Source organism: Paroedura picta, chromosome 4 (assembly GCF_049243985.1).
Source record: "Paroedura picta isolate Pp20150507F chromosome 4, Ppicta_v3.0, whole genome shotgun sequence".
In the NCBI taxonomy this organism is placed as follows: domain Eukaryota; kingdom Metazoa; phylum Chordata; class Lepidosauria; order Squamata; family Gekkonidae; genus Paroedura; species Paroedura picta.
The window spans coordinates 62267725-62329846 of record NC_135372.1 but is presented as its reverse complement, the minus strand read 5'-3'; the positions used below and the strand labels follow the sequence as shown (position 1 = coordinate 62329846).

The following is a 62122-nucleotide window of genomic DNA, read 5'->3' as shown; positions in this document are numbered from 1 at the left end:
CAACACCCGTTGCAACGAATATGCATTGATTCGTTGCAACGGAGAGACCCATCCAGCTAGCAGGTGGTGTTTGAGCTGCCGTTTCATCGTTGCCACACTCCCCCCAAGTGAAAAAAAAAATCCCCCCCCCCTCACGGGCGCGATTTTCGACCAAAAACAGTGTGAAAAATAAAGTGAAACTAAACCAGCAAACGGGCCTCTGCGATGCTTGTACTTGGTGACTTTAAACAGAGGGGCTGCAGCCAGGGAAGCCTCGCTGGGTAAACGAAGGCTCGCTGGTGCGTTGATCTCCGCTCGCTCGGAGAAAAAAAATGGCGATCGCTTCGCCGGAAGATCAGAGGAGAGAGCCAGGGGGAGGGACTTTGCAGAAACCGCAACAATGGTAATGCACAGAACTTTCCTGCTAGTGTTGCAGATTGGTTGCGGGAGTGTAGCACTTTCCGGAGGGTGAATCCACTTTTTGGGATTTCCCTGAAAGCGCTACAACGAAGCGCTTTTTGCAGATCGGTTTCAGGAGTGTTGCAGATTGTCAACGACGTTGTGCATAATGGCAAAACTGTAGCGATTTCAATTAGTAACCATTGTGCTATTTTGGACGAATGCGGAACGGCCCTGTCTGTTGTCAGGAGCACACACCCCACCCTCTTAAAGGGACCAATTCCCGTCAGCAGATCCAAGTACCTGATAGTGGGGAGAAGGTCTGAGCTGTTCTCTCCACAGGCATCCACAGCCACTTCAGAGCCCACATAGAGCACAGGATCCCAAAGGGCAGAATGGGAAGGAGAGTTGTTACTTCCACCCTAAGCATTTGCTCATTACCAGGTGCACTTCCCAGCAGCCCAGCCATGTTGAGGGGGCACTCCCGCATCACTCCTACCAGTGGCAGAGAATGAGAGGGGGTCACTGGGGTGAGTTCATATGTGGGGACATGCAGCACCATCATCAGATCCCTCAATTCACTCCTCAATGAGGTAGTTTGGGAATGAAATGACCAGCATTCCACACTGGGATCTGTCACTCCAGTCCCAGAGTTTGTCATTTCAAAGCCATTCTGCTTTCATTATTACTTCAATGTAGAGTAATGTAGCAGTAATGTATTGCAGAGCAAACCATGCAGGTAATTTGACATTGCTGGCTGATAATATGTCAATGGGAACACCCCCACCTCCTCCCTTCGCTCAGTTGTCTGCAAAGGAGGGAGACAAATTGTGTTAGCTTTGGAAGAGCTATGGAGCCCCTGCTATGTTTAGCAGATGCCTATGACCAGTGAGACCCTCACAACCATCCACAGCCACCCAAGGCACCTGAGAACCCTCCTTCCTAGACATATCCTCTGGAAGCCCTCGGGGTGGGGGGAGTCACAGATGGGCTGGAGAGGGAGTTGAGCAGGGAAGGGTGTGGAGTTCCTGTTACATCGTCAAAACCAAACAGACAGAGTTGTAGTTCAGTAAACATAGATTACTTTACTGAATTGCAAACCATGGCAAGGTATGAATATTTGCTACCTCCCTGGGGCCACATAGAAGAGGACTGAGAAGTCACGGCATGGCATGCATCTAAGTGGGATGGCATACCAGGCGAACTTGGAAGGGCTAACTAACTCCAACTCAAGAGGAGGGCTGGGACAGCAGACTGAGCAGAGTATGGGGAAAGACAAGACTTAGCAAACCCATTTTTTCTGTTTCTATTTGCGCCTATTCTGGCATTGAAGTCACCCGCAAGAATAATTTTGGCCTCTGGATATTTACATCTTATATGGGAAGGCACTGGCAAACCACCCTGTATTGAGTCTGCCATGAAAACGCTAGAGGGCGTCACCCCAAGGGTCAGACATGACTCGGTGCTTGCACAGGGGATACCTTTACCTTTTTATCCACAATCGTCTCCGGTTTACTTTACCCTCTGCCACTTCTATAAATTGGGGAAGATAGATATTTACCAAGATTATACTTGGTTTAACATGGATTTGGACTGCTTGTGCAAAGGGAGGGCAGTCACCTATTGTTGTTATTTTTCCTTGAATATTTGAACTCACCAGCATGCAAAGCCCCATTCGGTTTCTACCGTGATTTTGAGATGGAAGGGCTTTTCTATTAAAAGAATAGAAACCATGCAGAGATGGCTGTCTTTTTGCCCATGTTTATTGTAACAAGATTATATCATGGTTTTTTTTTTTAGATAGGAGCAAAAATCAACATCTCCACATTTATTATTCCAGCCTGCAATGTTCCAGGACACTATGATGAATTTTAACCTGCAGGAAAGCAAAACAGAGATATGTCCAGCCATGGCAAGTGGGCGTGAATGCCATGGCTGGCTCAGCCATGGATGTGTTATTCTTACAGGGTCTGCAAATTCAGTCCCATGGGAAGAGTTTTGCCACAAACCCCCTTGAGGCACATAATGGTTGCTTATGCCCCCCGCAGAGCACTCCGTTCTGGGGGTATGAATTTGCTGGTTGTCCTGGGCCCACAGGATGTTCGCCTGGCCTCGACCTGGGCCAGGGCCTTCTCGGTCCTGGCTCCAACCTGATGGAATGAGCTAAGGGCCCTGCGGGAGTTACCAGTGGTCTAAAAATTAAATAATAATAATAATAATAATAATAATAATAATAATAATAATAATAATAATGTTACCATCCAAATTCCACTCATCTGTCCTGCGTTGAAGTGCTCACAGATTGCTGGCACAAATACATCTACAGCTGCTGCTTTAGGCTGATTCTGCAAGGAAATGGGTAAAAAGGCTGCATGGAAAGCTGATTCACTATGTACAGTGCACACACACTGCCCCCCCCCCAGCCACAGCCACACCCTGTACTCAGCTGAGGATGGGAAACAGGCAAATGAAAGAGCATATCCCCCTCCTGAGATCTCCCAGGAAACTATACTGGGATCTTTCCCAAGGCATGTGCAGCCATGGCCTGTGCCAGCCCTGCACAAATGTAATGCTTGGCTTGGAGGCACTGTCACAGCCTTAAGTGGGGGGAAGGGGAAAGCAAGATTGGGCTTCTTGCCCTTGCTTACTTGACACGACATGGTTGCCCCTTTGAGTAAAACCTCCAATGGTGAGGTACCTATAGGGTTCTAAAATGGAAGATGTCAGCCGCAGAATATGGACTTTGCTCTCTTCTCTGGATACAGAAAGAGCAAGCCGGGGGAGGGGCAAGTGGAGCACGAGATTGCTTTTGACTTTCTTTTCCTGTACGAATGGGGTGGGAGGTGAGCAGTAGAGGCAGTATCCTCAGAGAGGAGAGGAAAGTAAATCCAAAAGACAAATCTCTGCTCAGAGAAATCTGAGCTTTTGGCGTGCAGTCACTTTAAAATAGATCCCAAAACGAGGGCAAAAATATATCCTGAGAGGGAATGGCAACGAGGAACCAGTTTTCCTGCAGTCTTTGAATTGATGCCCTTACCAATCACCGACAGACTGATTTGCTACATCAGCTTTTGGACCACTTTTCTCAGATGTAGCGAGTTATATCCACTCCTGGACATTGTGGAGAAAACCTAGTGTCACCATGGACTCGATCATGGATGTTGATTTAATGTGCCCAAAATCAAAATGGAAATCGAATGAAGTGCGGAAGGGAAGGGTTTTTTCGGGCTTGGAGAGGATAAAAAGGTAAGTGCAGACTCGGCCAATGTCTCAGATGAGATGAGATTGAATTAAGATAAAAACTTTGAATCTTATCAGAAGGTCTGAACTTTAAGAGGGTAGAAGGTAGAAAGAACTACAAATTGGGTATGATTAGCCATGTTAAAAACTATGCAAAGTTGTTGAGAAAAGTTGAGATGACATTATTAGTTTACCTGACCAGAATACCAGTTTAGACTAAGAAAGGTTTGATGCTTCTCATGGGTTCTTGATTACCAGAGTGGCAAGCATGATTAACAAAAATGCTCATTCTGCGCACATGTGCAGCTAGATTTTCCTTTGCAAAACAGGAAAATCTACTTCTAAAATACATTATCCAACATGTGTGGAACCAAAGATTAGGAGATGGCTGAAGATCTAACCTCACTTGTGATTAGGTTCCCAGGCATCCCTGCACTATAAGGCAGAGTTCTGAGTGGTCCAAGAAGGGCAATTTGTGTGTGTGTGTGTGTGTGTGTGTGTGAAGTGCTGTCAAGTAACTTCAAACTTTTGGTTACCCTATGAATTAATGACCTCCAAAATGTCATGTCCTGAACAGTTTTGCTCAGGCCTTACAAACTGAGGGTTGTGTCTTCCTCAATTGAGTCAATCCATCAATGTTGGGAGGTCAGTTATTGTTCAGCAAACCTTGATCTTCAAACATGGCCTGAATTTTTATGCTCCCTCAGGAAGACAAGATAGAACTATAGCGAAGGAAGTGTCCATGCCCCCAAGGGAACCTGGCTACTTCCTTATAAGTCAGCCTTTTCTTACATTCTCAGTTTTAATATTCCCTCCTATAATCTCAGCATATGGCCTGAGAAGTCATGAAGGTAAGAAAAAACATGGCTCCTGACTGAGGGCTGCTTTCATAAACTGAGGGCTGACATAAACAAGGACACCATCTGGAGCCTGTGCCGGTCATTCCAGTGTTGCTTCTAGGTGCTTGTTCCGCCATCATAGATGGGATTCTAAAGGAAAGGTAGAATTGGTATGAGGGTTAGGTTCTCTACCCTAGGCTTAAATTGATGACTGAGAGAGATGTTAAGCATTGGGCCCATGTCTTCATACAATTCAGGGATAGTTCTTGTTCAGATTGTGCATCAGGCAGGATTAGGGAATGTGGGCCCTCAAGGGCAAACCGTTCCCCATCTACATCCATATAAATTCTCTGCCTTTTGAAAACTGCATCATGATGGCAGCAGTGATTGAGCAGCATTATCATAAAATGTGTGCATTGATTACTCACTAGAACAAAGTGCAAGCATTCAACTCACAGCAGAAGCAAATTATAGCATAATGCCAGCTTTTATAGTGCAATAAAATACTTTTTTACTCAATTATATTGTTTACTTTGGTGATATGGTTGGGCTGGCCTGTTTCAGAGGATAGTTGTGTTAGTTTCCAGCAAAACAGCTAGGACTGAGTTAGAGACCAATAACATTTTTGGGGTATGAACTTTCGAGGCTCAAAGCCCCTCAGTCAATGCTAGGCTATGGAATTTATTTATTTAATTAATTAATTAATTTAGATTTTTTTAAACCGCCCTTCCATACGGCTCTGGCCAGTTTACATAAAATATCATGAGGTAATTACATGGAATTATGGAATCATAGAGTTTGAAGGGAACTATAAGGTCATCTAGTCCAGCCCTCTGCAGAATGCAGGAAACTTGCAACTACCTAAAAGGCAATAACTATTTGGAGGACAAATTCCATGGTCAATCCTGTTGAATTCAGATCACTTTGAACTCGAGTCTTCCTCTCCCCCCCGCCCATTGAAACAGGAAAGTGTTCTGCACGTGGTTAGGGAGGCTCAGAAGAGCGGGGGGGGGGAGGGAGGCAATGGAGACTCTTTGTTTTCTTGAAGGGGGGGGGGAGAGGATCCAAGAAGTCAGAGGAGGGAGGAAAAAATCCTTTCTTTTCTTGAAGAGGTTCGAAGAAGGCAGGAAAAAAAAATCCAAGACCAACAGAAGTTGAGAGAAATTAGGGACTTCTCCTTTAAGGCAGGCTTGTCACATGACCACCTGTGGCCAATCATGGGTTCCCTACCACGAAGGAGAGCCCAGATTCAAAACAATGCGATTTTAAAATATATTGAGCATTAAAAGCACTCCAAGATATCGCACAATAAAGGTAGGGTTACTCCGGGTCAATCCTTCTTGTTGTAGAAGGAAAATTTTAAACGTTCTAAATCAAAACAGAAATCGCATTCTGTGTAGAGGGCAGGGACTGAATCGACCTGGGGTTGGAATAAAAGCTCTGTGCAGTTTACACCAAGGAAATGATCAACAGAGGCATCACATCAAAATCACAAGATGTCATAAGCCCTCTGTGTGTAGTTCTGGAGGTCTCACTTTAAAAATGATGTGGACAAAACAGAGAATGTGGAGAAGAGTGAAAAGGATGATCTGGGCCCTAGGAACCAAAGAGAAAAGACTGAGTGACTTGGGAGTGTTCAGCCTGGAGAATGTATATGTCTATGCGTATGCGTATGTGTATGTATACATTGTATACATGTGTATGTATGTGTATATGTATGTGTTGTATGTTACATGTATGTATATATGTATGTATGTATGTATGTATGTACACACACACATTTATCAGGTGATATGACCATACATGTTCATGTTGACCCAACAACCCCTCACAAAATGGCCAATGATGTGCCGGGAGGGGGTGGGATGGGGAGAGGCCCTGATAGGTGTGTACACAGCTATGCTTCCCAACCATATTCTGCATGATCATGTCACTTCTGGGGTTTCTTGAAACCCGAAGAATGTTTCAGGGGTTTCTTAATGGTAACAAGGTTAAGAAAGGTTCCTTTAAGCTGATCCTGGATTGAACAGGAGTTTGGACTTGATGGCCTGTATGTTGGGTTTTGAGGGTAGGTGGGCAAGCTTTGGTTTATTTTGCATGGTGTGTTTTGCCTGTGTGGCCAGGCTAGTCTGATTTCATCAGATCTCAGAGGCTAAACAGAGTCAGACCTGGTTACGACTTGGGCGGGCGACCAATAAGATTGCTAAACTGAGGCAGGCAATGGCAAATCCTTTCTATTAATCTTGCCTTAAAAACCCCACGAAGAGTGTTATAAGGCAACTTTGACCTGACAGCACTTTCTACCATGTCATTCTTAAATCTTGGGCTTAACATTGGCCTGATATGGACCTGTGTCTTCTGTTCCCTGCTGAGATTACTTTCCTCTTACCTAGTGCATCTGTTGTCAGCTAGGAACTTGTTTTCCCCCCCTGTTGCATCATCTTTACATAATGGTCTGTCCCATTTTAGACAAGCATTTAGAAAGGATATAAAACATTTATTTTTTCAGAGGCCTAATGTTGATATTGGTGAATTTGTAGGGTAATATTATGAAAGAAAAGCTTTGAATTTGTTATCCAGTTATGTTTTCTGTGCTATGCATGGCACTATTTAAAAATTGATTTTGTGTTGGTTTTCATTATTTTAAAAAACCTTGTTGTTAGTTGACTTGAGCCTTTTTGAAAAGGTAAATTTGTGGGGGGAAAACATCTAAATATGTACAAGCCTATGTTTTGCATCCCATCACTGCATCCCAAGATGAGATCAGTATGCAATTCTCTGGACCTGGATGGCCCAGGCTAGCCTTAACTCATTAGATCTCAAAAGGTAAGGAGGTCACCTTACTTAGTTAGTATTTGGATGGGAAACTAGCAAGGCTTGGCAGGTTTTGGCAGGCAATGGCAAACCACCTGATTTTTCTTGCCTTGAAAATCTTATGGGGTTGCTGTAATTCATCTGTAGCACACGTGCACAAATGTACACAAACACTCTTTTCCTGATTTTCATACTTTCAGTTATAAGAAATTAACATTTTCATATGCACTGTGGAAAATTGAGCTTTAAACTTTTTATGTTGTTTATTTTGGCAATTCAGAGTAGGGTTGGGTTATTTGACTATATTCCTGTCACTCCAGTCCCATGAGAAGTGGCCTATTTAGAGTTGTGATATGAGGACTGACAGGGGATCATGGAGGGGCAGTTTTAAATCATTAAGGACATGTCTTGCCTTATGACTTAAGATTAAGGCCCATTCTGCACCAGGATCAATGTGGCAAATTGGTTTCGGAAAGAGGAAGTGGAATTTTAAATAGTGGAATTCGACTTAACGCATACCTGCCTTTGTAGTGGAATCCAGTTGCATTTCAATCGTTTCCCACAGGTTTCCGGTCTTGGCAAAAATTGCTAGAAAGGAAGCAATATTTGCCCTGCTTTGTCCCGCCCCTGGCCATCAATCAAACAAGCAGCCAATGGGTGGTTGCTACCATGCTCCGGAAAAGCCTCTTTGCCTTTAAGAACATGTTTTTTTAAAAAAGAAAAAGGCACGTTGCAACGAATATGCCTTGATTCCTTGCTTCCTCCTAACGTAGAGACCCATCTAGCTGGCAGCTGGCCTGTGAGCTGCCGTTTCATCGTTGCCACGCTCCCCCGAGTGAAAAAAAAATCCCCCCCCCCGTGCACTGGCGCGATTTTCGGCCGAAAATAAAGGGAACTTGCAAACGGGGCTGTGTTGTGCTTGGTGACTTAAAGCAGCTCTGTGGAGGGACTGCAGCCGGAGAAGCCTCGCTGGGTGAATGAAGGCTCACTGGTTCGTTGCTCTCCGCTCGCTCCAAGAATAAAAAATGGAGATCGCTTTGCCGGAAGATCAGAGGAGAGAGCCAGGGGGAGGGACTTTGCTGAAACTGCAACAATGGTAACGCACAGAACTTTTTCGCTAGTGTTGCAGATTGGTTGCAAGAGTGTAGTGCTTTCCAGAGGGTGAATCCACTTTTGGGATTTCCCTGGAAGCGCTACAACGAAGTGCTTTTTGGTGATCGGTTTCAGGAGTGTGGCAGATTGTGTACGATGTTGTGCATAACTGCATTTTAGTAGCGATTACAATTTGCCACACTCCTGCTACATTAAACCTGTGTGGAATGGGCCTAAGGCAAGCCTTAATCTGCTACAAAGTTCACCACATGCCCCGAACCTCTCTGTACAGCAAAGGGTACAAAGGCATGTGTTTTAATCGTAATCACCCTATACAGCTAAAAACAGGGGTTTTTTTTTAGTGAGGCTCACAATTATTTTATACAAAAAAATAAGTCCATACATTTAACTATCATGGTATAAAAACATTTTCCTCATGCTTTGAGCTGTACTCATATTCAACACATTCAAACAGCTGTGTTTGATGTGGACGACCACAAGTTGTTTGCCTGCCATCTTACCAGTGCTGGGATTTGGGGGACAACCCTACAGCAGCTGTTCTCCTTTCTCCGGAACCCGACACAGAGGGTGTCATTGGGGGAGGAGCTATTGCATCCCTATTAATTCCCTTGTGGAGTTCCTCAGGGAGTGGTTCTCCCCCCCCACATTGTTTAACATCTTTATGCACCCTCTGGCCCAGCTGGTCCAGAGCTATGGGCTGGGTTGTAACCAATATGGGGATGACACCCAGCTCAATGTCCTAATGGACAACTGCCCGGACTCCACCCTGGATACATTTGCCTAAGGTGACCAGATTTCAACATTGGTAAAGCGGGATACCATTGACCGGGGGGGTTCTTGATTAAAATTTTGGTCTATATGGAGCAACAAAAAGTCTCATAGAACACATAGAATGCAAAAATAGTATTGTAATATATATTTTTAAATTTCAACATAAGTACAATTTGCCAGGTGCCCCCAGATGTCCCTACAAAAGTGGGAAAATCTGGTCATCTTAAAATCATTTGCCAGATGTTTGGAAGCCATAGCTGGATGGTTAGAGCAGAGTCGCCTGGAACTCAACCCCTCCAAGATGGGGGTCCTGTGGCTGGGCAGGAAGGCAGCAGATCAGGAAACATGTTTGCCCACACTGGCTGGGTACAACTTAACATCTTTCCCTCAGCCAGGAATTTGGGTGTGATCCTGGATGCCTCCTTTTCTATGGAGTCCCAGGTCACAGGAGTAGACTGCACAGCATTTTTCCATCCCCACCAAATAAGGCTACTAATGCCCTATCAGTCTTCAGATTGCTTAGGCATAGTCATCCATGCAACGGTCACCTCCAGATTGGTCTTTTGTAACACACTCTAAGCAGGCCTTACAGCTGGTACAAAATGTGACTGCTAGAGTCCTCACTGGAACATCTTGGAGGGCCCATATCCAGCCTGTGCTGAGACAGCTGCAGTGGTTGCCAGTTGCAGCTTGGATCAGGTTCAAGGTTTTGGTATTAACTTTTAAGGCCATTCATGGTCTGGGCCCCACATATCTTTGGGACAGCTCACCTCCTTATGCCCCTTGCCGGGTGTGTATTTGGTGGCTGCTAATCTGTTGGAGATCCCTGGCCTGAAGGAGGTGTGTTTGGTCTCGACCTGGGCTAGAGCCTTTTCAGTCCTGGCCCCGACCTAGTAGAATGAGCTCTCAGGTGAGCTGTGCTCCCTGATAGACCTGTCTCAATTCTGCAGGGCTTGCAAAACAGAGGTCTTCCGTAGGTTCTTCGGTAAGGTGACCAGATTTTAACATTGGTAAAGCGGGACACCATTGACTGGGAGGTGTTCTTGATTAAAATTTGGTTTATATGGAGTAACGAAAATTTTCATAAAATGCATAGCACGCAAAAATAGTATTGTAATATATATTTTTTACTTTCAACATAACTACAATTTGCCCCCAGATGTCCCTCCAAAAGTGGGACAATCTTGTCACCTTATTCTTTGGTTGAGGCCAAGGCGAGTAAGATCTGGGCCCTTCCTTGAGTTAGCTGGAACACCAGGAAGCCTTGGCAGCCGTCTGGAGGTTTGGTAATGAGTCTGTAAGGGAGTGGGAGTCTGGTTACCACCTGGGGTAGGTTTAATCAGGTTTTAATTGAGGTTGGATTTTAATGTTTTTATGGGATTTGTGACCTGCTGTGAGCCACGATGTGGAAGTGGTGGGATATAAATCAAATCACATCTTAAGTAAAATAATAATAAATAAACATGTTTGATCATGTTGTTGAACACTAGAAAGGGGCTCAAAGCAGCTTAGAATTGTCTTCCATTCCTCTCTCCACAACATACACCCTGTGAGATAGGTGGGGCTGAGAGAGCTCTGACAGAACTGCTCTGTGAGAACAACTCTAACAGAACTGTGACTGGTCCAAGATCACCCAGCTGGGTGCATGTGGAGGAGCAGGGGATGAAACCTGGTTTGCAAGATTAGAAACCACCTCTTTTAATCACCAAACCAAGCTTATTCTCCAAGCCTACAGAAATCAGTGCATTCCTTTCCACAGCAAATATTCCCTGGGCTTGGGTGGGAGAAATGGAGGAAGTATGGTACTCCTATGAAATCTATGTTTATATGCTGTTTAGGGATCTCTGTTTCATTTGAACATAATTTTATGGATTTTGGGCAATATGGGACAATTATGGATTTTAGTTGGACTCCGGGGAATGCTAGAGGACAGGAAGGCCTGAAGGATCATTGTCCATGGGGTCGCGATTGGTCGGACATGACTTTGCACCTAACAACAAGTTGGTTTAGATACAATTCATACTTTCAGCCAAAGGTATTCAAAACAGAACCGGAATAGTATAGTGTGTGTGAGGAAGGGTATAATTTTCTCCACTTGGTCACATAGCCTTCCAATGTGAACTGGATTTTGTATGTCATTTTCCTAAAGTAAAGGACAGTAAAATGAATACCCAGCTTGCTGCTGAGGGGTAAACGGTAATGACTGGGGAAGGCACTGGCAAGGCCACCCTGTATTGAGTCTGCCATGAAAACGCTGCAGGGCGTCACCCCAAGGGTCAGACATGACTCGGTCCTTGCACAGGGGATACCTTTACCTTTTTAAAGGACAGTACAGAACCATTACTAAACAACTGCCTGTATTTCCTGGCCATTTCACACACTATATGTAGCCAAACTCAAATTTGCCATGGAATTTCCCAGAGCCTCCTTTCCTTGTTCCCCCTGATCTTGTTACTTCCTGTTCTGCAAGAGAATCAGAGAACTGCTGGAAAAACAAGGTACTCTGTCAGTATTGAAATGTCGGTCTTTTAGACCCAGAGTAGATCTGTGATAGTGCCCAGTTTGTTTGTGTATATCCATGTATTCTGTAGTCATGTATGCAGTGATGGGGAGGATCCATTTTTACAATAAATGTTAAGAACAAAAGGGGTTCATGTGTGAAGGGAGAGGGGGGGAGAGAGAGGGAGAGAGAGAGAGAGAGTGGGAGAGAGAAATTCTTCATCTTCCTGATGCATTGTCTTCCCAGGTGTTTCCCCCCCCCTGGTGATCTTTGACCCCATCTACATTACGTGGTTGGATTAGACATGAGTTTAAACAAATGGTTCTGCTGCTGTCTTGTCTCCTTTGAAACCTTGTGTTAAATCTCAGCACGAATTTCAAAGTTCTAAATGGGAGTGTCTCCTGGCACCATGGCAGGTTACTTCAGTGCAGTTTCAGCCTTCCAGGGCATTTGATGAGAGACCTCGAAGTAGCAGTCTTATTGCAAAAGAACTTCAAGAACAGACTGGAAAGAGAGATTGCAGAGATGCAAGTCATTACAACACTCAAAACTATGGAATCCCCAGGACTCAACAGGAATATTGGTTTCTTATCTCATTACACATGCTAACATCATTCATCTCTTATATCTATACTAGGAAGAAAGCCCATTGCGAGCAGGAATGCAATGGGCGCTAGAACCCAGGGGACACCGGGAGGTGCAGGTCTCTCTCTCTCTCTGTCTCTCTCTCCCTCTGTCTCTCCCTCTCGCTGTGTGTTTGTTGATGTGCCTCGCAGCAGGAGGCATAGCAGGTAATGAGATTTTGGCCAGTCCACTGTGGCATTAGAATTTATTTTTTTCCTGAGCAACACATACAGGGTTTGAAAAAAGATGAATGGATGAACAGGGAAAATTCTGATATGCCACACAGTGTGAGTGGCATTGTCTGAACTCTCTGTTAAAATGGAATAAAAGAATCATGGTAAATCAGACTAAATGGCTTGCCAGGACAGGCTTTTTCTACTGCATGCAACAAGGGTTTAATATACATTTATGTGACAAGCAGCATGAATTTTTTTTGCCAAAGTCACTACCAGGCTGGCCTTGTTTACACAAATCTTGTTCTAGAAGAGGTTTCCTTCAAGAACAGCCTCATCCTTTCTTTCCAGGTTGTGGATAGTTAATATAAATCAGATGTAGCAGTGTAAGGGTTTCCACTGAGTTGTACACATGTGCGTGCATGCTCTTCATTTTTCACTCATTCTCATTTTACCTTTTGTTCCAAAACGGTCAGGATATATGAGCTATCTTTTTGCAGCCTTCATTTGCCCTTCATTTGTATTGGGGACTGGTGTGACTTGGTGTTACAGGCTGTGGTTGGGGTAGGGGTAGAGTTATAGATTATTTTAACCTGCCATCAAGCACTTTTGTTGTTTCTGTTTTATGGGGTTTTATTCTTTTATTGTAAACTGCCATGAGTTGGACTGGCTTTGAGAGTGGTGATGGATAAATTGTAGTAGTAGTAGTAGTAGTAGTAGTAGTAGTAGTAGTAGTAGTAGTAGTAGTACCATTTCCATGGTACAAACCAAAACTCTGGCAGATTCTCCAATTTAATTGCAGAACTTTAGTCTATCAGTTCCTATCTGTCATATAATCATATTGTCACTTTACCAGGTACAAAGGGAAGGAAATTAGTAGTGAACCTAGGAATCCAACTGGATTAAACCCTAAAAGATATATGAATAGATCTCTGGAACATTTTTATAAGTAAGCAGCAGGCAAAGGGAGGGGGGTATTCAGATCAGAGCTGCAAGATATGGATGAAGAAGTTCAATTGCTCCTCCCAGCCTAAGAGCTCCTATTTGCTTTGCAGGGTAAACACAAGTTTTGATTCTGCAGTTATGATTTGCCAGCGTATTTTCAACACATCGGATTCTACATGTTGACCCCAAATCTGTGTCTGGCATTCTGCACCTGTGGTTTTCTCCCATCACTGGTTAGGACTCCAATCACAGCATGTGTTTTGCATTTTTTGTCGGGAGAGTGAGTGGTTCCACCTCCCATCATGCCTCCCCCTTTTTATTTAGCCTGAGCTGTGCAATAAGGCACTTGTGCCATAACTCAATCAAAAATAAAGAAAAAACTTGTGCCTCCATCCCTCGATTCCTGAGGCACTCAAATCACCCAGGCAAGGTGCGAGGTTCTTATACTGATGTGTGCTCAGTCACCATGCATGCATGAAGGTATAGCATGTCTGCCGCCATTACACAACTGTTTATCTGCACAAATATTACCAACTTGCCCATTGCACCTTAAGTCATGAAAGTAAAGTGCATTTAGATGATGCAGGGGGAGGGGAGGATGTCAAGTCTTAGTTTTTGTTACTTTTAACCTTCTGGAGCATTCCCAGGAAGTGGGCACTATTGTTATTGCAAATTCGCATTTTCATGTGATCATGTTAATTTTTTTTTAATACAGAGAGAAGGGGGAGGGCGGGAGGGGAGGCAGATAGCAGGCAGAGTTGATACATCATCGCTTGAAGCAGGAATGGATGCAGAAGCAGATTTGAATCCAGAGCTTCCTCATTGGATAACTGCGAATTGCCTTCCAAAAGGAGGGGGAGAAATTGCGTTTTCTGAGGATTCTCAAACCGCATAGCAAACAGGGATTGATTTTTGATCTGCTCCTTAAGAGCCTGATCTTTGAGCAAAAGGTTTGTTATTCTCTGGGACTTTAGAAAGACCATTGTGGCATTTTTCGCAGCTGCAGAAACAGTCAAGGACCCTTCAGTCCATCTGATAATCTCACCCCACCCAGGGATTATTTTGAGTTGTTTTTGTCCTTTCATTACAGCTATGCATTTTTTCTATGCACAGCTATAAGGCAAACAAATTTTAAAATGCTGTTTAGATTAAGTTTTAAAATATTTGTACTGTATTAATGGCAAGAGCAGGACAAGGAAATACAACTTGCTGATTAAAATATCTCATCCTCGGAGATTTCCCCTGATTGTTAACTTGTAACCATGAACTCTTTGCTGTGACAAACTGAAGAATTTCCTTAACAGTTCAAAGTTCTGTCATAAAATACACAGGAGTTTTCTGCATATATAAGTAGTTGCACATACAACTCTTTTGTGCCATTATTATTCTCACTGGAGGTGGTATAACTGGTAGAAATAAAGATGATGGTCAATGTATGGCAACTTGCCTTGGTGTTACAATTACTACATGGAGCGCCAGGTTCCTTGGTAAAACTCAACAATGGTGGGTTTGAAGACATTGTTATTGCAATTAATCCTCAGTTACCAGAAGATGACAAAATTGTCAACAGTTTAAAGGTAAGACTCTGAACATTTTTTCATTGTATAACTTTTACATTAGTGACTTTGACATATTTTTATTTATTAGTATATTCATCTTGTATTCTGCAAGCAGGGATATGCACATTTCTAGGCATTTCCTTGGAAATTTCCCCAAGATTTCTTAAATGTATAATGCAGCGGTGGAACTCCCAGATCTATATATCCCATCCTCTGCATAGGTTTTCCTGCTCTGTATTGGAGGACAGGCCTTTATGGTGACAGAAACTTTGTATCTTTTTGATATTTTCGATTTTTCTAATACTTGTGGTATCTTGGATATCAGTGTAAGGCTCATAAATAATGCAAGAGAAGTGCTAACTGTTCTGAGGTATACCATGTCCCGAGCCTTTTGAGGGGCAATGCACTAGCATCCCTTCTAAAATGTATGAATAGTCCTTTTTCAAATGCTGTCACTAAGCAGGGTGTCTTGGTCAAGATTGGTATCAAATTTCAACTTCCTATCTATTTCAGGAATGTTTTGGGGTGCGCTTCTTACCTCTCACTTAAAGAGATGTACCTATTTCACATAATGCCAGTAGTAATGAATCTGAGGCTAGTGTATTAGATTTTAGGCTAGTAAGTTCAAACAGTACAGAACTGCACAGAGGACACTAGTGCCACCATTTCTTTTCTGGCCCTGTACTTTTTAAGTGAAGCCTGACAGAGAAAAAATTAATAGAATAGCATTTCACACCATTTCTCTCTTCACTGGTAAAAGCTCCACCTGCTAAATTCCTCTGTCAACTTGAAGAAGAGTTATGTTTTTGTACCCTACTTTTCTCTACTCTAAGAAGTCTCAAAGTGGCTTTCATTCACCTTTCCTTCCTCTCCCCATGACAATGTGAGGTAGGTGAGACTGTGAGATTTCTGAGAGAACTGTGACTGGCCCAAGACTTCATGCGGAACAGTGAGGGTAACAAACCAGTTATTAAGTTTAGATTGGATAAAGGTGCTGGAAAAGGGCCAATAAATGTGACAGCAATCCTAGTCACCAACAAGGATGACTTAGATGGGAAAAGTTGTCAGAGAAGTGAGGATGTAAAAGAATTTCATATTTTGCTGGTTTGACCAGATTTTCAATGGAGTCTTTTAGGAAGAGGTGAAATTGTGGATGCCATTCAAACAGTAGGATGAAATTTTGCCTGCTAAATATGTTTGATTCACAGACAGATTAAAGTAGGAAAATAAATGTCAGCAGACCATTCTTTTTTCCTGCTGATTACAGTGATCACCTATGTAGCAAGGTTTCATGGCAGAGTGGGGAGTTGCTGTTGGAAAAAATTATTATCTGGGAAGTTTGTTATAAAAAATAGCAGAGTTACTGCATAAATGATGAGACCAGACAAGGCAGGTATACTGTATATATAAAAAGACAATTTTACTAGCTAAACAGGATGGGGGAAACTGGAAGATAAAACAAAACAAAAAATGCATAACTTCCTTAGCTCCACACAGCAGCTCTACACCTCAGCTGTTACATGGTGAAGATTCAAGATGGATCTACCTATCTGCCTAAAGCAGATCTCTTCTCAAAGGGAGGAAGGAGAATTCTTCTCTTCCTGCTAATCTTGTGGACGTGACAAACAAGAGTTAGGTAATGGGTGGCCACTAAACAAATCTGCATATCTAAACAGACCACATGACCCACTCTGCCTGTCCCCACTAGCAACAAGTGTAAACAAACAGTTTAACCCTTTCACTGACAGCTTGTGGCTGGCTCTTGCTAAGAGACAAAGTCTAACAGTTCCACCTGGGTCTTGAGAGACATAGTCCAAAACTCTAACCCAGTCCTTCTCAACTTTTTTACCATTGAGAAACCCCTAAAACATTCCTCAGGCTTTGAGAAGCTCCAGAGGTGGTGCCTCATTGGCCATTTTGGGAAGGGGTAGGTGGGTCAACACGATCACATGTGGTCCTATCACCTGATAAACAAATTTTAAATGTATATAATTAGCTCCCACCCATTTAGGAAACCCTTCCAGGGCCATCAAGAAACTCCAGGGTTTCATGAAACCATGGTGAAGAAAGTCTGCTATACAGCGTACCAGGAAAATTCATAACTGTGTGCATTAAGCTTACCAGCTTCTAGGAGGATCAGGTTTAAATGGTAGCACTTTGCAGTCAGTTTTCCATTCCCTAAATAATGTGTTGTTGCCCACAAACTTTACCATTGCCATAGAAAATCTCAGCGCTTTGAAGATTCCACTTCACTTCTCAGCAGGACTTTCTGAGAGGCTGAATCTTATGTACTAAGCCAAAAGAAGTTTCAAAATAGTTTCAGCCAATTATTTTGCAAGCTTGGTTTCAGTAAGAAGGTGAATATGTGGAAATAGGCTCCATTTTAGAGTATAGGGTACTATTGAAACAATGTTTCCCTCCACAAAATGTATTTATTTCTACCTTGCTTTCCCCCCAATGGGGGCCCAAAGCAAAATGCAATATTCTTCTTTCTTCCTCCATTTTATCATCAGAAGAACTCCACTCAGCTTTAGGCTGAGAGAAAGCAAGTGCCTCAAGGACACCCAGCAAAATTCCATGGCAGAGTGGGTCTTGGGTGACATAGTGCAACACTCTGACCACTATATTATTCTGACAATATTCAGAAATGTGGGAGTTGAGCTTACCTGTTTCTAGGAGGATGAGTTGCAGGAGAGATTTCTGTTCCCCTTCTCAAAGCAACATGCCAGCTGAACTGAGAAATGCTTCATGCAAACTGAACATCAGCTCAGGAATGCTTCAAAATTCCTCCCCCAAAGGAAGTCTTCCCAGAATGCCCAAATCAACTCCAAGCTACTTATGTCACAGAATGGAACTTCTGGTGCATCATTGTCTTGGTGTAGATGGTGGCAGTGGGACATTTGGATGCACAGTTGGCCACATGTTACTATTATCAAGGTATTATGCCAGTGCAGATTGCAACATGAATCTAATATAAATAAAATACATAGCCAAATGCTCTTTATATGCACATCTGTTTAAAATCAGTGGTTCACAACCTGGGGATAAGGACCCCTTTGGGGGTCGAACAACCCTTTCACAGGGGTCGCGGCAAGGCGAGCAGCTTGCCCGGGGGAAGGGCACCACCACAATTGCTGCTCCTCCTGCAGGCAGAAAAGAGCGAGATCAGCATGGTGGGACAAGAGGCAGAACTGAACTGAGGAACCCCAGAAAAAAACCCAATTTATATACAATCATGAACAATGGATCTTCACACCATTGGTCAGTTTTGGTTTAATTTCTGTGACAGAACACTTGCATAATTTTATGGTTGGGGGTCACCACAACATGAAGAACTGTATTAAAGGGCCGTGGCATTAGGAAGGTTGAGAACTACTGGTTTAAATGAAATGTACGGAATATGAAAAAGTCACCTGACGAATAAAACAAACTATGGAATGAGGATGGCCCAGAACAAGTAATATTCATCTGAGACATAAGATATGGAAAGGCCAGGAAGAAAGAAGATTCAAATAAACATTGTAGAAATTAAAAGGGCCATATGCTACCCTTCGAACACAGCTCTGACACATACAACATACTTATAATTTTCTTTTGCCATTAGGAAATGGTTGAAGAAGCATCTACTTATCTGTTCAATGCTACCAAACAAAGATTTTATTTCAAGACTGTAAAAATTATAGTTCCTTTGACATGGGCAAGCAAAAGTGAATACAGAAGAGTGACCATAGAGTCCTATGAAAAGGTAAGCATGGAATATATCTGAAGTCTAAACCCTCTACCCCACATCGATAGTGAAAGAAAGGAGAGGAGGCACAGGTCCCAATTCTAAGCAGAGTTAATCTTATGAAAGAGCAGCTTGTAGAGCACATGACCACAACTGCTGAACAAAGGGACTGACTGAGGGAATTAGTTTGCTGAGGAGTTTGAGGGGGAGCAAGAGACAATTAGAGAAATAAAACCTTTTTAAAGCTACTGTGTGTGTTCATTATATGACCTGAGAAAGTATAACACACGGTACAGGATATTGCAGAGTGTCTTGGTATAGGATACTGCAGAGTTTCAGAGAAAGAAACCTAGGGCATTTCATCTAAAAAAATAGCATTACGCCAGAGTAATGGCATAGCGCTAAAAATAATCGCACTTCCAGCCATTCCTCACCTTCTCCCTGTCTCGCTTCCATCTGCCATCTTTTCACGCTCCTTACACTCCGCATGCCTGCTTGAAATGGCAGAAGAGAGCAATGTGCTTTACACGCAACTCTCTTCCACCTGTCTATCAAGCCAATCCTCTATCTCAAACTTTTAAAGGGCCCGCTAAGCCTGCACTTTTTTTTAAATTCAGTCCTTTTCCGTTGAAATGCCTATGCATCTAATCATATTTTAATGCTATTTTAATGCCACCCATTATGGACTCTTGAGTCTTGATACTGGAAAAAAAGAATCTTGTTCCTGATTTTTTTTGGGGGGTGGGGGTTTAGGGAAAAAATATTTTTTGCATTGCCTGCACACTTGTATGCCTATTCTTTGCTCCAGGCAGTTTGCTTTAAAAAAGAAACCATCCATGGGAGAAGGGAGAGGGAGGTGGGTGTGAGGGCAGGACATTGGAGGTGGAGATAGTGCTTCTTTGCCTCCATACATTTCTTTAGCATGTGGCCTGTTGGTTGCTCTCCTGGAGCTTGCACTTTTTAGGTTGGGGAATCCATTTTATGCAATTCCCCAGCTAACGCTTTAAAATGGAGGATATAGCTACCAGTTTGGACACTGGATGTTGGTGCTGTCATGTGAAACACCAAAAATGTAGCATCTTCACAAGGTAAGCATTTCATTATATTTATGGCATGCAGAAAGGCCCCTAATTATTTCCTCTAGGACTATGCAAGCATATTTCTGAGTGATACAGCTACATTTACCTGTGTTATTGTGCCAATGTGTACTCTTCCTCCACAATAGCTATCAGCCAATCTAAACAGTGCGCGATATCATCAGTATTCACACTGGGGAGGCAGGTCTCCACATGATTAAAATGCCCATCCCATTCTCTATATTCCTAACCATTAGATCTCCCGCTACAAGACGCCCACCAGAGAAGGATCCTTGGTGCAATTGAATAGTATTCTTATGTAGACTAGTTTTTAGGTCTTTAATGTTTTTATTGTATGGGATGCACTCTTCTTGGTTGTAAACCACTCCAAGACCTTTTTGGAGATGGGCAGCCTAGAAATCTAAGAAATAAATAATATTAGTTCATTGTGCAAAGAAGGATAGCCTTCTAAAAATTATATCCATCCTCCTCAATCTGAAGGTCTTCACAAATTTTGGGTGCACATGATGCATGCAGCTCTTAGCTCTCAGGGATTAGGCTTGTTCTCTTAAAATTAGGGGTGCTGACCAGGAACAATTGAGATGGAGAGTTATCTAGGCAAGACCTTTATGAATGTGCTAGGACAGCCCCACTCCTTTTTAGATAACTCATATTGATAGTATAGAGATGGAAACTCTCTAGGTTGAAGGGCATCAGGCTTAAGAGGATGGAAATAATTCCTTAGAAGGGATCCTTCCTTTCACAATGAACGAATATCTTCTAATACCAATGATACTCCTCTGGGGAGGTGGGTTTTTAGTAAAGGAGCTCAAATAATTAGGAATATAGAGAATGAGATCTGTCGTGGGTAATTTGATCACATGATGACTTCCCTGCCAGATGTGAAGATGTCAGATATTCTTCACTGTTTTAGACAGGCTGATAGCTAGTGCAAGGAAAGAGCACACATAGGCACCAATGACACAGGGAAATATTTCTGTGTCATTGGGAAATACATGGCCCTAGAGAGAGACACATTAAATTACAGGCAGAAGGCAAAAAGCCAGGAACTCATAGGTCATATTCTCAAAATTACTATCTGTTTCAAGCTCAGGACAAATTAGGCATTTCAGTGTAGTGCTGGGAGGAAGGGCGCTATTGGGCATTGTGGAACTTTCTTAGACAAGCTGAACCTGCACAAAAGAAAGGCTCACTTGTACTGAAAGGGAATCTGGATGCTGGTGATTAATATCCTAAAGTGGACAGAAAATTTAAAAAGTTAAAAAGTTAAAAAAATAATTTACAGAAAGCTGACAGGTGCTGAAGAGCCCCCAGTTATGAATGACACATTCAAAAGGGAAAATATTGATGGAAATGGGCCCACACTTAAGTATGAGTAGGGCAGTGGAGTGGGGTGATATGAGAGCTAACAGAGCCAGGAATCTTCAGTGAGGGAAATGAGATACAGGTGCCAGTATGCCATTGCTAGAAGTATTTGAGCCAAGATGGTGAAGCTGGAGCACTTAGTATTGTTTGACAAATGAGATATCATGGGCATTTCTGAAACCTGGTGAAATGGGGCAAAACAATGGGGCACAGTTATCCCTGGATAGGAACTATATAGACAGGACAGGAAGGGGCATGTTGGAGGTTGCATTGCTCTGCATATCAAAGAGACCATAGGGTCAAAGAAGCTAGGAAAAAGTAGAGGAAAAAGTCTGCCCCATGAAATTACTGTGGGTGAAGGTAATGGGCCCTAAGAGTTGCTCCTCAATCTATATCATAAGGCAAATCTCAAGATGGAGATGGAAATAAGGGAGATGACTAAAGTGGAAAATATTGTAATAAAGCAGAATTTCAACTATTGTCCTGTTGACTGGACAAATATGTGTTTGAGTCAGATCTTAGATACAAGCTTGTTAGACATTAAAGATGAATGAATGATAAGAAATTATGGTCAGTAGGCTGAAATGGGAAGGTGACAAATCACTCCCCTTCATCCTATTCCATCAGTAAACTTCCACAATCACAAGAGACGAGGGGGGGTGTGATTTTACCTCCTTTCCCCTACACACTGTAGTCTCCCAACTAGTGTGGCTATTATCATGGAGAGTACAGTTAACATCTATGGGAATTTTCCTTCAGCAAAGTTTACATAGAACATTAATAATAAATAATGTACAGCCATTTCCTTTCTTGGTAATCTTTAAATCTGGCCTTGCTGTACTTAGGCAGATGTCATAGTGGCTGATCCTTTTTTGAAATATGGAGATGATCCATACACCTTGCAATATGGTGGTTGTGGAGAAAAAGGACGATATATTCATTTCACATCAAACTTTCTAACAGATGACAGTTTGTATGATGTCTATGGACCACGAGGTAAGATTTGTTAATTCAAATAAAATGTTTCCCCCCATAAAATATTCAGTAATCGAGTTTAGACAAGATAAATAACAGTACAAAAATTACTTGTAGAAACCATGAATGGCCTTAGGTTATTTGATATCTCCCTAAGTATGAACATATCCTTATCCATTCTGTATATTTATGAAAAGCCCCAGTGGGTGGAGCATGTCTGGGCCATCCGGACTTGAGTCTGGCCCAATGAGGGTGACTGGGCCGGCCCCTACACAAACTGCCCTCTGTAGCTGACCACTTACCTTGTGCATCTGCCATGCTCCAACTGGGCGGCAGCAGCCATCAGGAAGAGGTTGCAGCGGCCCCCAAGAGTAGGTGGTGATGGTGGCTGGGAGAAGGTGGTGGTGGCAAACAGGAGGAGATGGTGGTGGTGGCAGCGCATGGGAGAAGGCGGTGGCAGCCGCCAGTAGGGCGAGGCAGTAGCCATGAACAGCAGGATGCAATGGTGACCCCTGCCAGATTTTGGTGGTAGCATCCAGGAGAAGGTGATGGCCACCACCACAACCAGCCAATGCCAGCTGGCAGCTGGCAGAAGGTGGCAGCCATGCATGGGAGAAGCTGGTGGCAGATGCAAGCTGGAGGCAGCAGCCGCGCTGCACACCAGGAGGTGGCGGTGGCTGCCAGCATCCGGCGCTGGAACCGCCACCATTGAACAGGTGCACGTGGCCCATGTGACAGCTTGGAGGTCACCTGCTGTCAGCATGGAGCCACTGCCTGAGGCTGTGCACAGCGCGCTGCCTACACAGTGGCCTCTCCGATGAGCCACCGGCTGCACCACAGGGGACCTGGCGCTGATGTGGGAGCCTTCCTGAAGTTACTTCTGTGCCCTGTCCACCCCTTGCCACCCCTGCCTTCCCCCAAATACACAATCCTGCTAGCGCCCACTGCTTTTCTCCTGGCAGTGGGCTTTTTACTAGTTTATTCATAAAAAAATACTCTGCCTTTCTGCCCTATCAGGAACACCAAGTCATATAGGAACATATTTCATATTTATAAATGTTGGCTTGGATCCCATGGAAATTCTCTTCTATCAGAAGGGATTTCCATCAGTGGAAGGTGATTCCTTACCTTACTTCCCCCTCCTGCTGCAGTCCCAAATGGCCTTCCCAGTGCTTGTCCTGGGAGACAGCATTCCCAGTAACATCTATATACATAAAAAGTGATTCATACTCCTAACAACATGCTGAGGGTTCCAAAGACTCATATTATTGGAATCTCCCCTCACTCAGGGCCAATTGCTGTGCTTGCTCAGGATTCTGCACCCCTTCCTCCCTTCAGGATTTCTGTGAAGGAAGCCTCTAACAGCCCCTGACTGAGATGAGGGATGCATTTCTGAGAGCAATGCAGGAGAGTCCGTGGTCATGGGCATGCATTCCTTTTGAGCGGGGAAAGCTCTCCTCTTCTGCCTAACCACTGGCTGACAGAGAGGCCACAGAAAAGCTCCTTATCACTTAAAATACTGCTCTGGCCATGTCTCGCTGCTCAATGGAAGACACAGCCAAGCCATGCATGTCTCTTCTCTGCAAGTCTTGGAACATTTGAGGCCTACCGTACAAGGTTGTTGTGCAGATGGAACTGGATGCTGTTGCAGAAGTTCTTTTGCCTCCTGCACAACAGCTCTGTCCACCCACCAAGACAGCTGTTTCTGTCTGGGGAGCTGATTTTTATAGTCTGGAGATGAACAGCTATAGTAGAGATGATGGTAGAGGCTTGCAGGCTGAGGTTGGGGTGGAATGGTGTGGGTGTGTTCCACCTGGGCTATGAGCTTCGGCCAGCCCTTACCAGCAACTGTTCGTATTTTGGGGTACAAACAGACCAGAATGGGTCCTGCGAGTATGGAAAGTGTCAGAAGTTCTAAATAAAGAATATTTACAGCCTGAAACTGTAAATGCTAAACAGTTAAATGGCTGGAGAGACATAGGAACCAAAGTGACTTTTCTCAAGCTTGGCTTGGTAAATAAAAATCAGTATTTTCCAGGAAGGTCCTACAAAATCAAAGATATAAGTGGCCCAGAATTTCAAATGGAGTTAGCTTTACAGGAAAGTAGACAGTGAGACTTTGTGGGGAACTAGGTACATCCACATTTATTAGGCAACAACTTGGCCTTGCGGACAACAACAGGGACTGCATTGGCCAGCAGGAGGCCTCAGGCTTCAGAAGGGCAGACATCACCAGCCAAGCAACAAACTGTGCTAGCCAAAGGTGTCTGTGCCATGTGCACTAGCCTGCCATCTGAGGCTCCACCTCCCCAGTCTGTTCAGGCTGTCTGGCCTTTAAGGTTCCAGTAGCACCCCCAGGGGTGCAGGTGGCCAGAGTGGATATACACTATACAGAACCCAGTGTCTCTGGGCTAGGGGTACTGGCCTGGTTTCCTTTCCTCCTTCTCACTGTCTGCTCGCATCTCGCCTATCTCCTTCACTCCTTCTTGCTCTCTCTTACTGTTTCTTGACATTCTTCTCCACACTCTTCCACTTTATTATCTGCCCTCTGTTTCCTTTCCCTTGCATTTGACCCCCCTGTCTTTCACTCCCTTTTGTCCACCCATCATTCCAATCCCTTCCTCCACCCAAGGGCACAAAGACCCCACCCTTGGCATCCTTATTGGTCCCACTCAGGGTGTTGCTTCCTGGCTTTAAGGCTGTGCCCTTCCCTTACATCATGACAAGCCAGGCAGGCCACTTGACAGTTTCCCCAGCTCTTCCTCCCTGGTGCTGTGGAGGTCTTCATACCACAAGTTGCTGGTGTTGTTGAGTCTCACCTGGCTCCTGAAGGCTTGGCCAGGCTGGGCACTGATGTCCTGTTTTGCTGGCTAGTAGGTTGTAGAGTTGGCACCGTAGGGTGTGGAATGTGCTGGTGATCTGGCTGGGCTTCCCTGCTGCCTGTGTTTGTCTGGTGGAGTCCCCTCCCATCATCCCCCTCCATCCCCCAATGCCCTTGTTCGGGTAGGGGAGAGTGGTATTTTCCGCCATGTTGGGTATTTTTATACTCTTTTAACGGGGGTTTTAATGGAGGATTTTAAGACTATTGTTACCTGCCATGGGCCTGTAGGGAGCGGCAGGAAATAAATCGAATAATAATAATAATAATAATAATAATAATAATAATAATAATAATAATAATAATAATAATAATAATAATAATAATAATAATAATGCCTTTGCGAGTCAGCCCTGTAGTTTGGGTCCCAGCCACAGGTCTTGGGGTGACCCAATGCCATACCTCAGGGGTGTGAGGCTGCCCAAGTTGGAGTCTGGGGCACCAGGACAACCATCTTATAGCTGTATCATACAACTGTTCTTCAGTTTAATGTGTTTAAATGCTATAGGAATCCTGATACTGAAAACTTGGCTATCACTGTTCTAACTACCCAGATGCTGTTTTGTGTGTACAGTGTTTTCCATTTGAGAGTTTTTGAAAAAAGCTGATAATCAACATCTAACTAACTGTATATTGTAAATGTAAATAATGTGTATGAATTCATTTTTACTGATTTTGTACAGGTAGAGTCTTGGTCCATGAGTGGGCTCATCTCAGATGGGGCGTATTTGATGAATACAACAATGATGCTCCTTTCTATACTGCTGGACAAAACAAGGCTGAAGCAACAAGGTACCAACCCAGATGTTTGGGTCGATGTGAATAATATTTGATGCTGATCTAGAAACTAGGCAGTAGCTTGCTTTAATTTTTTTTTTCACTGTTGACTGGTCACACAGGGCTGAATTTGGACAATTGTGTTAGAACCTGCCCAGAGAAATCCCACAACTGTTGATGCCACCTATGAAGCTGCACTTGCACTTCCAATCTAGTTTTAATAAATCACACTAGCAATCAGGAAAAGTCGTTTGTATCAAGATAAGTCATTATTGCAGCATGCATCTTTCTTGACTGCTTCTATTGGCATTTGCGCACAAGATTTCTCCCTTGATTCAGCTTTTTTTCAATTTCCTTTTAAAGTCATTAGTTTCAATAGATGTAACACAGTGTTCATCCACTTAAAATTAAAAGATCAGGAACTGAACCCCTCACACAAAGGATCTTTCTCTCCTTTCTCCAACTATCAGACAGTTAGGATAAAGCACCTCTCTTATATATTATTAAAATTCTCACTTGCTGAGTGGAGGAGGCCTTCAAAAACCAAAGAAATCGGAAATTATGGCAGAGTGAGATAGGTACTGCATTTAGCCAGGAGGGTGAGAAAACCACAACTCAATTCCAGAATTTTATCTGCAGGAGTTTTCATTGAGTGTATGTATTAAGATTGTCGTCTTGCAGGTGTTATCTGAGGAAGGCAGGGACATGAGGGGCACTGTTGAGTAATGGCATTGGGTCACTTCTGGGGAAAACTGAAAGTGATGTCATGCTTCTCTTGGAATTGCCAGAAATTCTATGAAAGGTATTACATCAGTTCCAGGTTTCCCCCAGAAGTAACATGATGTTGTTACCCGATACTGATTTTTCTCTGCAGTGCTATCAGCCAAGAAGAGTTGGGAGGCAGGAGATCTCCCACCAGCTGAAGGCAAATGTCAAGCCTAGTGTTTACACATATGTTTATTTAGTCATGTATACTGTGGGTGTATATGTGTGTTGAATATTTCTAACAAAACCAGAGTTGTGTGCGCTTTCTCACCGCACTTCATTCCTTTTAGCCATTTTCTCCCAGCCTGGTTCCAATGCTAGAAGTGGGCATGGCTGAGGAGAAATGCTGAAACTGATGGAGACATCCATAAGACACAGAGAGGGAACAGGTCCCATTTTTCCACATCAGTGCTCTTTATTTTTATTTTAAGACAAACTTGCTTTATAGCTCTCCCCCCCCCTTTCTGTCTGCTCTGTTTCCTAGTTTTAAAAGGTTGCTCGCCATTTCTGCTTTAATTCAGCTCATAACTGCTGGGAGTCAACAATATTTATTGGGGAAATAGATCTTACTGCAACCCCAGTGTTGCCCCCCCCAGATGCTTCTTTTAAAAGGAAAATTAAAGATGCCAGGAGTTCTGATCTATCTGATCTGGTTTAGCTCTAGGACACTGAATGTTTGCAAGTGTTGGCTGCTCACAGGCCAAATACCTGTCCCCTGCCCCCACAGCCCTGTGGCTCTTTCAGCCATGAAATCCAGCACAGGTGAGAAGGCAGGAATTTTCGCTTCTCCCATGCAGTGGAGGGTGTGTTTATTTACAAATAGCAGTTTTTCACTGTAGGATCTGATTAGTTAATACCCATCTGCACCTGCCTACAGTGTGATCACGAGTGGAATGGACACTTCTTTGGCCGGTCCCTATAGCAGGGTGACTGTGGGTGCCATGGCCCCCATCCACATCTTTTCTGGTGTCCATCAAGTGTTTTAGAAACTGGCCAGGACCAGGAGGGGCTTTTGCCCAGGAGGGCTTCTGACTGGCTGTGCAGATTTTTTTTTAATTGCTTTGGCAACCTTTGCCAACACATTCCAAAGATCTTTACTGCGCAATTGAAAGTAAACTGTAAGTATGCAATGAAACCCTTTACAATAATATATTCACTAAGAGGCATCATGTTAAGCAGATCTTCTTTCTTTCTTTAATTTCTTTAATTTCTTTATGTTATTTAGTTATTCATGTTATTTATTTATACACCGCTGCTCTCAAATGTTTTGTGGTGGTTCACAAAATCCATAAAAACAATAAAATCCCATAAAATCACCCATTAAAACATTTCTGCCTGAAATGTTGAAGAGTTACTATTCGAGTTATGCATGACCTCCTTCCCTGACATTTTGTGATTAGTCCTTCCTCCATTGGCCATCATGTAGTGCTTATGTGTCATGGGTCAGAATTCCAAAGAGGCTCACAGGCTCAAAAACTTTGGGAATCCCTGCCCTAAAGCATATTAAGCTTCAACAAACAAACAAGCAAATTTTAAAGATTTTCTGTAGCCATTTGAGGTTGCTCTGGGTGAAAGGATTGTCTGATAACCTAGTTTGTTAGGCACTCTATCCTGTTTTAGCAGCCGTGGCTCGGTGTTTTTGGGCCATTGTGGATACAGTGTATTAATGAATCTACCATCCCACTGTAATATTTCTTTTCTCCTCAGATTAATATTTTATTAACACCATTACATCAAAACAACTATTTTTCTCTTATACTGATTAGATGCTCAGCTGATGTCACTGGTCAATATGTATTCCCGACTAAAGATGGCAAAACCAGAACCTGCAAATATGATTACCGAACTCAGGTGTATGAAGCTGGATGCCAGTTTGTACCAGACAGAAAGCAAAGTACTCCAGCATCTATAATGTACATGCAAAGCCTCTCTTCAGTAAGTATGACTAATGTCAGCTGGGAAGCTGTGGGATTTACTCTGATCTAAAATCTGCCCCCAAGAATTCAAGATACTGTCTATGTCCAGTTTTGATGAAGGTTAGTTCAGAAGTTTGGATTCCTATAGCCAATCAACATTTAAAAACCAATTTACCACATTTAATTCAATTTTACCAACAATAAAATAATATTCTACCAAAATATGACAGCAACTTATAATGTATCTCTGCTTCTCTTACTCCTCTATGCAAAGGTACCTTCTACTTTTTCTTCTTTTATTTAATTCCCTCTGTGTTCTTGCCTTTCTTGATTGTCAGTTCTATTCTTTGACATTTGAGCTTTGATCTTATTTTCCACTATTGCTTTCTTCAGTTTTTCCATGTTCTTAGAAGTTGTTAATCTTTCTCTCATGCAACTCCAGCCGTTTCAATTTAAACACTGATCCCCACTCTTTTCAAGATTCAGGGTCTTTTACCTTGAAACATCTGGAGTTCAATGGCCAATTCTGGATGTCCATCTGTTCTCATAGTGTGAACATACTCAACCTGCATCAATGAAGGCTCCATAACCAAGGGTAAAATTGAAGAAACAGAGGGGGGGGGAATGCCTTTACTCTCTGGTCATATGAAGCAGCAGGATCTTCCAAAAAGCAGGGCTACTCTGTAGGGGCTCATGACTCAGTATGTGAAAGTTCTACAATCCACCTCTGGGTCTCAGTCCATCTGCTGAAGACGTGAAAGAATGCTGAGAAAGCACATGAAAGAATTAGCATGTGACAGAATGTTGAGAAAGGAAAATGCTGAGAAAGGAAAATGGAATGGTGGATTTTATATAGATATATTTACTTATTAATGGGAAGCAGGCCCAGGGATTAGTGGGTAAATTGGGATGGTCTGTTTAGAGTCTATTCATACAAAGTCAAGGAAACTGCATGAGCAGAATTTAAAATCTGCATAGCATCTGTGTGTGGCAAAGAATGTCCTTATTTGCCCCATTGCTATGTGAAGTAGGAGCTGTTGTCATAAATTAAGAGTTACTGATAACCTATCATTCTAACCAGTTCTTATTATCTTTTTTAAGGTCACTGAGTTCTGCAACAACAGTAGCCATAACGTTAATGCAACAAATCTGCATAACAAACTGTGCAAGTATAGAAGCACCTGGGACGTAATCACAGCATCTGAAGATTTTGTTGGTTCATCTCCATTAAGTACTCCTCCACCTGCCCCTATTTTCTCCTTGTTTCAAACTCAGGATAGAGTTGTTTGTTTAGTACTTGATGTTTCTGGAAGTATGATTGGAGTAAGTTATTTTCAATTTCTAAAAGTAGAATGTAGAGATAATTGGTCAGTTTTAAGATGATGATATTAATGTCCACAGTTTTGTGTCATCATATCAGTTTTAAATTGTAAACTGTTAGAAATGTTCCAACTATGTTTATTTTTCCCTGGGAAGAAAATCTGACATGTATGTTTTATAAAATCACAATAATGGATTAATACAAAATATGGTATTTTCCCCCTTTCATGTACAGAGTAATCGAATTAATCGACTGAGGCAAGCTTCAGAAATATTTGTTCGTCAGATTATTGAAACCGGTTCCTGGGTTGGAATTGTCACATTCAATAATGTTGCAAAAATTGAGACTAGTCTTCAACAGATAACCAGTGAAAGTGTCCGGGATTCTCTTATACGCCTTCTGCCTACATCAGCTGGTGGAGGAACTAGCATCTGTACAGGAGTGCAAACAGGATTTAGTGTAAGAAAGAACATTTCTCTGTTATTTTATTTTTCCTAGTATGAATAATACTTTTGTTCAAGTATTCAAAAACCAGTTCATATCATTTCTTGTTTGCAGTCCTCCTTTTGATTGGGGATTGTGCCAAGGAACAGAAAACTTTTAACAATACCAATTTCTTTATCATCAACCTTAAAGCAATGTAATTCCCCAGAAGTCAAATACTTTTATTTCTAGATTTTCAACTGTAATCCTGTTTTGGCTTTTTCTGCGTTAACCTTCATCAGTAGTCATTTCAAATCTTCACTGTTTTCTGCCAGTAATGTGGTATCATTTGCACATCTCAAATTGCTAATGTTTCTTCTGTGAATTTTCGCTTCTAATCCAGTTTTCTTTATATGTTCTGCATATAGATTGAAACTTAATTTCTACCATGATATTAAAACATAATCATTCTACATTATTTATTAATATCAGTGCTAGGTGACATTTTGGGGAACAACAGTATATTGGTGTCTTAATGGTGGGAAAATATGATTCTTTCCAACAAAAGAAAGAGCTTGGATCACTGAATCACTCCACAGCAGAGCAGATCAATGTGTACAAAATGTTAGTTTACAACAATGATCTGGAATGATGTTCTCCATCTCATTTGGAGGGGTTAAGCATTTCATACCTAAATCGAAGTATCTTCCCTTTGCAGGCTACATAAGATAAATTACAGAGACCGATTATGCACGGGGCAGGAACCCCAGGATGGTGGCAGCAGGGCAGCCCCAATTACGCATGACGCTGCTGCCATCCCAGCCCTGGCCTGGCACAGTGCCCTGGAAGACCCACGGCAAGGGAACGCTGAATTTTTCATTTTTCCTGGGATGCCACAAACGCCAGTGGGGAATGGTTTGGGCCATCGCTGTGCATAAACGGAAAAGCCAGGCCTTTCAGCCCAGCCCTACCCTCGACCTATGGAGTCCCTGGCTGGGGAGTCCCCCCATCCCAATCTTGGTGAGAGAGCAGCATGCCACTCCCCACTATTGTGTGGTGGGGGCCCTATTCCCCCTGCTCCTCCCCAATGCTGCTGCCTCCAGGCAGCATGCTGGGCTTATCAGCCTCACTGTTTTGCACATATATGCATGCTACGCTGGGGCAGCCTGAATACTCCAGGGGATTCCCTCCCCCATGAGTACATGGGAGGTCTGGTGTTGCTGCTGCCGTGCATAATGGGTCAGAGCCAAGCATTCTCCCATCAGAGTTACTATGAGAGTATTGCTGCATGCTTTCTCCTTCTTCAATGCTATAGTACATGTCCCATTTGTTTAATGATGGCAGTAAACATGCTGTATTCTTTCAACACTATCTCATCATCAGTGAATGAGGCGGGATTGGCCTATTGGGACTGAATTATGACTGGGACTCTTGGTCAAGCCCAAGGGAACATCAGAGCAATTGGATTGGTTGGACAAATGACTTTTCATAGAATGAAATCAATTGGATGCAAACCTTTAAAATATTTTAAGCAGAATCACCATTCCAAGAGACCTAACATAATTCAGGCTTAGTTTTAGTGGGCTAATGGAAAAAATATAAAGCAGCTTTCTCATATACAAATAAACACTGGTTTATTTCTGTCGAATGTCATTGATTTTTATAATTCAGATTCCTGAAGCCCAGAGCTGAAAGTTCACAAGCTTTCTACAGTGTATCTCAGAGTTACACTGGCACATCACAAAGTTGCAGCACCATTTTGTGGCATTCAGTAACATCCATGATAATCCCTTAGGATAACAACTAGGAATATTATTGTTCCACAGATATCCTGCTGCTATGGCTCCTGCTTGTCTCAAGATTTCACAGTGATTATATAATTTATTTATATGAAGATTGATAATCCTCTTTTCAATTTATGAGTTCTTCAGCCAAAGAACAAACTTGTTTAACTTATTCATTTTTGATTTAATTTCTATACCACCATGCTCGCAGATTTGCAAATAAAAAATACAAATTGAATCAGAAGTATTATTTTAGTTGTACCTTTGTACAATAAAAGAAACAGAGGTAACCTGAAGCATGTGTGGTGGTTTAAAGTCTAGAAGATAAATCTTAGACAGGCCCTTCAAAGATATGGTTAATCAAGCGGCCAATGGGGAACCGCACGAAGTCGCTTGCCCGAGCCTCGCTTAGAATCATAGAATAGAATCATAGAATCATAGAGTTGGAAGGGGCCATACAGGCCATCTAGTCCAACCCCCTGCTCAACGCAGGATTGGCCCTAAGCATCCTAAAGCATCCAAGAAAAGTGTGTATCCAACCTTTGCTTGAAGACTGCCAGTGAGGGGGAGCTCACCACCTCCTTAGGCAGCCTATTCCACTGCTGAACTACTCTGACTGTGAAAAACTTTTTCCTGATATCTAGCCTATATCGTTGTACTTGAAGTTTAAACTCATTACTGCGTGTCCTCTCCTCTGCAGCCAACAGAAACAGCATCCTGCCCTCCTCCAAGTGACAACCTTTCAAATACTTAAAGAGGGCTATCATGTCCCCTCTCAACCTCCTTTTCTCCAAGCTGAACATTCCCAAGTCCCTCAACCTATCTTCATAGGGCTTGGTCCCTTGGCCCCAGATCATCTTCGTCGCTCTCCTCTGTACCCTTTCAATTTTATCTACGTCCTTCTTGAAGTGAGGCCTCCAGAACTGCACACAGTACTCCAGGTGTGGTCTGACCAGTGCTGTATACAATGGGACTATGACATCTTGTGATTTTGATGTGATGCCTCTGTTGATACAGCCCAAAATGGCATTTGCCTTTTTTACCGCTGCATCACACTGCCTGCTCATGTTTAGTTTACAATCCACAAGTACCCCAAGGTCTCGTTCACACACAGTGTTACCTAGAAGCGTATCCCCCATCCAGTAGGCATGCTTTTCATTTTTCTGACCCAGATGCAAAACTTTACACTTATCTTTATTAAATTGCATCTTGTTCTCATTTGCCCATTTTTCCATTGTGTTCAGATCTCGTTGAACTCTGTCTCTATCTTCCAGAGTATTTGCCAGTCCTCCCAATTTGGTGTCATCTGCAAACTTGATGAGTAGTCCCTCCACCCCCTCATCTAGATCATTAATAAATATGTTAAAAAGTACCGGGCCAAGCACCGAGCCCTGAGGTACCCCGCTACTCACCTCTCTCCAGTCTGATGAAACACCATTGACAACAACTCTTTGAGTGCGGTTCTCTAACCAATTCCCTATCTACCTGACTATCTGAAAATCCAGATTGCAGTCCTTCAATTTATCCATCAGAACATCATGGGGAACCTTGTCAAAAGCTTTACTAAAATCCAAGTAAATGACATCAACCGAATTTCCCCGATCCAGCAAACCTGTTACTTGGTCAAAAAAGGAAACCAGGTTGGTCTGGCAGGACCTGTTGGAGACAAATCCATGCTGACTTCCTTGGATCACCAAATTGTCCTCCAGATGTTTGCAGATCGCTCCCTTTAATATCTGCTCCATTATCTTCCCCACAATAGAGGTCAGACTCACTGGTCTGTAGTTTCCCGGGTCATCCTTCCTCCCTTTTTTGAAGATCGGAATAACATTTGCTCTCTTCCAGTCCTCCAGGACATCTCCAGTCCTTAAAGAGGTTCCGAAGATGATGGACAAGGGCTGTGCAAGTTCTCTGGAAAGTTCTTTGAGTACTCTCAGGTGCATTTCATCCGGACCAGGGGATTTGAACTCATCCAGTGCAGCTAAATGCCTCTCGACAACCTCTCTATCCATGTTAACCTGCCACCCAGACACTGTTCTTTGGCTATGGCCAACTCTAGATGTGCCTAAACACTTTGACCTGTGGGAAAAAACAGATGTAAAATAGGCACTAAGCCTTTCTGCTTTCTCTGCATCTTCCGTTAAGAGTTTGTCCATCCGCACCCAACAGTGGGCCTATTTCCTCCTTTACTTTACGTTTGCTCCTCCTCCTTGCTTGCCCTGGCTGGGGAGTCACCGGACGGACAGAAGATGCTGCCTGCCCGGTGAGTCCTCCAGCCGCCCTTCTCCCACTAGAAGCCTCTTCTCCCTTCGGCAGAAGCCTCCCCCGCACACCGCCTCCATTTTCCGGCTCCTGCCAGGCTCAGCAGAAGCCTCCCCCGCCCACCGCCGCCATTTTCCGGCTCCTGCCAGGCTCGGCAGAAGCCTCCCCCGCCCACCGCCGCCATTTTCCGGCTCCTGCCAGGCTCGGCAGAAGCCTCCCCCGCCCACCGCCGCCATTTTCCGGCTCCTGCCAGGCTCGGCAGAAGCCTCCCCCGCCCACCGCCTCCATTTTACGGCTTCTGCCGGCCCTGAGCGCTCCTTCGCTGCAGCGAAGGAGCGCCTTGCCGCTCCAGCGGCAGGGAGAAGCCTCCAGAAGACCTGCCGGTGGGGGGGGGGGCTGCGCAGCCTTCTCCCGCCCGCCCTAGCGCCCATTTTATTCCCCTTTAAAATGGGCTTTATTCCTAGTGCTGAATAAACCAGCTGTGTTGCTACTACCTCTGAAGATGTTACCGTTTGTCTTCTTTGAGGATCACTGACTGCTCCATTCAGCTGTAGGCTTCCTTTTGAATGCTCCTGTAGGAGACATCAATCATTCTCTTTTTGGTGTGGCTCATCTTGCTTATATTTTGGCAATTTATTTGTGCCACAGAGCTAGTTGCTGCCATTCTTCATTGATGAATAAGACACCTTTATTTAAAACAGCCTGTCTAAAATGACCAAGCTATCAGATTTAGCAAATCACAAGTAGTACTAAGTTTGATAAATGTAAATTCACAACAGAAAATCTAACTTCCAAAAGTAGTTGTACTTAGCAAATATGGTAAGGGACCTCAATGATCAGAAAGATAATATAGGAATAAGTACTTAATCAGATAACCAGGCTTTAAAGAACCAGCACCTTGAAACAAACTGATATACCTTAGAGGAATACTGGCAGATTCTCCTGTTCTCACTTCCACATTTTGGACCAACGTAAACCTTCTAACTACCTTTAAATAATATGCAAATAACTAAGGGATAAGGAGATTGTTTATTGGTTTACCTGCCATAAGGGAATTATATAATCCAGTGGTCCCCAACCTGCGGGCCGCGGCCCGGCGCCGGGCCGCAAAGGCCATGGCGCCGGGCCGCGGCTCCCTCTCCACGCCCCCCCCCCGCAGTAAAAAACTTCCCAGGCCGCAAGCTTGCGGCCCGGGAAGCTTCTTACTGCGGCAGGGCGGGGAGAGGGAATCAGGGCCGGGCCGCGCCCGCGCGGCCCGCGGGTGCGGCTCGCGGGCGCGGCCCGATTAGCGGGTGCGGCCCGCGGGCGCGGCCGGGCGCGGCCCGATCCGCGGGTGCGGCCGGGCGCGGCTCGCGGGCGCGGCCCGATTCACGGGTGCGGCCCGCGGGCGCGGCCGGGTGCGGCCCGATCCGCGGGCGCGGCCGGGCGCGGCTCGTGGGCGTGGCCTGCGCGGTCCCTGCGGGCGCGGCCCAATGCCCTGCCGGTCCCCAGCCTAATAAAGGTTGGGGACCACTGATATAATCCTTCATCAGTGCATTTGCTTGTCTTTCTGTTATGATCACAGATAACAGAATTTGTTGGCATAAGGAAATACACTGAGCATTTCTGCACATGGGTAAAAATAGTGTTGCACCAGCTGAGTGGTGTAACGCTACATAAACTCATGTTTCCCAGCCCCTCCTCACCTTTCCTGCTGTCGCGCTCTTCTCTGCTGCCATTTTGCGCTTCTCCCCCTCCACAAGTGCTGCTGGTAATGGAAGAAGAGAGTGACGTGATTTACATGGGACTCTCTTCTGCCCGTCACTCAAGTCAGGCAGCCAATCCCGTTTCTCCATGATTTAAAGGGCCCCCTGCAATGACCGCTAATTAAAAAAAAATCAGGAGTTCTCTGTTTAAATGCCTGTGCATCTAATCAATGATGCATAGTGCTTCTTTATTGCCACTGCTTATGGAATGACGAGGCTTGCTTCTTTTAAAAATAAATCTTGTTCGTGATTGGGGGGGGAGCTTAGAGAGGCATGCTTTGTGCTACAACTTTGTGGATATTTTTTTTAACCTTTGCCTGTATGATTGAATGACTATTTGTTGCTCCAGGTAATTCACTTGAAAAAAACAAACCTCCGTTCTGCTGCCGCTGCCTCTCCCCTCACGCACACACCCATACCCACACACCCACTCCGCGGAGTTCCCTTGCTGCGGGTGGTAGGGGCGCCTGCCTGGTGGCTTTTCCCACTGGCTGGCTGCCTCTTGCCCTGGGCTTGTAGCTCCTTGCCCTGCCTCTCAAGAGAGGGAGGGAGGGAGGGAGGGAGGGAGGAGAAAGGGCCTGGCTCCCCATGTGATCTGACAGGGAGGCTTCTTCAAAGGAGAGATGTTTGGGAAAAATTCTTACTGCCATCACCTGCATACTTGTCCACTGGAAGAGGGGGCTGGGAGCAGGGGTGGGACGAGGTATGTGCCTTACACATTTGATCCTCCATACCTTTCTTTGGCTGGTGGCCAACTGGCTGCTCTCCATTAGGTAGTGCTACAAATGTTAGTGAATCCACTGTAACACTATGGCTCTCACACTTGCCATTTCTGTATGGTTGGACCCACAACAGAGGACATACAGAATATTAGTTGACAATGACTTTCACAGTAGAACTACCATCCTCAAAAGTGGCATGACACTGGTATGTGAAGTAATCACATTACTTTCTTATACCACACGATATCCTGTAACAAATACTTTCAGTGTGACTTTGAGACCTGACTATGTGGAATCTACATAGGTTCACCTTAATGCCAATCATATCCAGAGGCTTCTGTGGTACTTGTTCTGTTGCTGTTAAATTTAAAATACTCTTTTCAATTCAGGTGTTTTTACAGAAGTACCCAAGTACTGATGGCTGTGAAATTGTGCTGTTAACGGATGGGCAAGATTCAACTATAAGTTCTTGTTTTAGTACAGTTGAAAAAAGTGGGTCAGTAATTCATACCATTGCCTTGGGACCAAGTGCTTCAAAGCAATTGGAAATGTTGGCAACTATGACAGGTAAAAAGGACGCAGGACACAGCCGCTTATATGTTGTATGATGTGATTTGGGGATTTTATTATGTTTTTAATTGTTTTATGTTGTAAACCTCCCTGAGACCTAATTGGAGAATGGTGGTCTAAAAATATAATAATAATAATAATAATAATAATAATAATAATAATAATAATAATAATAATAATAATAATAATAATAATAATAATAATAATAATAATAAATGTTACAAGGCTTATTTCTGTGCTATACAGTGGTGGTTGGTACTTCCAGAACAGTGTGATACAACTCCCATCCAGCCTGTCAATACGTGCCCTTGACAAATTCCCAGTGTTCCTCCTATCTAGTCCATTTCCCTCCTTTCAGTAATGATGGTTCAGTGCAACCTCTGTCTTCAGAGGCAATATATACAAGATGATAGTGACAGCCAACAGAAGGAGGCATCACTATAATTCTCCTATGAGCTTCTGGAAGAATCTAACTAGTTGGGGAAAGTGAGTTAGTTAGGTTGATGGGGAACGAATGGTGGACTAGATAAAACCAGCAGAGATCTTTTTAGTTCTTACAAAATCAGTCTCTCACTTGTTTCTTCCATCTCAATGTGATTTCTAATTAAGAAATGGTTAATATATTTATAATCAGAGTAGCTAAAGATATTTATTTATGACTATATCCTTAGATATACTAAAAAAGACAATTGTTGGATTGACTGGTAGTACATATCCTAAAATTTATGTCACCCCCCTCCAAAAAAAAGTATTCTATATGAAACATAAAAAGAAGAAAAATATTATGTAAACAATAGTATTTTAATAGTAAAACCATCTATTTCAGGTAAAGTCACATATCAGTAGATTTATTACATGGTTATCATTCCAATAATTCAAAAATACTACCATCTTTAATTAAAAAATTGTCCCTTAACAGAAATTTCACTAAAATATCACTGTTATAAGAGAACAAAGATGAATGTCTGGTATAGTGTGACAGCAATGGTAAAATTAAACTATCCTCGATACTATTGTAGAAGGGACAATATAGTAATTGTCTAAATTATCTACCTACCTTTAAATTTGTTTTAAAAATACTGATTTTCTTCCAATTCTGTTTCAGGTGGTTTGAAGCTTTTAGCTACTGATAGCGTGGATTCCAACACTCTTATAGAAGCTTTCACTGGGATTTCTTCAAGGGATGGAAATATCTCACAGCAAGCTATTCAGGTCTGGATGCCAAGAATTTGGGAGCAAGCAGGGGCCCACAATATGAAGTGAAGTACCATTTTAAGAGCAAATGATCCACAACTGGGGCATCTCCAGTGAATTCTCCCCCATAAAAATGTTTTAAAATATTCAGGTGGTAGAGACAAGAGTCAGAAGGGACCTCCAGGATCATCTAGTCCAAACCCCTGCAGAATGCAGGAAATTCACAACTACTTGCCCACCACAGTGACCCAATTCCATGCCCTGGTGATGCCCCCTTGCAAACCAGAATCACTGGCCAGTCTAGCCTAGAAGAAGTTCGCCTTCTGATCCCAAAGTGGCAATCAGCATTTCCATAGGCATGCAAGAAAGGGCCATGAGTCAAGCACTGAACAATCCCTTCTGCCTACCCACTTAATAGCTGCCTAAGTTCACAGAATCAGCTATTTAGCCTCTGCTTTAAAACTTCCAAAGGAGGAGAACCAACCACCCCCTGAGGAAGCCTGTTACACTATGGAACCACTCTGTCAGAAACTTCTTCTGGATGTTTAGCCAAAAATTCTTTTGAATTAATTTCAACCCATTGGTTCTGGGACAACAGAAAACAATTCCGTTTCATTCTCTACATGGCAGTCTTTCAAGTACTTGAAGAAGGCTATCATATCACCTTTTACTCATCTTCTCTCCAGGCTAAACATACCAAGCTCTCTCAACCTTTGCTTATAGGGGGGTATCAACACCCATCATCATTTTCGGTGCTATCCTCTGGAAGCGCTCCAGTTTGTCTACATCCTTCTTCAATTGTGGTGCCCAAAACTGAACACAGTAGACTGAGATCTAACCAGAGCAAAGCAATACCAGCCCCTCATGTGATAGGGACACTATACCTCTTTTGAAACAGCCCCAAATCCCATTTGCCTTTTTAGCCGCTGAGTCAGGCATTCAAACTTTATTGCACTAGGCCATAGGCCATCGCAAAATCAGATACAATAAAATTGTTAAAAACAAACGCAGAATAAAAATTACATACATTAACCCATACCTTCTGCTCATTAGCCCACAGTATTTGCCACAAGGCCAGCTCGAATCTTTCTTGCGGTCAAAGCAAAGGTGGCAACCCTTTGTGTCACAAATGTGTCTGTATTGGAAAGCAAATACCTTATCATGAGCTGAAGAAAATTACCCTGGAATGATTTTATTTAGAAATTTCCTCCTTGGATCTGTGTGAAGTGGACATTCCAGTAGATAGTGCGGCAGATCTTCAATTACTGGGTTCCCACAAATACGGAGATGTTGTAAAAGAGCAATTTGAGCATATCTCCCAATCAGAAGAGGGCATTGACTGAAATCTCAGTACTGAAAACGTTACCCTTAGCTTGCTCACATTACCCAGATACAGGGCTCTGCTGTGATCTTTTTTAAGGGTCTTAAACCATGGAGCACACCTGGACTGCACAATTAAAGATTTTTAGCCACTGAGTCATACTGCTGACTCATGTTCAATGTATGGTCTACTAAGACCCCTATACCTTTTTTGCATATACTACTGCCAAGACAAGTCTCCCTAATCCTATAAGGATGCATTTGATTTTTTTCTACCTAAATGCAGAACTTTACATTTATCACTATTGGAATTCATTTTAACCAAGTTTTCCAGCCTGTCAAGATCACATTGTATCTTGATTTTTTCTTCTGCTGTGTTTGCTACCCCTCTCAGTTTAGTATCATCTGCAAATTTAATAAGCACCCCTTCTATTATTTTGTCCAAATCATTTATGAATATATTGAACAACACAGGGCCCAGGACAGATCCCTGAGGCACTCCACTTGTCATTCCTCCTCAAGAGGATGATGAGCTATTAACAGGCACCCTTTGGGTGTGATCTGTCAACCAGTTATCAATCCACCTAACAGTAATAGTACCCATATCACATTTTACCAACTTTCCAACAATAATATCATGTGGAATTACTGAAATTGAGATAAACTATATCCAAAGCATATTCTTAATCCAGCAAGATAGTAACTTTATCAGAAAAAGAGATACGGTTAGTCTGACATGACTTGTTCTTGAGAAAGCTGTGCTAACTTTTAGTAATCATAGCCATCTGGTCTACCTGCTCATTATTTGATGATTTATTCTAAAATTTTGCCAGCTTCAGACATCAAGCTGACAGGCTGGTAGTTACCAGGATCCTTCTTTCCCCCTTTCTTGAAGATGGGGACAACATTTACTCACCTCCAATCCTCTGGCACTTCACCTGTTCTCCAAGAACTGTCAGAAATAATAGACAGTGGTTCAGAAATTACATAGAATCATAGAATCATAGAATCATAGAGTTGGAAGGGGCCATACAGGCCATCTAGTCCAACTCCCTGCTCAACGCAGGATTAGCCCTAAGCATCCTAAAGCATCCAAGAAAAGTGTGTATCCAACCTTTGCTTGAAGACTGCCAGTGAGGGGGAGCTCACCACCTCCTTAGGCAGCCTATTCCACTGCTGAACTACTCTGACTGTGAAATTTTTTTTCCTGATATCTATCCTATATCATTGTACTTGAAGTTTAAACCCATTACTGCGTGTCCTCTCCTCTGCAGCCAACAGAAACAGCATCATGCCCTCCTCCAAGTGACAACCTTTCAAATACTTAAAGAGGGCTATCATGTCCCCTCTCAACCTCCTTTTCTCCAGGCTGAACATTCCCAAGTCCCTCAACCTATCTTCATAGGGCTTGGTCCCTTGGCTCCAGATCATCTTCGTCGCTCTCCTCTGTACCCTTTCAATTTTATCGACGTCCTTCTTGAAGTGAGGCCTCCAGAACTGCACACAGTATTCCAGGTGTGGTCTGACCAGTGTCGTATACAATGGGACTATGACATCTTGTGATTTTGATGTGATGCCTCTGTTGATACAGCCCAAAACGGCACTTGCCTTTTTTACCGCTGCATCACACTGCCTGCTCATGTTTAGTTTACAATCCACAAGTACCCCAAGGTCTCGTTCACACACAGTGTTACCTAGAAGCGTATCCCCCATCCAGTAGGCATGCTTTTCATTTTTCTGACCCAGATGCAGAACATTACACTTATCTTTATTAAATTGCATCTTTTTCTCATTTGCCCATTTTTCCATTGTGTTCAGATCTCGTTGAACTCTGTCTCTATCTTCCGGAGTATTTGTCATTCCTCCCAATTTGGTGTCATCTGCAAACTTGATGAGTAGTCCCTCCACCCCCTCATCTAGATCATTAATAAATATGTTAAAAAGTACCGGGCCGAGCACTGAGCCCTGAGGTACCCCGCTACTCACCTCTCTCCAGTCTGATGAAACACCATTGACAACAACTCTTTGAATGCTGTTCTCTAACCAATTCCCTATCCACCTGACTATCTGAAAATCCAGATTGCAGTCCTTCAATTTATCCATCAGAACATCATGGGGAACCTTGTCAAAAGCTTTACTAAAATCCAAGTAAATGACATCAACCGAATTTCCCCGATCCAGCAAACCTGTTACTTGGTCAAAAAAGGAAACCAGGTTGGTCTGGCAGGACCTGTTGGAGACAAATCCATGCTGACTTCCTTGGATCACCAAATTGTCCTCCAGATGTTTGCAGATGATAATATCTGCTCCATTATCTTCCCCACAACAGAGGCCAGACTCACTGGTCTGTAGTTTAAACCCATTACTGCATCCTTTCTCCCTTTTTTGAAGATCGGAATAACGTTTGCTCTCTTCCAGTCCTCCGGGACATCTCCAGTCCTTAAAGAGGTTCTGAAGATGATGGACAAGGGCTGTGCAAGTTCTCTGGAAAGTTCTTTGAGCACTCTCGGGTGCACTTCATCCGGCCCAGGGGATTTGAACTCATCCAGTGCAGCTAAATGCCTCTCAACAACCTCTCTATCCATGTTAACCTGCCACCCAGACACTATCCTTTGGCTACGGCCATCTCTAGATGTGCCTAAACACTTTGACCTGTGGGAAAAAACGTAAAATAGGCACTAAGCCTTTCTGCTTTCTCTGCATCTTCCGTTAGAGTTTGTCCATCCACACCCAACAGTGGGCCTATTGCCTCCTTTACTTTATGTTTGCTCCTCACATAACTGAAAAATCTTTTCTTGTTACAATGGGCTTCCCTGGCCAATCTTAGCTCACTCTCAGCTTTGGCCTTTCTGATGATTGATCTACAGTGCCTAGTAACCTGTAGGTACTCTTCTTTAGAGCTCTGTCCTTCCCTCCATTTCCTGAACATTTTCCTTTTCTTTCTTAGTTCCTCTTGAAGTTCTCTGTTCATCCAAATAGGCTTCTTAGAGCTCCTGCAGTTTTTTCGTCTTTCTGGGATAGTCATTGATTGAGCATGCAATAGCTCTTGTTTGAGTAGCGCCCACCCTTCACATGCTCCCTTCTCTTCCAGCATTCTCGTCCATGGTATGACACTCATCATGTCTCTGAGTTTATTAAAGTTTGCCCTACGAAAATCCAACATCTGCGTCTGGCTACAAGCTTCCTTGGCTCCCCATCTCAAAAGGAATTCTATGAGGACATGGTCACTTCCCCCTAGGGTCCCCACCTCCTTCACCTCATCCACCAACTCTTGCCTGTTGGTCAGTATTAAGTCCAGTATGGCTGAACCTCTTGTGGGTTCATCTACCATATGATAAATGAAATTGTCAGCCAGGCAGGTCAGAAACTTGCATGACTGAGGACGCTTCGCAGAGTTTGTTTCCCAGCACACATCTGGGAAATTGAAGTCACCCATGATGACAAGGTCCTGCCGCTTGGATATTTTCTCAAGCTGCTCACAAAGTGCAGCATCCACATCCTCTCGTTGGCCAGGCGGTCGGTAGCAGACACCAACCACCACACTGTTTGTTTTCCCCTCGCTTATTTTCACCCAGATGCTTTCCACTGTAGATATGCTCTCCTTCACTAGAATTTCCTGACAGGTAAGCCCTTTCCTCACATATAGTGCCACTCCTCCACCTCTTCGATCTATTCTGTTTTTTCTGAACAGTTCATATCCATCCACCATTACATTCCAGTCATGAGAATCATTCCACCAAGTTTCTGTGATGCCTACTAGATCATACCTTTCCATCAGCTTGAGAAGTTCCAGCTCTTCCTTTTTATTGCCCATGCTTCGGGCGTTAGTATAAAGACATCTGAATCCATACACTCCCTATGTTGAACGTCTCCTTCCCCTAGTGGCTTTAGTTTAAAGCTCTCCTGATGAATCTCCCCAGGTTCCTGCCAAACACATTCTTCCCAAGTTTCGATAAGTGCAGTCCATCAGGTGCTAGTAGGCCTTCCTAAAGAAAGCCTATCCCATGGTCCCAGAAACCAAACCTCTCTTGCCGGCACCAACTACGCAGCCAGTGATTCATCTCCATTATCTTCCTCTCCCGACACATTCCTCTTCCCTTGACAGACAAGATTGAAGAGAATACCACTTGTGCCCCCATTTGCTTGAGCTTCCTGCCCAGATCTTGATAGTCTTTTTTAATAGGAGCGATGATATTCAGGGACATATCATTCGTTCCCACATGGACCATCACAAATGGGTAGCGATCTGTAGATTTGAGGAGTTTGGGCAGCCGTTCTGAAACATCTTTAATTTTTGCCCCTGGCAAGCAACACACCTCTCGGGTTAGGGGGTCGGGCCCAGCCACATGGCAATCCATTCCTCTTAGCAGGGAGTCTCCAATAACCAGTACTCTCCTTTTTTTTTCCTTCTCAACTCCATTTCCTTCTGTCCCCGTGGCCTCTTCCCTTTCTTAGACTTTGTTTTGGGACCTCTTCCCTTGTTGACCCTTGCACCTCCTCTGCAAGGGCCTGAAATCTATTCTGGAGCTCCAAAGGCCCCGAGAACTGTCTCGCTCTTCGCCGTTGAGTCTTTTTCAGAACTGTCTGCAGAGGCTCCCTATTGTGGTCAATCTCCTTATCCTCTTCAGGACTGGTTGTATTCTCTTTATTCCGAGTTGCAGGGCTCTGGTCTATGAACTCCTCCCCTTTCTTACTTTGGGTCAGAGTAATAATTCTGTTTTCTAATCCCCTAATCTTTTCCTCCAAAAGTCTTACCAGTTTACACTTGGGGCAGCTGTAGTCCATCTTGTCTTCTGGGAGGAAGGCAATCATGTCACACTCACTGCAGATGATGGGATGAGTGTCCTGGAGGTCCATGTCTAGGCAGTGCAAGTACTGGTCAGCAGCAACTCTCCCCAGTAGCTCTCTCAACGTGCTCTCAGTTGTCTGAGCTCATCTGCAAGTTTTTAAAAATATCCTTTGATGCAATTAATGCGGCCCAGAGGACTTAGTTTCATTTAAAGAAACTAGGTGTTTATATACTACCCCTACAGTGATCCTAAGCTACAACTCCTCATAATGTGATATGATTAATAATGCAGTGAAATAAATAAAAAACAATCAGCATAATATAGCACATAAAAATGACACAGAAGGCAGTCCTTTGTTTGCAATACTGTATTATTATTACTAGCAAGAAAGCCCATTACAACCATGAATGCAATGGGCACTAGGACCCAGAGGACACCAGCAGGCACAGCTCTCTCTCTCTCCCCACTCCCATTCGCAGCAGGAGCCACAGGAGGTATTCAGGGCTGTTTGTAGCAGAGAATGAGAGGTCATCTCTCTCTCTCTCTCTCTTTCTCCCTTGCAGCAGGAGCCATAGCAGGTAATGAGGGCTGGTTTGTGGTTTGGCAGAGCTCTTTGTCTCTCTCTCTCTCTCACGCCTTGGCTCCTGCAGCATCTGGGAGCAAAGTGGCTAGCATCCAGGGAGGGAGGGCGGGAGCTGTAGGTGCAGGGTCAATCCCTGATTGGCCCTATTCCAACTCGGACAGCAGGACAATCTCCACCCCCAGGGCTGTTTCACAAATATTAAGAGGAACAATAGATAAGGATGAGCTCTTGGAGGAGATCAGGGCCCTGAGGGATCTAAAACAGTCCCACAGGGGCTCATTCCCCCAGGTGGAGGCCAGGACAAAGAAGGCTCTGGCCCTGGTTGAGGCCAAGAGGACATCTTTTGGGCTAGGGATCATTAGCCGGTTGGCGGTGGCAGAGTATAGAGCTCTGTGCCTGCATGTGTGTACCGACTGGTGCATCAGTGCCACTCCTTCCCTTCCTCACCACGGTGTTGGTTGCTTCAGGCACGAATGGCTAAAGCACCCAACCCTATTGTAGAGCTCTTTTGGGGGCATAAGCAGAGAGATGATCCATCAGGTACACAGTTTGGGAAAGTCCTCTAGCTTAGGGATTGATCTTAGGAAGGACAGGGACCACAGCGGTATACAATGTAATACAGCCCACAATCCAAAGCATCCATTTTCTCCAGGGTAACTGATCTCTGTACTCAAGATGAACTGTAATTCAAGGAGATCCCCGGGTCTCACCTGGAGACTGGTATCCCCAATGCAAATATACAGTGCTTCTGAGTGTATTGTTTATTACTGTTAAGTCTGATGTAGTGGCACTTACAACATAGCTTCTGTCATTACATTTAGGAGAAATTGTTTTGGGAATGTGGGAAACAGTTTCTTGTACTTCTCATCTTTAGCAAATAGTTCTAAAGCATCTAGTCTCCAAAGAAGCAATCCTAATACATCTTATCTTTAGACCGCTCCATGGGAGCGGTATAAATAAAAGGCTAAGGGCTGTGTGGGAGGTCTCGGTCTGGGATGGGGGGGGGCAATGATTGGCCCCTTGCCCCAGGACTGACAAGTGGAGGGCCCAATTGGCTAGTGCTTCATGCCAGACGATTAGGCCCTTCACTTGTCAGTCCGCCTCCCGATGTGCCCACCACCCAACCTGGCCCGCCTTCGGCTGCCAGCCACCATTTTGTGGTTGGCCACTGACAAGGCAGGTAGGCAGCTGCCCGCCCTAACCTCCTGTGTGGCCCTTGGAAGACGGGGGGGTTTGGCCCACCCACCGGACCCTTCGCCTCCCCCCCAACCTGCTTGCCAGCGCAGCCGCTTCGTTCCCGCGCTCCGCTGCCACTTTCCCGCCCTCCCTTCTCCCCCGCGCACTGTTCCCAGCCACTCCCTCGCCGCCACTTCCTATCTACATAGCTTTACAATGATGACACAGTGATCCTTTCCTACACTGAGGCTGACCTCAGATGAACCTTACAGGCACTCATAGAGTACTGTAAGAAAAAACATTTATCAATTAACATCTCAAAAATTAAAATCCTTGTATTCTCTAAGAAGTTTTAAAAAACACAGATGGCAGACTCCAGCAGGCCAGAATTTTAATTAAACAAAGATACAAAGCCCAATTGCACCCTACTATCACAGCAGGAAATTTACATAAAAACTTAACTCCTGCAAAATATCTGCACTTTTTGGATTACCCAAAATATCGTAGAGCATTCACTCTTGCTCAACTCAACACCCTTCCCTCAGCTCTTATGGAAGGAAAATATGCCCAACCTCCCGATGCTTTACACCAGGAGTAGTCAAACTGCGGCGTTCGCTGGCAGGGGCTCATGGGAATTGTAGTCCATGGACATCTGGAGGGCCACAGTTTGACTACCCTTGGTTTACACCTCTGTCCATGCCAGGCAGGAATGGTAGAAACTATAGAACATGTGCTCCTGATGATGTTGATGATGATGTTATCCATTCAGTGGTGTCTGACCCTCAGTGATTCTATAGGAAAGTCTTCGCCATGTGTCCCTGTCTCTGACTGCTTCTTTTAACTGGTTCATGGTCATCCCTGTATCGGCTTTGATCGTGTCGAGCCAGTGGATCCTTTGGTGACCATGTTTCCTTTTGCCACTGATCATGACGAGCATTAATGATTTTTCTGACGAGTTTGATCGCATGATGTGTCCAAAGTAAGTGAGCTTCAGGTGAAATATCTTCCCTTCTAGTGACATAGTTGGTTTGCTCCTCTCCGAAACTATCTGGTTGGTAACCTTGGCTGTCCATGGTATTTGCAGGTATTTGGCTGTCCATGGTATGTGCTCCTACAATATAGCTTTTAACAAGACATTCAAACCCAATATATAATACCAATAATGATCAGACATCAAGGCAAAACAAATAGCTATTATGTATCTATGCTCCTTGCTGATATACACAGGTATCACCTGCAATGTAGCAAGATTCTTTGCCATTGCCTGCTAAATAAGTCAGAAAATTTTGCCCTAATATGATTTGTTTTAAATATTGATAATATTTGAGTTTAATTTTAAACTGGTTAGTTATTCTGAATAATATCAAACCTTATTTTACTCTGTTAACCTGTATGATAAGCTGACCTTTGATCATGAATAAAGAACTTTGACTTTGACAAAATCGTACTTTCTCTCTAGTGCAGAAGATTGATCATGGTATCCCTTTGAGTAGTAGAGAACATAGCAGCTGATGTGCAGTGCTGTTATGGTGAAGCCACAATTACTCATGTCTTCTGTTAAATATTGTTGCCTTATACATAGCTTCATGTGAGAAGTTACAGGATCCCAGACCAGTGTGTGCTCATGGAGGTAGCAACATTTATACCTTTCAGAGCATTAAGTATTTGTCTTCCACAATGATCCATGGTGAAGAGACCTCCTAGGCTGCGTAATGACTTTTTACCCACAAAGAAATGAAATAAACCTTACCCTAAAAGTTTCTAAAACTTTTCATGTTATATCATAATACTTTACACATTTCTCAACAGCTTGAAAGCAAAGGTCAGAAAATTGAACCCTTACAGTGGCTGGATGGTATTGTATCCATTGACAGAACTGTGGGAAATGACACGTACTTCATAGTTACTTGGAGTGATAGCACGTACCCACCTGGAATATTCCTGGCTGATCCGACAGGGAAAAAGTACAATCAAACAGACTTTGTAATTGATAATACCAATCGCCATATGGCTCGACTCAAGATCAGTGGAACTGCAGAGGTAAAGCCTGGGCTTTTTTGAAATTTCACATTTTAAATATTTCAGTCTCATATTTCAGTTTATCAAATCCACAAGATGGATTTATGCACAGCAATTATGCACAGCCCTGGCCCGCCCCAGCCCCTGCAGGCACCCGCAGTATCCAGGAAGCTGCGGAAGTTCCTGCATTTCCATAACGTGGGCCTTCCGTGGCCCTGGGCCGGACCATGCCCACGCTGGCAGTGGGGGCTTGCATAATCAGAGATTTTCTCCAATGCCCTGCCACTGCCAGCGCGGGCATTCTGGCCCGTGCATAATGGGTAAATGACACAAATAAAAATAAGCCATACAGATCAAAACTAGCCAAAAGTGCAAATAGCAACAGAAACCGAACCATCATATAGATCAAAGACAGAACGAGAACTCCATCTCTCTCTGGGTATCTCAAAAAGGGAAACCAACTTCTGTTGGGATAAAGTTGCTTGGTTTCTCTCTGCAGCCCTACAAAGATAGTAAAAAAACAATGTGCTTATTTAAGAAACTAGGCAGACCTACTTTGTGGAGCAAATGAAAAAGCAACTTTCCCAACAAAGTTTTCTGCAGCTAAAATGACATTCTAGTTCAGGCTTTCTCAACCAGGGTTTCATGAAACCCTGGGGTTTCTTGAAGGCCCTGGAAGGGTTTCCTAAATGGATGGGAGTTAATTAATTGTATAAAAGGTAAAGGTAAAGGTATTCCCTGTGCAAGCACTGGGTCATGTCTGACCCTTGGGGTGACGCCCTCTACCGTTTTCATGGCAGACTCAAAATGGAGTGGTTTGCCAGTGCCTTCCCCAGTCATTACCATTTACCCTGGCAAATGCTGGCAGGGGCTCATGGGAATTGTAGTCCATGGACATCTGGAGGACCACAGGTTGATTACCCCTGCCCCAGCAAGCTGGGTACTCATTTTACCAACCTCAGAAGGATGTATAGATAACATTAAAACTTTTATTGGACGGTATGACTGAATATGACCATGTCAACTTGCCCCCCCCATCTCCCAAAATGGCCAATGATGGGCCTGGAAGGGGTGAGAAGGGGAGGGGCCCCGTGTACACAGCTGTGCTTCCCAACCATTTCTGCACAATCGTGCCACTTCTGGGGTTTCTCAAAGCCTGAAGAATGTTTCAGGGGTTTCCCAATGGTAAAAAAGTTGAGAAAAGCTGTTCTAGATTATGCATGTAGGGAGTGGCAGCTCCACCAAGTGTGCCTCTGAGATTCCATTAAGGTCATTTGCAGTGCAATCCTAAATTGCAACCTTCCACCTCAATTGAGTTCAATTGACTTAGAAGGCCATAACTCTATTTAGGGTGACATTAGTAGCATCCAGAATCCTGGCTGAAGCAGTCTGTAACAGTTTGGATTCCTCTTTCCCCTAAACTGGGGATATGCACTAAAGCTGTTCATGAGTTAGATTTCAGAATCAGAAGTGCAATCAAAGCAGCTGTCTGGAACAGAATTTATAAAAATTGTGCCTATGAGATTGACTATGTGATTGTAAAACTTTGATTTGCAGGCAGGAGACTGGATTTATAAAATTCACAATACACATTCAGGAGCTCAAGTCCTATCGATGACAGTTACCACCCGAGCCGCATCTATGACTGTGCCTCCAGTGATTGTGAAGTCCTATTTGAACAAAGATAACAATAACTACCCTAATCCAATGATCATTTATGCTGAAGTGAGTCAGGGGTTTTTGCCTGTTATTGGTGCAAATGTCACAGCCATTGTTGAACCAGTAACTGGAACTGCTGTAGAGCTAGAACTTTATGACACTGGTTCAGGTGAGTGCACCTTAAAATATTCATTATATCATACCCTTTAGAATGTTGCTTTATGCATTTGCATTGTTTATTATATATAATCTTTTAAGACTTTTTTGTCATCTAATTTTGCTAATCCTGTTACATTGCCTTTATGCTGGCTGATTGAATTGTCTTGATATTTTCCATTCCACATTGAGAAAGGTGGGCTATGAACAAAATAAGTAAATGAATATGATGCTGCTTTATATTACTTATTGGTATTCCATGTAATGTAAAAACATGATTTTCCATTACAGGAACAAGTTCTTTTTTGTTGTTGTTGTTATTGGATTTCTAGCCTGCCACTCCTGAAAGGCTCGTGGAAGGTCACAACACAAATAATCCCCAATAAAAATCCCTCTAATACAATAAAATAGTTTGGAAAACCCGAACACAAGTGGCGGGGGAACATACACAACCTACCACAACCTGCCCACAGCCCAGAGGGCAAAGGGGTCATTAATCATTTTACTACAGAATCACAGAATCATAGAGTTGGAATGGGCCATACAGGCCATCTAGTCCAACCCCCTGCTCAACGCAGGATCAGCCCAAAGCATCCTAAAGCTTCCAAGAAAAGTGAGGCCTCCAGAACTGCACACAGTACTCCAGGTGTGGTCTGACCAGTGCCATATACAGCAAGACTATGACAATTTGTGATTTTGATGTGATTCCCCTGTTGATACAGCCCAAAATGGCATTTGACTTTTTTACCGCTGCATCACACTGCCTACTCATGTTTAGTTTACAATCCACAAGTACCCCAAGGTCTCGTTCACCCAACAGTGGGCCTATTGCATCCTTTACGTTTGCTCCTCACATAACTGAAAAATCTTTTCTTGTTATAATGAGCTTCCCTGGCCAATCTTAGCTCACTCTCAGCTTTAGCCTTTCTGATGATTGATCTACAGTGCCTAGTAACCTGAAGGTACTCTACTTTAAAGCTCTGTTCTTCCCTCCATTTCCTGAACATTTCCCTTTTCTTTCTTAGTTCTTCTTGAAGTTCTCTGTTCATCCAAATAGGCTTCTTAGAGCTCCTGCAGTGTTTTTGTCTTTCTGGGATAGTTATGGATTTAGCATGCAATAGCTCTTGTTTGAGTAGCGCCCACCCTTCACATGCTCCCCTCCCTTCCAGCATTCTCGTCCATGGTATGACACTCATCATGTCTCTGAGTTTATTAAAGTTTGCCCTACGAAAATCCAACATCCGCGTCTGGCTACAAGCTTCCTTGCTCCCCCCCCATCTCAAAAGGAATTCTATGAGGACATGGTCACTTCCCCCCCACTTCCTTCACCCCATCCACCAACTCTTTCCTGTTGGTCAGTTTCACTGCCAGTTTCACTGCCAACAGTTTTACTGTTGGTCAGTTTCACTACATTTCACTGCCAAGAATAGTTTTTTTTGGGGGGGGTCCAGCTCTTCCTTAGGGTGCTGGCCTCAACCATAAACCTGGTGGAAGCGCTCCATCTTTCAGGTCCTGCAGAAAGCTGAAAGCTCCCACAGGGCCCGTAGCTCTTCCGGGAGCTCATTCCACCAGACAGGGGCCAGGACCGAAAAGGCCCTGGCCCAGATGGAGGCCAGAAATGCTTCCATGGGGCCGGGTACAACCAACAGATTTGAATCCGCAGAGCGTAAAACCCTGTGGGGAGCATAGGGCAAGAGGCGGTCCCTCAAGTATGTGGGTTCTAGACCGTGGAGGGCCTTAAAGGTTAATACCAAAACCCTGAACTTGTTCTGGGCAGTAATCGGTAGCCTCAGCACAGGCTGGATGTGGGCCCTCCAAGGTGTTCCTGTGAGGACCCTAGCTGCTGCATTTTGCACCAACTGTAATCTCCGGATCAGATTCAAGGGCAGGCCCGCGTAGAGTGTGTTACAGAAATCTATTCTGGAGGTCACCATTGCATGGATCACTGTGGCTAGGTGTTTGAATGACAGGTAGGGCGCTAGTAGCCGGGCCTGGTGCAGATGGAAAAATGCCTGGCCAGCTTTTTGACCTGAGCCTCCAAAGTTAATGAGGCATCCAAGGTCACCCCCAGATTCCTGGCTTGAGACACGATGACCAGTCGCGTCCCTGCCAAGATGGGTAAGCACACTTCCTGGGCTGCCCCCCTACCACCCATGCTATCAGTTCATGGTCAACCACATCAAATGCAGCCTACAGATCTAAGAGAACCAACACCACCTTGATCCAGCTGGCGACAAAGGTGATTCACTCTCCCCGTTCTGATAGCACAAGCATGGAAACTGAAGACTAAATCTGGTTCCTCTCTTCTTTGTTTTTTTTTTTTTTTACTACAAATCAGTATTCCCAAAACATGATTTCAAGGGAAGTACTTCATTTAGCACTTCATTCCATTCCTTTAATTTATTGGTAAGCTACTTCAGACAAAGATGAGTGTAAAAAGGGCACCTTCATTTTATGGACTGAGCTCCTCGAAGAAAGGAAGATGGGAAAGGAAACCAGGATTACATGTTTTGAGGAGGAAAATTACCTGAGCTTAGCTTTTGTACTGAAAACCCTGGGCTAAATTCTTATGCTTAGAGCTAACCTGCTGTTGAATTCTTGCAAAGCAGTAGTTAGGGTGTTGCAGGAAGACAAAACAAAATTTTCCGTTCTTAATTTCTCTCCCTCTTATCCATCATTTTTTTCATCCATGTTCTTCCCTTATTTTTCACTACTTGGTCTCAAGACCTTCTCATCTGTACCCTGCTTGGTGACAGAATATATTTAAGAGTAGTATAGTAGCAAACCTTTGCTAATATTATCAACAAAAGGCACTAGGTTTGCTGGGCATTGTACATTATACCAGTTCTGCTGGACTTCTGACCCTTCCCTTGCTTGGACTGTGATTGTGTGCTTGACATAGGCCTGTTGAACTGGCACTGCCACAATGGCAATGGGTTCTGCTGGGCACCCTGTGATTGCACTGGTACTGCTGGGCTTGAAAAAAATGCCCCCTTCAGTTTCTACAGCACAGATTCCCTATTTGACTTCAGTCCTTTGGAAACAATGGAGAATGGTGGTACCTTCTTTGAGGGGTAGTATGTTTCTTAATATCTAGTCTGGTGAAGTTTGCAATCGCTATTTGGTGATGTTTTGGTGATAATGTCTACCACATATGATGTTTTAGTGATAATGTCTACCAAAATTACACATTTCCAGGATTTAATGTTATCTATGAAAAATATAAGCAGATGACATGGATTTATTATAGTATAATTATAATCAGCAGTAAGATTTTTGTATTAATCTACTATATTAAGGTGCTGATATTTTGAAGCACGATGGAATCTACTCAAGATATTTTACATCTTTCAATGGAGATGGAAGATACAACATAAAAATACGTGTCCAGGGGAAAGACGAGACTGTCAGACGTGTCCGGGGATATAGTCAAGCTCTGTACATGCCAGGATATGTAGAAAATGGTAAATATTCATTATGAAATAATATGGCTGTCTATGTAAAATATAAAGGAATGGGTATGTCTTTTCATAACAATACTAGAAACATGAAATGCATGTCTCTGCGGAGACATAAACTTCTTACTGGTCATGTTGTCAAATTCTAAAACCATGGGTATTACAAAGTATGGAATAATGTGGAGTACTGATTTGGTGAGAAGAACATATGTGATTAGACTTGCTCCAAAGAAAGCTTTTCATGTGGACATATCACACCTACTCCTTCTGTCTCTATTTTTTTTACTGTTGATATAGTGTTATGAGCCCACATGCTTCTTTCACTGTTGCCCCTTAGAAAAAGAAGAGATGGATTTTTGTACCCTGCTGTTTAATACCAAAAGAAGTCACAAAGTGGTTTACAAACACCTTTTCCCTTCATCTTCCTACAGTCACCCAGCAGGCCTCAGGTGTCTCTAAGCAGTTTAAAAGCACCTTCCCTTCCTCTCCCCATAACAGTCACCCTCTGAGATCAATATCAGGAGAGAGAAAATTGCTAAAGTTGCCCTCCCTCTCTTCACAAAATATCATATGTGGGATCCAGACCTTATGGATGGGGGAGAGAATAAAAATAACAGCACAAAAAAGACAGAGTATGAAAATAAAATACTGGCTAATGAACAAATTGCTCAAACTAGAGAATAATGGCAAAATGAAGAAAGAAACAGGCTACCTATTTATTAGCAGCAGCTGAGACTGCAATCCTAAGGACACTTTCTGGGAGTTAGTTCCATTAAATTATACGGGACCTGTTTAGGATTTCTCCTTAAAATATCATACAATAATTCGCATAAGTTATTCAACAGGCAGGACTTGAAATACAAAGGCCAGAGTGAGAAAAGATGCTTCAGGGGATGCTGGAAAAGCACAAATATCTTAAATTTGTAGCTTTTGTACACTGAAGACCAGAAAATGTTCAAAAATTAATTGTATTACTTGGTGATGGAAGCAGGACAGATTTCAAGATGAACTCAAGACACACAGAATGAAGGCAATTGAGTCTCTCCCTAGAAAGTAAAAAACAACACAATTGTTTCCCCAAAAAAAGAGATGAAGCATAATAGCATTTTTGAAGACATTTGAAAGCAATAAAATTTTTAATTTAATCTCACTAAGATGAACAGATATACAAAAGAGAGCAATAATTCCAGCAGCGGGTGAAACAGATGAATGGAAGAGTTTACAGCAGATATTAAGACTAAAAGCAGGAATACCTGGCAGATGTATGCTGCAATAATTGATTCTAGAAATGATGTGACAAAACATTCATTTTTACATCATCATCCATTAAAAATCAGAGAATGTTATCCTTATCCATTGGTCCTCTTAATATTATGAAACTGGCCGGGAAGTGGAATTGTCTAGGGTGTCCGAGCTCAGATACAGGCCAATCAGGGCCCTGATTGGGCTGGCCCCTACAGCTCCCGCCCTCCTGGCCAGCCGCTCACCCTCTGCCTGCAGATGCAGCTGGCTCTGGGATGCCGCACATCCGCCACAGTCCCTGGGCAGCTGCGGGGACACAGTGGCTGGCTGCAGCGTGGATGAGGTGCCACCTACGCCACTGCCCCTGGAAAGAACTGCCCAGCACAAGCCCACAGAGCTCAAGGTGGTGGCAGCGCCCTGCATGCTGTGGTTGCTAGTGCTCCCGTACAGCTGCAGAAGTAGAGTGTGGTGGCCACCTGCTGCCTACAAGGATGCCTGCCCATCCCTGGGCGTCACCAAGCAGGAGGTGGTGGCCGCACCCACATCACCACTGCCAGTGTGCCATTACCACTCCCCGCCCCGAACCCAACATTCATGGTCCAGGCGGTGATGGTGGCGCTGAGCAACCTGCGGCTGCTAGGGCCACCCGCAGAGGCTCGCCATCACAGCTGCATGCCATGCACCCCAACTGCTGCCCCCACGCTCCCACACACCACTACTGCCAATGGCAAGGGTCTGGCAGCCCTGCCGAAGACTACAGGGTAAGGCCGAAGCCGCCCGCGGCCTCCAGCACCTACCAACATCTGCCCCACCATCTTCGCTCTCGGTGATGGCTAACGTGGCTCCAGGCCTCTCCATGCCTCCCGCGCTCTGCCCCTCATCCACCCTTTACACCGCTAGGGCCCGCTGCATCTAAGACTGCAGATTTGCAGGGTCATACAGAAAACAGTTTACTGAATAATAATTTTTAATTGATGACTTGATATTAATAAACAAATAGCGTCAAGCAACTGGATATAAGATGAAGAATAGCAGTGAGAAATAGAACAGAGAGATACTATCCATAGTGTTTTTATAAAATATAGAGCTAGTGTGGTGTAGGGATTAGAGTTGCAGGACTGGTATCTTGCAGGCCAAGGTTCCACATGTAGGCCAATCATAATCATCCTAACCTAGTACCTCATTTTGTCATTATACGAATATGATGCAGGATGGGAGGAGAATACTGCTTACTGTCCTGAGCTTCTTGGACAAATACCAGGATGTTGAAAAATATAACTAAATAAACAAAAACAGGAGATGAGAACCAAGGAAAGGAATATACAACAGGAGAATTATAATGCCAGTTGGTGTAGTTGTTAGGAATGTGGACTTCTAATCTGGCATGCCGGGTTCGATTCTGCACTCCCCCACATGCAGCCAGCTGGGTGACCTTGGGCTCGCCACGGCACTGATAAAATTGTTCTGACCAAACAGTGATATCAGGGCTCCCTCAGCCTCACTTACATCACAGGGTGCCTGTTGTGGGGAGAGGACTACTTCCCCCCCTGAAAAACATGCCTCCAAGCGGGGGGGGGGGGGTCGTCCTATACGCCGGGTGCACTTCAGTTGGGATAGACATAGCTGCCCATAGTGGCCCATAGTACTGTAATGTAATGTAACAAACTCTATATTTTGAGTGGAAATATTGGAGGGTCGTCTTATACGCCCAGTCATCTTATACGCTGGCAAATACGGTAACTATAATTATTAACTATAAGCCACTTTGAGCCTCCTTCGGGTAGAGAAAAGCAGCATATAAGAACCAACTATTCTCCTCCCTCCTCCCTCCTCTTCTCCTCCTCCTCCTCCTCCTTCAGGGAAACAATTAGAATTTTTGTGTCATATTACATTTAGAGACCTTGTTTACAAAAGCAAATAAAGGTTATCAAATTAAAGAGATTATTTAGAAACTTCTTGTGACATACCAAAACACATCTCTCTTGGCCTTTTTTGATAGGTGTAGTAAAAATGAACACACCAAGACCTGAAGTCAGTGAGGATGACATCCAAACAAATCTTGGAAATTTCAGCAGAGTTGCATCAGGAGGTTCCTTTATACTGGCAGGAGCACCTCCAAGCAGTTCAAGTCCTACAGATGTCTTTCCACCCTGTGCAATCACTGACCTTGAAGCACTGTTAGAAGATGATGAATTCTTTTTGTCCTGGACAGCTCCTGGGAATGACTATGATATTGGAAAAGGTATGAATTTTTACTTTAAGTAGTGGGCTCTGGTAAATTGCCAAAAACATCCCTAAAGGGCCTGATAAATTAATCTACTTGGATCCTGACTTTCCCATTCCTGTTTGTCCATCCCCTGAATGAATCCAGGAAAGGAGGCAGGCATGTCCATCCTGATATTGGTTGAATCAATGAGTTTTCTGGTGAAAAAGGAAGGAGGGCATCCTCTTTGATCACCAAAAACAAGACAGGAATCCTAATACTTTTATGTAGAAATCCACATGGGATAGGGCCTGTAGAGGAATGGGATGAGATCAAGTTAAAAAGCCGATTGGATCTAACCTGTTAAAATACTGTGTCACCTCATACTCTGCACAAGCTTCTCCTGCAACACATGACAATTTCTCCTGGTTGGCTGTACCCTGACTGTTCGGCAGTTGGGTCTTTCTCTTTTTGGTGGCCAACAGCCTGCCCCCCAGCTGTTTCTCAGTAAGTCAAGCCACTGTTGCACTCTGGTAAAGGCAGGGCAGGAAAGTATTGCATCTGATAACATGATGTCAAAGCACAGCATTGCCTAGACTGTGGGGAGCCTGGGATGATAATCTCTGTTTGCCTTGCCCTGTTAATTGCTGGTTCATCACTGCAGCTTTCATTTTTATTTCATATCTTTATTACGGTCATAGACCAGCAAAATCAAAACATTTCACAGTGACACAAATAATATGGCTAAAACATGGTTTTACTCATAAAATAGCATTATGTTAAACATCACTGCAGCTTTTGTACACACATACAAATTTAAACCTAGAGGGGAATCCCAGATTTGTTTTCTTTCTTTTCTAGACAAAGGATATGCACATCATTCTGCTGGTCTCAGCACTCTATTTTCCCATGGCACTCCTTTGTCTCTGGAAATTCATGCCATCTCAGCTTAGATGAGATGATGTGTCTACTAAGGACCTACTTTGCATTGGTCATTCAGTGTCCAAGAAGGGCATGTGTACAATCTCACAGAGGCCATCAGTGACATTTGTGCAGATTGCCTCCATAAGGCATTCTTGAATTTTTGCAAAAATTGATTTATTGATTGAACAAAGATTGAGCAAGCAAACCAAATACATTGCCAAGACTGGCTTACAAAGTTACAAACTGGCTTATATCACAGTCCTCACACCTGCCCCCCCAGAAGCCAGGTTCAGCCAGGAGAACTTTAAAGACACAACATGGTACTGTGAGAATAAACAGGTGCACTTATCTAAGTTGTCTGCTGTAAACATTCACAAGACAAATGTGAGGAGGAGGAGGATAGATGGCAAGGCAACCAAATGGTAGAGCAATCAAACAGAGAAAGGGGCATCATAAATAAACACAGCTACAACTACATTCCTTCCTAAATGTAGCCTAAATGTTCTGCCTAAATATATGGCAGAAAAAAACACTTCTGACAGTATACTTGTGGATTAGCTCACACTATCAACCTCTTTCCTGGACTCACAAATGTTCAGGGTCCTTAACTTAGCTTGGTTCTCTTTTCCAGGGCCCAGTTGTTTTCCCCACCACATTCCTGCATGGTATTTGGATTGAGAAATTTGTAGATCAGGCCTTGTTCCTCTATTAGCATCTTTGAATGAATATCAGTATATCAATCTAAACAAATGTTGGGAACATAGTCCTTCTAGGTTCACATTTTTCTCCTTTAGCAAGTGAGCTTGTTAGTTTCCCAGGGTGGGATTGTACAGAAACCATACCAATGAAGATAGGTTTGTACTTACTGCAACTGCTGTTCATCAAATGGTCTTCTATGCAGATACACATCTCCCTCTTTGAATTCTCTGGAACCTTAGCCTCTTGAGGTATCCAATGGTGGTACAGAGAGAACAGAGGGAGAAGCAGCCTTCTTCTACTTGTCATGATTTCAGCAGGACATCACCAAGGGGAAGAGCGGCACTTCTAGATAGCTCTGGACTTCTTTTTTCCTGTGAAATATTCCCTGAGTGCAGGATGCTTGAAATCCACTGATAGGGACTGTTATCATTTAGTTAAACTGTCTTAAAATATAGATTTATAATGCCTATGTGTCATTTATATTTTCTTTTGCAGCAGAAAGATATGAAATAAAAATGAGTAAAAATCAGTTGGAATTAAGGAACGATACCTTTCATACAGCCACTTCTGTGAACACATCTGGTCTGACAACTGATTTTGCAGGAGTCACACAATCCTTTCAATTTAAGCCTGAAAATTTCACAAAAGAAAATGGCACCATTTTCTATTTTGCAATTCGTGCCATAGATAACAGCAGCAATGTTGGAGATGTATCCAATATTGCAAGAACTGTTGTACTGGTTTCCCCATTTCCTACAACCTTACCTACTACAGCCAGCATTTACACTACAGCCTCTGATACAAACAGTACTTATACCACAACCTCCAATATGGAAAGCACCTCTCTTACTTCTACAGCCTCTGGTACAAGCAGTACTTATACCACAACCTCCAATATGGAAAGCACCACTCTTACTTCTTCTAATAAAGAAAACAATGACATTTTAAATACAACTACCTTTATAGTGATCATAGTATGTGCATCTGTAATTATTATTTCCGTTATTATAAGCATAACAATTTGTGTTGTAAAAAACCGAAGACCTAGAAAACCTGCATCAGCAATGTAATAACTTTTAAGAGATGGAAATTCTGTGCAGGATCCTGCCACCCCTGTGTAGAAAGCCCGTGATATTTTCTCATGGTCCCCTCCCCTGCTGCAGCTCTCTTGGATCCCTGGAATGATCACTCCTGGGGTTCACTCCCAGGGCTGCAGGATCCACACAAAGAAACAATTGTGTTGGTTGGCAGGCTGCAGTGAGGAGGAACAAGATGATGAATCTGCCTCCTCCCCTTTGCAGAGCTCTGCATGAGGAAGAGGCAGGAGAAGCAATTTCCTCAACTCCTTGAGTCACTGACTCCACCCTTGCCAAGCCACATGGCTGTGCAGACCTGTGAGCCCTGTGACTGATTGCTGCAGGGGCTAGGAAGAGCTGCACCAGCAGACAGGGATGCAGAACTACACCTAAATCATGCAGTGAAGTTCTAACTAAAGGTGCAAAGAGAGATTTACATTCTGTTGATTTAGTATCTATATGTTAATCCTATCTTTCTCTGTGTCCTGTCATGATAAAAGATTCTAAATAGTAAAACATATGTGCACAGACTGTAGAACATTTTCACTGGCAGAAGGGGCACCTGATTTTTTATTTCTTCCCTCCTGATTCTCCCATGCTGTTCCTGAGAGCCTCCCTCCCCCCGCCCCGCTCTCATCCTGCAAATACTTGATCATATATGTATTTTCTTCTTACACACTTGTAAATAAAGAATCAATATGTGCACTGCATGTTTAGAAATTGTGTCTTACTTCCAGGTTGTTTTTTTCTGAAACCTGCGCACACCACCCATGCAAAAACAAGATCTGTAAGTGTAAGGGACAACTTGAGAGCTCTGACATTACTGTTATGGATGTATACAGAAATTTCATATGGGTTCAGCTCATTTTTTCCACTTAAACTGTTTTTGGGGTATTTAATATTGTTTTCATGTTCAGTGTTACTGTATCTGGTTGACAATTTGTTCTGGTTTAATGGGATGCACCTTTCTACCTGTAACTTTATTGTGTCCTAGCCTGCTGGGGTGAAATTCTCAGAAACAGCCATGCTGATAAAGATTAGCCTTGTTTATCTGTAGCAGCAGAAAGGAACAAGAGTCTTGCTCTTCTCAGCCATGCTAACCCTGTAATCCAAATTTCAGACATATATTAAATGGTGCTACTGGGCGCTGGCTGTCAGGGTCTGCGGATGCAGATATGGCTTCTTTAGTAAGGTCTATGCCACTGCCTCCTGCAAACTCTCCAGGTATTTACCTGGTGTTAGGGACAGATTAATTCCTGAAGACGTTCCCTCATCCTTTCCATGAAGGGTAGGGGTCTAGGGGGCAAATGGTCAGTTTCACTGTTGCAATCACTCCATCCACAACAAGTTGGAAAAGTCTCTGGAAGACTTCAGGGTCATCCACAAAGATGGCCAAGTGGCCTCTAGTTCCCTCACTGTATCAATAATTGAAGGGAGGTTGTGGCAGAGCCCCAAAATATTATCTGCAAAGAATTTTGCAGATAATGTTCAAGAGTGCATTTTGATTCCCTATCTTCCAGGGCAGTGATTGAATTATCTTAAATAACTGTGCCAGACATGAGCTATTGGGCACAATACAAGATGATGAAGAAGAAGAGTTGGTTCTTATATGCTGCTTTTCCCTATCCGAAGGAGGCTCAAAGCGGCTTACAGTCGCCTTCCCATTCCTCTCCCCACAACAGACACCCTGTGGGATGGGTGAGGCTGAGAGCGCGCTGATATCACTGCCCAGTCAGAACAGTTATCAGTGCCATGGCGAGCCCAAGGTCACCCAGCTGGTTGCATGTGGGGGAGCGCAGAATCGAACCTGGCATGCCAGATTAGAAGTCCGCACTCCTAACCACTACACCAAACTGGCTCTCTGTGAATAATTCCTACTTTGTGCCCTTCACTGCCATCTCATAGGCCTTCATAAGTGTCATAGGATATTCCTTGTACTTCGTCACAAATCTTCCTCCAAACTTACTCTAGCTGTCTCTATTCCTGTTTCTTCTCACGTACCTCCCTGGTGTATCAAGGGGGCATCTGAAGGCAGGGGCGGAGAGGACGTCAGGGTGCAATTTCACTGATGGGAGTCAACAATCTTTGTTGCCAGTTGCTGGGAGGCATTGGGTCCTGCATTCAAGAAACTTACTGGATCCATAAGTCTCTGTTGGACCTTCAGATGAAAATGATCTGAACGTGGTATTCGATTAATGGCCATCAGATCAACATCTACCCCCATGCCAGAGATCAGATCAAAGGTGTGGCCTTCTTGGTGGGTGGGACCAGTAACAGACTGTGAGAACCTTAGTGTCATCATAGGAGAAGAAAGTCTCCCAGACCAGTATAGTTATGCCA

At 43.6% G+C, this 62122-nt stretch overlaps 1 protein-coding gene across 1 annotated transcript; it reads left to right on the top strand.

The window, feature by feature from the left end:
- The first annotated feature begins 14758 nt into the window (after nt 1-14758).
- Nucleotides 14759-60487, top strand: LOC143835467 (calcium-activated chloride channel regulator 1-like). The gene is made up of 14 exons (XM_077333107.1): nt 14759-14974; nt 18561-18701; nt 21991-22141; nt 25682-25790; nt 28307-28475; nt 29558-29779; nt 30012-30236; nt 37103-37280; nt 38389-38495; nt 48156-48386; nt 49923-50193; nt 53480-53644; nt 56880-57122; nt 59202-60487. Exons 1-14 carry the CDS (start codon nt 14819-14821, stop codon nt 59774-59776), a joined length of 2943 nt encoding a protein of 980 aa, XP_077189222.1. The 5' UTR covers nt 14759-14818; the 3' UTR covers nt 59777-60487.
- Nucleotides 60488-62122: the final 1635 nt, after the last annotated feature.

Coding starts and splice junctions, on each gene's coding strand:
- LOC143835467 (XM_077333107.1), top strand. CDS start 14,819: ATGATGGTCAATGTATGGCAACTTGCCTTGGTGTTACAATTACTACAT. Junction 22,142..25,681: donor TGATGTCTATGGACCACGAG/GTAAGATTTGTT, acceptor GATTTTGTACAG/GTAGAGTCTTGGTCCATGAG. Junction 38,496..48,155: donor TCTCACAGCAAGCTATTCAG/GTCTGGATGCCA, acceptor ATTTCTCAACAG/CTTGAAAGCAAAGGTCAGAA.